Below are 72,089 nucleotides of genomic sequence, written 5' to 3'. Positions count from 1 at the left end.
TTAGTGCATTTTTTTTGCAAATAAATCTCTGCAGAATGTATGGTGTTTTGTCTCCCATAGGTTTGACCAAGTTCATTTTTAGGTATCTTATTCTTTTGTGCTGGCAGCTGGGAAGCTCATCCACACCAAGTTACACTCAATATAGAGCAGTTTGTCTGGGGAGTTTAGACGTTTTGGATATCTCACAAGAATGAGTTAGTTTGGTCAATACTGAAACAGTAGAATCCAAATTAAATCTGCAAGTTTTGTCTGGGCTAAAAAATATGGTAATACCAGGAGTTAATAGCACTGAAATACTTCCAAAACAAATTCTTGAAAATAATATTGGGAAGCTGTTCGGGAACCCCATCAGTATTTTTGGATCCCTGAAGAGTCCTGAAAGTTGAAATGAGAAATCTCTTCTACATATTCTCTTCTACTACTACAAATCTCTTCTACTAGTGCAATGAATATATTTAGCTGAGGATAAATGAGCAATTGCAGTTAAATTCTAGGAAGGAGAATCTCTTGAGTAGCAACAACACCACATATTATTCGGATATTTGGCTTTTCAGTTAATTGTTTACAGGAGCCAAGATTTTAGCTGCAAAACTTGAGTTAAAAATGAGGCTAAAGGATGCCTATATTCTACTTATTTATTTACTCTCTCTCTCTCTCTCTCTCTCTCTCTCTCTCTCTATATATATATATATATATATATATATCTCCTGCCACTCCAGTGCAAATAAAACAATAAAATTAGCAAAAGATTAGCTAAAAACTGAACCCAAATAAAGCTAAGTTTAAAAGCCATCAGGTACACTAAAAGAACTTTTAAAAGAAAGGTCTTCAGCTGCATTTTAAAAATCCCCAAAGAGGCAGCACAACAAAACTCCTTCAAGATGGCATTCCAAAGCTGAGGTCCACAACCAAAAAGGTCCTGTCTCTATTTCCGGCTTGTGGACTGTGTTTAATCTGCCCAGAGCCTTTGGATAGGGTGGTATAGAAATGTAATAAATACATATATACATGCATTCAAAGTGAGGAGCTTGGAAGTCAGTGGTAACATTTTATTTTAAAAATAATCCCACCTCCCTCAAGTGACCTAGAAAGATACCATGGTCAGTGGTATTGAAAGCTGCTGAGAGATCCAAAAGGATCAGCAGAGTCACACTCCCTCTGTCAGTAGCCAATTGGAGATGATCCATCAAGCCGACCAAGGCAGTCTCAATCTCATAGCTTGCTCAAAAGCCAGTTTGAAATCGGCCTAGATAACCAGTTTCCTCCAGGGCTGTCTGGATCCGAGAGGCCACCATCCTCTTAATTACCTCGTCCAACCACGGGAGACCAGAGACAGGCCTATAGATGCCTGACTCTGAGGGGTCCAATGTAGGTTTTTTTCAAGCATGGTCTAATGAACATTAAACCAACATATGAGCTTCTTAGGTGTCTGTGAGTGCTACCTGTTTATGAATAATTCATAACAATTATCCAGACCTGAAAGCATGATCTAAAAGCTACCTGAAAAAGAAAAGTTTTGAGCTTCCTCTGGAACATGAATTGTGAAGGGGCCAGGTGAATATCTTGTGGAAGGTAGTTCTACAAGGTGAGGTTTCCCAAATGAAAAGCTCTTTCCTGCATGGCCATGAGTTGAATTTCAGACGGTAAAGGAACACACAGGAAGACCTCCCAAAATAATCTTACAGGGCAAGCAAATTCCAAAGTATTGCACAGGATGGGCGGGGTATAAATATTTTAAATAAATAATAATAATAAATAATTCATTTCAATACAACTTTGACAAAGGTTTGGATTATCTCTATAGGAAGGACTCTATAGGAAGGACAGGGAGGGGCGCCTTGGAGGAGGGGTAGCACTGTATGTTAAAGAAGGGATAGAATCTAACAAGCTAGAAAACCTGGGTGGACTGGAGTCCTCCACAGAAACCCTGTGGGTGACTATACAAGGCCGGAAAGGAATCGTGCTACTGGGGACATGCTATCGCCCTCCGGATCAAAATGCCGACAGTGACTGGGAGTTGCAGGAGGAAATCAGGGAGGCATCAAGGAGAGGCAGGGCTGTAATTATAGGCGATTTCAACTACCCACACATAGACTGGGTAAATTCACATTCAAGTCAGGACAAAGAGGTCAAATTTCTAGATACGCTAAATGACTGTGCCTTAGAACAGTTGGTCATGGAACCGACCAGGGAGAAGGCGACCTTGGATCTAATTCTGAGTGACACCCAGGACCTGGTGCGTGATGTCAGTGTCATTGACCCTTTAGGGAACAGTGACCACAGTGCCATCAAATTCAGCATACATGCGGGGAGAGAATCACCAAGGATGTCAAACACAGACATTTTAAATTTCAAAAGAGGAAACTTCTCCAAAATGAGGAGAATGGTGAAAAGAAAGCTGAGGGGGAAAATCAGGAGAGTCACTTCGCTCCAGAGTGCATGGCGTTTACTCAAAACCACAATACTAGAAGCCCAGTTAGATTGTATACCCAAAAGGAGGAAAGGTACCACTATGTCCAGGAGGATGCCAGCATGGCTAACGGGTACTGTCAAGGAAGCCATAAAAGGGAAGAAGACTTCCTTCCGAAATTGGAAGGCCTGTCCAAACGAAAAGAACAGAAAGGAACACAAACTCTGGCAAAAGAAATGCAAGGTGACAATAAGGGAGGCAAAAAGAGAGTTTGAGGAACATTTAGCCAAAAGTATCAAGGGGAATAACAAAAACTTCTTTAAGTACATCAGAAGCAGGAAACCTGCCAGGGAGGCGGTTGGGCCATTAGACAATGAGGGAGTGAAAGGGATTATTAAGGAGGATATGGAGGTTGCAGAGAAACTGAATGAGTTCTTTGTGTCCGTCTTCATGGCAGAGGATACTGAGCATATACCTGTTCCTGAACCAGGCTTTTTAGGGATGGAGGCTAGAGAGCTGAGTCTGATAGAAGTGACAAGGGATGATGTTCTAAACTGTCTGGAAAAACTGAAAGCTAACAAATCACCAGGGCTGGATGGCATCCATCCAAGAGTCCTCAAAGAACTCAAATGTGAAATTGCCGACCTCCTTGCTAAAATATTTAACTTATCCCTGAAATCGGGCTCTGTACCAGAGGACTGGAGAGTAGCAAATGTAACACCGATTTTCAAAAAGGGATCCAGGGGTGATCCAGGAAATTACAGGCTGGTTAGCCTAACGTCCGTTCCAGGCAAATTGATGGAAAGCATCCTCAAGGATACAATTGTAAAGCACATAGAAGAACAGGCCCTGCTGGGAGTGAACCAGCATGGGTTCTGCAAAGGTAAATCTTGCCTGACTAACCTTTTGGAGTTCTTTGAGAGTGTCAACAAGTGTGTGGATCAAGGTGATCCAGTTGACATAGTCTACCTGGACTTCCAAAAAGCTTTTGACAAAGTTCCTCATCAAAGATTCCTGAGGAAACTTAGCTGTCATGGAATAAAGGGACAAGTACATGTGTGGATTGCTAACTGGTTGAAAGACAGAAAACAGAGGGTAGGTATAAATGGAGAGTTTTCACAATGGAGGGAAGTAAGAAGTGGGGTCCCCCAGGGATCTGTACTGGGACCGGTGCTTTTTAATTTATTCATAAATGATCTAGAAGCAGGGGTAAGCAGCGATGTGGCCAAATTTGCAGATGATACCAAACTCTTCCGGGTAGTGAAATCCAAAATGGATTGTGAGCAGCTCCAAAAGGATATCTCCAAACTGGGGGAGTGGGCGACAAAATGGCAAATGTGGTTCAATGTTAGCAAGTGTAAAGTGATGCACATTGGGACGAAAAACCCCAACTTCAAGTATATGCTGATGGGATCTGAGCTGTCAGTAACGGACCAGGAGAGGGATCTTGGGGTCGTGGTGGACAGCTCGTTGAAAGTGTCGACTCAATGTGTGGCAGCTGTGAAAAAGGCAAATTCCATGCTAGGGATCATTAGGAAGGGGATTGAAAATAAAAGGGCTAACATTATAATGCCCTTATATAAAACTATGGTGCGACCACACTTGGAGTACTGCGTACAGTTCTGGTCACTACATCTTAAAAAGGACATTGTTGAACTGGAGAAGGTACAGAAGAGGGCAACCAAGATAATCAGGGGCCTAGAGCACCTTTCTTACGAGGCAAGACTACAACACCTGGGGCTTTTTAGTTTAGAAAAAAGACGACTGCGGGGAGACATGATAGAGGTCTATAAAATCATGCATGGCGTGGAGAAAGTGGAGAGAGAGAGATTCTTTTCCCTCTCACACAACACTAGAACCAGGGGCCACTCCATGAAATTGATTGCCAGGAGGTCTAGGACCAACAAACGGAAGTACTTTTTCACACAACGCGTGATCCACTTGTGGAACTCTCTGCCACAGGATGTGGTGACGGCCAACAACCTGGATGGCTTTAAGAGAGGTTTGGATGACTTCACGGAGGAGAGGTCTATCAATGGCTACTAGTCAGAGGGCTGTGGGCCACCTCCAGCCTCAAGGGTGTGCCTCTGAGTACCAGTTGCAGGGGAGTAATGGCAGGAGAGAGGGCACGCCCTCATCTCCTGTCTGTGGCTTCCAGCGGCATCTGGTGGGCCACTGTGCGAAACAGGATGCTGGACTAGATGGGCCTTGAGCCTGATCCAGCAGGGCTGTTCTTATGTTCTTATGTTCTTATGTTCTTATCTGAGCAAATTTTCCCAGGGGAAAGCATATCCTTTATGGAGACTGCAGCAAATGCCTTCAAGCATTTTAGATGGGGCTAATTGTATATTGTGCACTTTGTATTGACAAATTCAACAGAATTCACCCACCGAAGATGTGAAGATGATGTGAATGAGCAAAAAATTGAATTCCTGTTTGCCAGTAATACGGAAATTAGCAGCTACTTTTGCCTTGGCAATAACAAAGCTGCATCAAATGTATATCCATGTAACTGATTATCATCTGGATAAATCAGTGTGTATGTGTTCTACTAAATTTATTTTTACTATTTGAATAAATGAATTTGTATCTGACAGAAAATAAAACCAAGTATGAGCTACTGGAACTTTAACATCTATTATTCATACATTATTTGCTCTTATTAATCCTGGTTATGGTCTATGGCTAAACAAATAAAGTGAAACTAACTGACCTATGTGGGGTGGGGGTGTGTGAGTGAGGGGGTGGGACGAGTCCTATGTGGGCTCTTTCAAGTGGAGATCAGAAGTGATATGGAAATATGGAAGAGAGAGAGAGCTGATAAAAATGACTGTGAATGTTATCAAGGTTGATATAGAAGAGTGGAGAATTGCAATCAAGACAAGAGCATTACTGATAATAATTTAGAAGGGAAAGTGGCTTGCTTTTAAGGTTCTTTAAAAAGAAATATTATTTAATTCTAGTTCTCAATAGAGACTTAAGGTGAATCAGTGCTACTTCTCTTGGTTTTATAAGCCAAACACCAACACAGCTATAAAAATCTTACAATATTTTCAGACATGATATTCATACGTTATGGTAATTTTATTCAACCTTGTGGAAGAATTAGATTGAGTTTTTGCATAGAAAGGCATGAATCATTTATTGAAATAGAGAAGAGCAATTCCAGATCTGATTTCCAAGTGGTGTTTATCACAGACCAATGGCCTTAGGTCAATGAATCAAGCTTACAGTGTCTCATTATATTAATTGGTGTTGGTGTTGGTGATTGATGATGATGATGATGCCATGTAACTTACAGGAGTCAGCCTTAAATTCTCCTCCCACCCCAACCTTCCGCTCACCAGTAATAATGTTATGTCCAAATTACTGATGCATCTCATCTGTGGTTAGAGCTTCCCTGAAATGAACTCTTAGGAGCATATCATTGCTACCTTAGAAGCTAAAGATTTAGCACATACCTGCTTATTCCCTGCAACACCACCTAGAGATACACATATCAGGCGGCATATAAATTTGATAAATAAATAAAATAAACATGCAAGTTAGTTGCATGATTATTTTTACTGCCTAATATCCTGACTAAATTTCTCAGTAGTACTACTCAGGGAGTAGTTCAAAGGATTGCTTATTTCCTCTAGTAAATTTAATCAGAATACCAACCATTATGTATACACAGAAGAGATGATCATGACCCTGGATTCTCAACCTTCCTCCCAACTGGGGGTGGACAATTCAGAGGATGAGACAGGGTGACAAAACTCTGTGTCCCAGACTGTGGGTGACGCTGCTGTTCAGTTCCATCCCATACCAGAAGAACCTGGGGAACCAGAGCCAGCAGCTCCACCTTGGCTCAAGGACAAAAATATCACTCCATTCTCTGAACTGATGGAGTCCCCTGAGGAGTGCTACTAGTAGAGGTCTCTCAGTGCCACTGGAGCCCATGCTTTAAAAATCAGGCAAGGTCCCTTAAAGAAGCAGAAACATGTGGTGAAACAATAAGGCCAATAAGCTACCTAACACTTTTCTAGCTTATTTTCAATAATTTTCAATTTCAATAAGCTAGAAAACCTAGATGGACCAGAGCCCTCCACAGAATCATTATGGATAACATTTCGAGGACTGAAAGGAAATGTGTTGCTAGGGATGTGCTATCACCCTCCGGATCAAAGTGCTGAGAGTGACCTGCGGTTGGAGAAACAAATAAGAGAGACTTCAAAGAGAGACAGGGCAGTAATAATGGGTGACTTCAACTACCCACACATAGAGTGGGTAAATTCACATTCAGGTAATGACAGTCCAAATTTCTAGATGTGCTAAATGACTGTGTCTTAGAATAGTTAGTTGCAGAACCAACCAGAGAGATGGCGACTTTGGATTTAATGCTGTGTGGTGCCCAGGACCTGGTGCGAGATGTCAGAGTTGCAGAACCATTGGGTAGCAGTGACCGTAGTGTGATCCAATTTAGCATATATGCGAGTGGAGAATTGTCAAGGAAGCCCAACACAGATGCGTTGGACTTCAGAAGAGGAAATTTCTAAAAAATGGGGGGACTGGTAAGAAGGAAGTTGAAAGGGAAAGTCAGGAGGGTCAAATCACTCCAGAAAGCATGGAACTTATTTAAAACCACAGTACTAGAAGCATAGTTGGAATGTATACCAAGACGGAGAAAAGGTACCACCAAGTTCAGGAGGATGCCAGCGTGGCTAACAAGTAGAGTCAGGGAAGCTATAAAAGCGAAGAAGTCTTCCTTCAGAAAATGGAAGTCCTGCCCAAATGAAGAGAACAGGAAGGAACATAAACTCTGGCAAAAGAAATGCAAGGACACAATAAGGGATGCAAAGAGAGAGTTTGAGGAGCATATAGCTAGATGTGTCAAGGAGAATAACAAAAATGTCTTTAAATATATCAGAAGTAGAAAACCTGCCAGGGAGGCAGTTGGACCCTTAGATGATGAGGGCATGAAAAATGAATATAAGGAGGATAAGGAGATTGCAGAGAAGCTGAATGAGTTCTTTGCATCTGTCTTCACGGTGGAGGATACGGACCATATACCCTCTCCAGAATTGAGTTTTTCAGGTTTAGCAGTTGAGGAACTGGGTGAATTGGAGGTGACAAGGGAAGATGTTCTAAACTGTCTTGAAAAGCTAAAAATTAACCAATTGCCAGGGCCAAATGGCATCTACCCAAGAGTTCTGAAGGAACTCAAATGTGAAATTGCCGATCTCCTAACAAAAATATATAACTTGTCCCTACAATCAGGCTCTGTATCAGGGTACTGGAAAGTCATCAATGTGAAGCCAGTTTTCAAGAAGGGATCCAGGGGGGATCCGAGAAATTACAAGCTGGTCAGCTTAACTTTGGTGCCAGGTAAATTGATGGAAAGCATACTTAAGGAAAAAATTGTTAAGCATATAGAAGACCTTGTTGACTGAGAACCAGCATGGCTTCTGCAAGGTAAAGTCTTGCCTCACTAACCTTTTGGAGTTCTTTGAGAGTGTCTGCAGGCATGTAGATAAAGGTGATCTGGTTGACTTAGTATACTTGGACTTCCAAAAAACTTTTGATAAAGTTCCCCAGCAAAGGCTCTTGAGTAAATTTAGCAGCCATGGAATAAGGGGACAGGTTTGGATCAGTAACTGGCTGAAGGACAGGAAACAGAGAGTAGGAATAAATAGGAAGTTTTCACAATGGAGGTAGGTAGGAAGAGGGGTCCCCCAGGGATCGGTACTGGGACCAGTGCTCTTTAACTTGTTCATAAACGATCTAGAAGTTGGGCTGACCAGCGAAGTGGCCAAATTTGCAGATGACACTAAACTATTTATGGTAGTAAAATCCACAACGGATTGTGAGTAACTCCAAAAAGATCTCTCCAAACTGGGGGACTGGGTGACAAAATGGCAAATGCAGTTCAATGTAAGCAAGTCTAAAGTGATACACATTGGGGCAAAAAACACCAACTTCACATATATGCTGATGGGATCTGAGCTGTCGGTGACTGACCAGGAGAGAGATCTTGGGGTCATGGTGAACAGCTCATTGAAAGTGTCATCTCAGTGCGTGGCAGCTGTGAGAAAAGTTAAATCCATGCTAGGAATCATTAGGAGGGGGATTGACAATAAAAATGCTAATATTATAATGCCCTTATACAAATCTATGGTGCAGCCAAATCTGGAGTACTGCGTACAGCTTTGCTCACTGTATCTTAAAAAGGATATTGCAGAACTGGAAAAGGTGCAGAAGAGGGCAACCAAAATGATCAGGGGCCTGGAGCAGCTTCCTTATGAGGCTAGGCTACAGCATCTGGGGCTCTTTACCGTGGAAGAGAGGTGACTAAGGGGAGACATGATCAAAGTGTATAAAATAATGCATGGAGTGGAGAGGGTAGACAGAGAGATTTTTCTCCCTCTCTCACAACACTAGAACCAGGGGTCACCCCATAAAACTGAAAGTTGGGAAATTTAGGACCAACAAGCCAAAGTACTTTTTCTCACAGCACATAATAAATCTATGGAATTCCTTGCCATGGGATGTGGTGACGGCCACCAGCCTGGATGGCTTTAAAAGGGGCTTAGACAGATTTATGGAGGACAGGTCTATCTGTGGCTAGTAGCCTGATGGCTGTGGCCCATCTTCAGCATCAGAGGCATGATGCCTCTGAGTACCAGTTTCAGGGGAACAACAGCAGGAGAGAGGGCATGCACATACCTCTTGCCTGGGGTATCCCTGGAGGCATCTGGTGGGCCACTGTGTGAAACAGGATGCTGGACTAGATGGGCCTTGTGCATGATCCAGCAGGGCTGTTCTTACGTTCTTATGTCACACATCACAGGCTAGTAAGTGGCTACACTCTCTATATTTATTTATACTGTGACTGTAAAATCTGAAGTGTGTAGAACTGAAGGTGAGGTTAATGCATTAATTGCTTAGTTAAGATGTTAGGTGCTCAAGTTTTTGTGTGGGTATAAAACAATTGCTAGGGAGATGACTGCTGCTGTGCATGCCAAAGTGTGACCAATGAATCCAATGTTGAGCCAGAAGAATTTTAACTCAGATGCCCCAGATCAAGGCCAGTATTCTAGCTTTTAAATCACACTGACAGTTGTTCAGTTCCATTGTGCACCATGAAGGAAATGCTTTTTAGTTTGAATTCAGAACTAATGTGTTAGCTGTGATAAAAATTATTATGCAGTTCTGATTCAGAGCTGAAGGATCCTCAGTCCTTTGCACTCATTTTTATTGCCTTCAAAAAGGAAACGATCTTGGTTGGATCTTATGCTGTTTTGTTGGTTTTGTCATGTAAGCTGCCTTGACTCTATCTAGGATAAGGCAGAGTATTAAATGGTTAGAAGAAGCAAAATATAAGTAGCACGAAACTGAGATAGATATGGCTACGTTTCTAGAAGTACAAAATTGTATGGAATGTTTCAACATGAAGAACAGAAAATAACAGAAAGTATGTGTGTTCCCTCATAACTTTAAGAATACTGGTGTGAGCTTTTGTGGATTGATGGAAAATAATGAGGAAGACCTTTTTGAGGGAGTCTGCACCATATTGCTAAACTCCAGGTACCTTCACTTCTTTAAGTTCACTAGCTGGTCAGAGGAACTACTACTGCAAGGGACATCTTTAGCAGTGGTTCAGTGTAACGTTGGGTTTTAACACTCGGAAAGATCCAACAGTAGTTCTGCCCTATTAACAACAACAACAACAACAACAATTTATATACTGCTTTTCAACACAAGTTTCCAAAGCAGTTTACAGAGAGAAATAATAAACAAACAAACAAATAGGTAAATACATAAGAAAGATGGCTCTTTCCAAAGGGCTCACAATCCAAAAAGAAACATAAGACAGACACACAAGCAACAGCACAGAGGTACTGTGCTGAGGGTGGATAGGGCCAGTTACTCTCCTCTCTAGTGAATGACCATCTCCCCCTTTTATGTTTGTTACATGGCAGTATGCAAGGCTCATTGCCTCCATACTGTGAGAATGCTACAAATAGTGGGTTGTATCATAAATGCCACTTGTGTCAATGGAAGACACTCCCATTCACACAAGGGGGGGGATTTTTTTGCTTATCTTGCCCCACCTCTTCAGCCCTCCACACTCCATGCAATTCTCATGTAATCACAGTTGATAAAATGAGAGGTGATCTAGGAGGTCTTCCAGTCCAACTCCCCTGCTCAGCACAGGAAACTGCTGCAGCATCTCTGACAGGTGATTGTCCAGGCTCTGTTCAAAAAGCTCTAGAGATACCACCACCACATGAGGCAGATGTTTCCACTGTCAAGCAGTTCTTACAATGGAGAAATTTGTCCTAATGCCTGGTCTTGAAATTAGAAATCCTTCTAATTAAAAGGATTACAGATCTTTCTAATTAGAAGAATTAGAAATCCTTCTAATTTCAACCCATTGGTTCTAGTCCTATTCTCAGGAGCGAGAGAGAACAATTTCACTCTTCCTTCTGTGTGACAATCCTTCAGATATTTGAAGACAGTCCTCATATCTCCCCTTAGTCTTCTCTTCTCCAGGTTACGCAGTGCTGTATGTACTGTGCATCGCCCCATTGATGGAAGAGCAGGGCATGCATGCTGGCAAGCCTGTCGATGCCCAGAACCTCTAGCTCCTATGGATTGCATCACCACTGTAGCAATGCTGCTCGCGTTATTTCCGGGGGAGAAATGTGGTGCACCTGCAAACAGCAAACAAACCCTAAAAGGGAAGTTTTCAATTCTAACAAACAGGTTAAATAGCTTGGATTTATTCTTTGCTTTGGCAGCATGTTATGTTTTCTGTGTGATGATGTCATACACCGAGAAAGAGTTAAGCTGTTTGTTATCGAGCAGGGGCAGGCAACATTAAAGCCAATATTAAAACTAAGCCTGGCGGATAAAGTTGTTCCTTGCTTTTGTGTTGACACAGTCAGTCTGTGGGTCAGTTGCTGGAAGGGGCTGCATGGGCCCCAGCCAAGCCAACCTGAAAAAAGTGAAAGGCCAGCATGTGTACAGCATTGGCAAAATGGTTTATAGGCCTGATGTTTCTTAGTGAGAGAAAGAATTGCTCTAGGAAGCACTGAAGTTTGTGGCATAAATACAAGGTTACATTTTGGTACCAGGAAACAGTTGGGCTTAATCAACCACTTCCCTTACAGCTCCCTCAGAAAGGAAAATTTCCTGAGAAGGTTCTGAAAGCAACAGATGTGCAGCAGCTACCACTGGTTGTAGAAATGGTGAGAAATCCAGCTTTCCAATGAGTGGTGTCAGACCTCTCCCACTTCTTGAACCTTTGTAAGTGGGCTGCTAAAGCCAATGGTTTCAAAAATGCAGCTACTAGGAAGGGCTCTTTCACAAGTTAGAAAATGCTGTAAAGATGAACATAAAAATGCAAAGTGTGAATGCTAGGAACATGTTTGTAAAACTGTGTGTCATCTAGTACCCAGGGGCGGATTAAGCTTTTTGCGCCCATAGGCAGAAAGGCTTTTGCTGCCCTTTTACCTTAAACAAAAAGGGTTTGCCTTTATAAAATAAAATAAAAATAGAGGTAAAAGGGGGAACTTTCTCCTCACCCATTCCATCCTTGCTGTAGCCACCGGTGGGGCAAAATTTGCTGCTCCTCAAATTTTGCTGCCATTGGCAAATGCCTACTCTGCCTCTCCGTTAATCCACCACTGCAACTACCCTCACCAGGGGGCCGTTGCTGATTGCAGCTTCCTGCTGATGAGTATACCGTAAGTTTGCTTTTGCATAATGTGTGATTCGCCCAATAACAAACAGGCGACGGAAAGAGACTGAGGAACGCGCTCTTTGCTCGGGCGAAATTGGGAAGGCTGTTTCATCAAGCCTCTTGCCCGCTCCTTGGTGAAAAGTGCTTGTCAGCTCCATCCTTCATCAAGTAGATTGTGGGGCTCCCAAGACCAGCTGTGCCCCTCCGCCCCCCCCCCGCGTGGTTGACGCAGGGGCCCTGTGGGCTCGAGGCGAGCCGAGGTCAGCGTTGCGTCCTGAGTGTTGCTGGACTCAGGTCGCACTGTAGGTCTGGCCCTGGGCGGGCTCGTTGGGCAGCAGCGTGTGCGGGACTCCTGAGACAGATTAAGGGATAGTAGCGGAAGGGGGAGGAAGGCGGCTTTGGCGGCCAGCAGAGAAGCGAGCAGCGCCACAGGGACGAGGAAGGCTGCCGCCGCAGGCGCAAGGAGCCGCCTTCCTCGCCTTGGAGCTGTCCACGGGCTCTGGTGCTGAACAGGGTGCTGACCCTTCCTCAGTGGCCAGGGATATATTACAGTACAGGGAAGCCGAGCGGAGCCTGTATGAAGTGCGAGGCTGGGAGTTTCTAGGGCAGCGAACGGAAGCATTCTGGTTGAAAGGGACCGCGCGGAAGGGGGCTGGAGCTGCAGCAGCCATGGGGCAAGTGCGCTGCCAAGGACTGTGAGCCGGGAAGCCGACCCTCTGGATGGATCCAGCGGGATGCGCTCTCTTGGGGCGACACTGAGGGATCCTCCCCTTGGGTTATATCTCCCGACTTCTCCCTGCTTTGGTGTCCTCTTCCCCCTTTCCGAGTTCCAGGAGGCCATGGTCACGCTCAGTCTGCGGACGGCAAAGGAGAGCAGGTAGGCAACTTGCCTTCAACTCTTTGCAAAGCAACTGCCGTCGTGAAGGAGCGTTCAGCAGCCAGCGTGGGGCCGGGAATTCTCTTGGAGGCAGTGCCGGTGCATCCATTAAGGCAAACTAGGCAGTTGCCTAGGGCGCCAAAATGGAGGGGGCGCCGCGCTGGCCAGCCGGCCGCCCCCCCACCCCGAGCGGTCAGCCTGCAGGCCCCTGCCTGGCGGGGGAGAGCGAGGGGCCAAGAAAGCAGGACAAGGCAGCAGCCCTTTGTCTGGCGGCGGGGCGAGGCGGGGGACCAATCTCGGGGCTGCCGCCCCCCCAGGGCTCCCCCCGCCGCGTGCGGCGGGGGCCAGGCAGGCAGCAGCAGCAGGCCCCGACCAGCCCCCGATGCAGCAGCAGCAAGCAGGCGGCGCCGCCTCCTCCGGGGGCGGGGTGGGACTCAGCTCGCTCTCTCTGGCCGCGCCGCACCTGCTGGACGGAGCAGTCCAGGCCTTGCGAGGACCGCCTTCGCCTCCCGCTCCAGAGGGAGCCCCCCGCGCGGAGGCTCCCACCGAAGGCCAGCCAGCGGGGGCACCTGCCGGGCAGCGGCCTGCTGCTGCTGCTGCTGGGCACCCCGCAACCCCGGCCAGCCAGCCAGCCGCGCCTCTGGCGTGGCGGGGCTCCCCAGCCCGCCCCCGCGCCCTGCTTTGCCCAACCTGCCAGTTGCGGCTGCAGGAGGAGGAGGAGGGCGACCACCCTCACCCCGGAGCCCTGACCGGCCACTGGGCGCCCCGGAGCCACCGTCAGCAGCGGGCCGGCTCTGCTGAGTGACTCTCAGCATGGGAAGCCCGCCGCGGCTGAGTCGAGGGCCTCGGTGGTGGCGCCCGCCCAGCAGCAGCCACCTGGCAGTTGCCCGCTGAGGAGCTTGCGGGGCGCACGGCGACGCCGCCGGCACAAGCGGCAGGAGGGCGGAAAGCAGCTCCTGCTTGGTTGGCCACGGAGGAGTGGTCTGCAAGGAGGAGGCTGAGGCCACTGCTGCCGCCGCCTGCAAGAAGGCTGCCCCCCCCCCCCCGCCCCGCACACTCAGCGGGCTGCCGCTGCTCCCTCTCTGGTGGGGGGGGGGTAGGGTTAGGGTTGTGGGTGGTACAGAGACATCAGGCAAGAGGGCTGCAGAAACCAGCAGCCACAGCCCCGGGAGAGCCTGGCAGTGCCTGGTGACCGGCAGTAGCCAAAGGGCCACCAGCTCCATGGCAAGACACCACCACCTCCCCCCAGCCCCCCTGGACCCAGCCAGCTGGCTCACTGCGGGGAGACTGCCCAGAAGGGTCCCCCCCATCCCTACTGCCTCTCATCCCATTGGCTCCCCTGGCTGCCTAGCTCCTGCAAGTCTGCTCCATGGGCCCCACATTAGGGAGGTGCATTCAACTGGCCTGGGGTAACTTTAAGGGCAGGGGAGGGTGCACTTCTCTCCCCTCCCCGCGCTCGATTTCCTAAAAGTCCGTTGGGCTGGCATCGTGTTGCCCTGTTGCCCCCTTTACCAGATGGAACTGGAGGTACTCAACATATCTGTGCGCGTTGGGTGCATGTGCAACGCACACAGGCGTGTCGAGTACTTCCAGTTACATCTGGTAAAGGGGGCAACGCTGCTGCCCCGATGAGCGCTGGCGGGGGGGGATTTCAAATTCTGTGCTTTTCATTCTTCCTATAATACATCTGTGTTTGAAATATGATTGGCCGGGGGGGGGGCGCCAGAAGGTGATCTCGCCTAGGGCGCAAAAAACCCTAGTACCGGCCCTGCTTGGAGGCTCGCAGCTTTATTTCTGGCCAAAAAAAATTAAAGCTCGCAGCTTTATTTTTGGCAAAAAAAAATAAAAAAAAAAATTCTGGGACAATGAGCACCAAGGCGCGGCTTTGTAGTCTCAATGAAAAAGTGAAAGGATCCCACGGGGCAGGGCCACGAGATACTGATTATTAGACGGACAAAACTAACAGTGCTGAAACCTGTTTTCAGGGCTAGAGCTCAAACTGGGGACATCAGGAGTAATGGAAAAAAAGAGATCTCTTGAGCATGTTCAAAGTGCCTCTCTCTCATCAGTGAGTTAATTCAACCAGCTCCTGCTTTAGATAGTATTAGTGTCGATTGGCTTCTTCCATATCAGAGGACATGATTTCCAGGTAGCCTGAGGCCCGGGACCTTTCCTTTTAGAAAGTAAGTATTGGTAGAATTTTTTCAACACACACAGAAGCCTGCTGTAGACATGGGGAGCATCTAAGCCCATTCCTTTGGTGTGGCCAGAAATGTGCTCAGAACAAGCCAATTGCTTGACATTTTGATCCCTGTAAAGACCTTAACAGGATAGTAAATGCCTAGAGCTGCTTTTCTTTTTAGCCGCTTAGTCTTTCTCTGTAATCTTAATGTGACAGGCACTGGGCTGTCATGCAGAACCCAGAGCTTCCTCTGCCTTCCCCATTGCTCCAGGGTGGTTGGATGTTGTTGTTGTTGGGCTCCATTGCTGCTCCTTTTCCTTAGCCTGGGATGCGGTTTGCTTCTAGCCTTTCCCTTACAACCAACAAGCAGCTTTGGTTAACACTAGGTATTATCTAATTGTTCTGAATGGGAATCTTTCCCAGGAGTTCTTCTTGTGTACCTTTTTAATGACACAGGCACCCTCTTGCCTGAAGTGTCACTGTACACACATGACTTTAAGAACAAACCCACACAGTCAGGACCATTTCTGATGTTTCTTTTATCTACTTGCATCTATGACACATGACATGGGTTTTGACACATGTTTACTTTTTCTGCAAGTAAAAATAGCAGAAGATACAAGTCTTAAGACACAAGTCAGACACATGAAACTGAAGGGCATCTGCAGATTCTATATGGCTAACCATGCTTGACTTTTCCAAATATTCCTGTGTTCCTTCAAGTTTTTACCCACTTTCCTTCTCATAAACACACTTTGTTCTTTAATGCTGCAGTAATTGAACACAGTAATTTTAATAAATTAATTTAAAGTAACTTAAAAAAAAAATTACTCAGGAGTAGTTACACTGAATTAATAGGGCAGGTTAACCACTCCCATTAATATTGATGAGACTACTCATGAGTAACCTAGTCTGGATGTCAGCCATTGACAGTAATGTTGCAATGGCATTCAGGCACTTAAAAAACTACAACAACAATTGCGGTTACATGGCTTAAAACGCCATTTTTAAATGCATTGCCAATATTCTGAAATGAAAAAAAAGTCCCTGGGTTCTGTTTTGTTACACTCATGTGATCAAAAAACAGAGTCCAAGGTGATGAATGGGCAGGACTATGCAGATAGGCTCGGACTCATGTCTCAATGGCTCTCACTGAGCTCTATGGGGAAAAACCAAACTGTACTCTGGGAAACACTTGAAATTTACTCCTGAGAAGTGGACATAGAGGCACCTTTCAAAGTGGCATTTCTCTTCTATTTAGTAGGGAAGAGCAACTGTTCCCATTCAGGCCAGTGCAGCATGTCCCTAGGGGCTGGTGGTGGTGGTGTCTCCTGTGTGTGATTGTGTATTTGTAAGGTTGTGAGCCCTTTGGGGGCAGGGAGACATTGGTTTTTTTCATTTCTTTTGCTATTACTATTAGTGGTATATTACTATATATCACTTTTCAACCAAAAAAAAAAAAGTACTCAAAGTGGTTTACACAGAATAAATAATAGAAGGTGGTTTCATTGTGTAAGCCACTTTGGGATTTTTTTTGTTTTTTGAAAGATAGTAAATAATAATAATAATAATAATTAATAATGGGACTCAAAGCATAACTCTGCCTCAGGCACAGCTTCTAGGATCCGTCTCTGTCACTCGTCCAAATGACAACCCTTTTGCTAGTGTGTATGTGTGTGTGAACTATGGACAGGCCTATGCAACAGTCAAGGGCAGGCCTGCTCATACCTCTCCTGACTCTGCTCTCCACATAGCAATGGACATGATCTCTTGGATGAGGATTGTGAGAGAAAGGAGCATCTCTGGGCTCCATTATGAAGTTATCTGTCCCAGTGGCTGACCCGGTTGTCATTTTACCTAGATATGGTTACTTGAGGGAAGGCTCTAGCAAAACTGCATTGCCCCAAAGCCCATCATTAAAGTCACTACCATTGCCATCTTGCTGAGATGGAGATGAGGAAAGGGCCTGGTAAGATAGTGGGGGTGCTCGCCTTCACTGTGCCACCTTGCAGCCCTGCACTGAAAAGATTGCCACCAGCAGTAATCTGAGCTACCTGGCCATCTCCCTCCCCAATCCCCTCTGTGGTGCTCCATCGTACAAAGGCAGCAGCAGCAAGATGAGCACCAGGGAGAGGGCTGGACGGCAAGCTTTTGCTTTGAATTGAGTGCCATCTCAAGTCAAGTCAACTTGCCATCTTCCTTCCCAGTGGTGCTTGATCAGGAGTGCAGGCAGGTTGGTGGCAATGCTGGACTTCCTCTGCAGTGGGCAGAGCAGCAGAGAAGAGAGGGAATGAACACCTATGGCCAAACAGTTTTACTATGTGGCCTTGTGGAGTGTCAATGAGTGTAATAGAAAATACAGGAAACTGCTTTATACTGAGTCAGACCACTGGTCCATCTAGTTCAGTATTGACTACACTGACTGGCGGCAGCTTCAGGCTTGGGTCTTTCCTGCCCTATCTGAAGATGCCAGGGATGGAAACTGGGACCTTCTGCATGCAAGGCAGGTGCTCTCCCATTCCACCACAGATGTCCCCATTCCCAAATAGAGGTTGGTCAGGAATTCTGGATGAGGAGTGACATTACATGGTTTTTCTTTATTTGTGCCATCTGTGTGTAGATGCTGGGTCTTTATATAGACTTTGCAAACTATTTGTACAAAAAAAGCATTTCAATGCTTAGAATTGAGCCTTTGAACTAGCACCCAAGAATCATGTTTGTTCACATCAAAGTTGTTGTTTTGTAGTGTATTACTATGTGACCAGAGACAATAGTGGTGCAAAAGAAATCAGAAGGTATGTTGCACACAACACTGATGGTATCCCACCACCTTCAGCTTCCTTATCAACTACTGTCAGTATCCTGAGATAGTGTAGCTTGAGTAGTTAACTCAGACCACTTGGACAACGTGTGAAAATGCTTTCAGCTTTGCTGTTTGTCTGCTGTTGAGATACCTCAGGAAAATGTTGCAAATGTTTCAGTGGTGATTTAATTTCATCCGTGTTACTAGTACTTGGCAACTCAGGGACAATTCACATGATCTTTGCACCTATTTGTTTTCAGTCTAGGTTTCTGGTGGTGAAGCAGTGGTATGAACTGTTTGTTCATACAAGGCACGGGCACAGGCTGTGTTTGCATCTGCCAAAACTCCGCCAGCTGAAGGAGGTTTTCAGCAGGGTGCAAAGCTGGGAGGATGTAAGGATTGGGTGAACTGGCCCTTATGCAGAAGGTTCACAGGCTCAATCCAGTTCTTAATTTCTGTAATGGGAGGAACCGGGGCTCACAACTCATACCTGAGAGTCACATTCTCTGAACTGGGAGTCTTCACCTCTCATTCTAGGCAGGCATGTGGCCATTACTGAGCATGGGGGATGAGTGTCCCCCCAGCCATTGTGGCCCTGAGCACTTCTGGAGGCCGCCAAGGGCTTGCCCCCACTTCTCCCATATCTTCAGGGGGCTGCCAGAGTTGCTTGTTATATGTAGGGGGTGTGGCTGGTATGCACTAATGCACATGCACAAGAGAGGAGAGCTGGTCTTGTGGTAGCAAGCATGACTTGTCCCCTTAGCTAAGCAGGGTCCACCCTGGTTGCATATGGATGGGAGACTTGATGTGTGAGCACTGAAAGATATTCCCCTCAGGGGATGGAGCCACTCTGGGAAGAGCAGAAGGTTTCAAGTTCCCTCCCTGGCTTCTCCAAGAGAGGGCTAAGAGAGATTCCTGCCTGCAACCTTGGAGAAGCTGCTGCCAGTGTGTGAAGACAATACTGAGCTACATAGACCAATGATTGGGGGCCACCAGCTGAGCTCATTCCGCAGCTGCCGGCGGGTTTCCTACGCCCCTAATTCTAGGTATAGAGTGGCTAGTTGTAGATAGTCAGTGTGAAGAAAAGTTGCTCTGAGCATGTTTGAGGTCACTCTCCTGTTACTCCAAAGGAACTAAGATGATCCCTAGGACTGAAAGCAGGCTCTGATGCTAATGCTAATAACTCCAGCTAAGCCGCACATGCTTCAACTCAGAGGCATCACTACAACTGAACAAGGGGGAGGACCAATAACCCTGGGTGGGTCCCACCAGCTGTAACAGTTCACTCTTCGCTTCTCCCCTCCTGCCTCCCTGACTCACTGGCATGCTACCGGCTCTTGACTGAAGGATTCATATTTGGTTTCAAGCCAAAGTATATATGAAAAAATTATTTCTGAGCCAGAGAAATGCATGTACATAAGTGTGTGTGTGTGTGTGTAAAAGTGTCTGCATGAATGGAGAGTGTATGATATTATCTGCATAGGAGTGAGAGAAAGAGGGTGTGGAGAATGTTTGGATTTTCATCATGTCCTTACAGTTCTTCTGTGGCAAGATATGGGAGGAAGTGTATCTTTGGCAGGGGGTGGTGGGAGGGGCCAGGGGCCCATCTTCCCTTTTTGTCCCAGGGCCCACTCCAACCGTGCTATGCCCCTGCTTCAACTCTTCATTTTTGGAACACTTGTAACCAGTGTCATGCATACAAGTCAAAACTGAATGGCTGGTTTACACCATGGATCTCAGTGACCTAGATAATTGTGGAACTGGGCTAGCAGAGGTAAGAAATGCTGTATTTGTTTAGCATAGACAGGATTGAATTGCCCTTGAGGCTGTGTATTGCAGAGTGATTTGGATCAGCAGCATGCCTCTCATCAGGCCTGGTTCAAAACTAACCAGGGGCAGGGTTTGAAACAACAGCATATGAGTTGTGGTTGCTTGAGTTGCCCAAATACACAGCCTCTTGCTGTCATGGGCTGGAACTGCTCAGATCCGAGGGCAGAAGCTGGCTACATGTCTACGACCCCAGTAGTAGGGTGGAAAAGGTCTCTCTTTTATCCCACCTCAGGGCAGGCAACAACTTATAGAGAAGAATGGGAAGCAGAAGGGGCTGAGAAAAGAAGGGAGGAGAAAACAGCAACCTAAAGGAACTCGATGGCAGGCAGGAGAGCTGAGAGAGGACTTGGTCCAGAGAAGACAGAGAGGGGAATGCCAGAGAGGAAAAGGAAATGACAACAGGCAAACAGGAGAGGTGCACAGGCGCCAGAAATGCAGAGGGAGGTTGAAGCTGAGATGTCAATTTGGAATAACCAGCCCCTTCTTTAGCTTCAGGTTTCTAGTAACTGTGTATGTCTGAAACCTTTTACCAGTGACTCTTTTGTACTGTTTTGGGATTCATGTGGCAGCTTTGCCACAATGATGATGTGTTATAAATGTTCAAAAGGCCAGGCCCCAAGAAGATCTGAATTGTTTTCAAGCATGGATAATAGGGATGCTCTATCTGAATGATCAAGTTTTCTTTCATGAGAGGCACTTAGGTCTGGTTTTTTATATTTCTTGCACCTGTGTGACAGCACTTGAATGTGCAGTGTGCAATGTGTAATGTGAGAACTGGTATAGTTAGTATAGGGGCTACGAGCCTGAGCGGTGAATCAGAACTTCTCTGGCTCATCTCTCCCCTCTGCTATCTCAATGGTTTTAGGCAAGCAACATCAATAGAGGGATAACAAAACTGACTTGCCTTTCAGGGCTGCTGTAAAGATTACATCAAGATAATACACGTGAAGCACTTTGCATCCTCAAAAATTGCTTTACAAATGCCAAGTATTGTTATTGTTTCTATACTCTTAGGAATAGCACACTCACTGAGGTGCAGGTGAAAGCAGACTTCAAGGAAGAAAGTCCAGGTGCCACATTTCTTTTTGACATTCTGCAAAATGGTGATCAATTATCTTTAAACCCCAATTACACTTCCAAAAACAATCTCAGGGTTCCCTGGGGAATAGTTAGAAAGCCACTGGAGTAGAAGGTTATCTTAGCATATGTTCTGTTTGTGATCTCTAACATAAATAGCTTTATGTACAAATGGTTGTGGACATCCAAATCTATTAGCTACCATAGCTCTGTGAAAGGCACTGGATGATATTTAAGATTGTAATAGTTTGCACTTATGAAATCTTAGTGTGTTTGCAAACATGCCTTAGCAACTTGAGAGTCTCTATGTAGCTTTCCTGTTCCCCTCCGCAAACCAAACAGGGAAACACTTTTTCCATGTCACACTCTGATTTGCAGTGTGATCAATCAAATGTGGTAACAATGGTAAACAAACTGCAAAACAAGATAGGAGCTCATTATTTCTAGAAATTGCTCACCACCAGATGCATCAGCTGTGACTGAAAAGCCACTTTTTAATCATATTTGAGGTATCATTTTTCATCCCAGCTTGTCCAAAACTTGTTTTTCCTGGAGAATTGCCAGGTCCTAGGGGAGGTCCTCCTCCCATATGTATCTCCTCAGACACGAAGATCTGCTAGAGAAGCCTTGTGCCATGTTCCTCCTTTTTCTACTGTAATCTCTGCAACAGCATCTATCTATCTATCTATCTATCTATCTATCTATCTGAAGGATAAAGGACTTCCCTCATCCATATGAACTGCCCTGCCTAGGAGGATCTTGGTCTTCTCTTTGTAATCAGTGGAAGACACTTTTGTCCTTCACTGGCTGGTGTTGATGACTGCTCTCTTGTGGTTTTGTTGATTGCTGTTTTACTATTTTTATTATTACTAGGGACCCACATCGAATAAATCAGTGCAGTTCACACCCCCTCCATATATAGATACACACACTGCTTATTGGCATCCATTGCCCCCTGAGAGTTGCCAGGTCGCAGTGCCACCATGCCAGAAACTACAGTGGGCAGATGTCCTCTGATGGAGTCTAGACTGTAGACTCAGCAGCCTTTTGTCCTCTCAGGTCCCTGCTTTTCAGGCCCCTGCCTCTTCCCCTAGCCATCCTATCTCTTGACCAGCCACCATAGCACTCCTCTCTCCCTTCTCCATAGTATGTTGGCCCTCCTGACCCTATATGCTGTGAGGTTTCCTTGCTGCCCCCTCTCTCACTAGCCACTTTGCCACACTTTTCTGTTTCCTCTGCCCTTTTCCTCAATCCCCATTCTGCTCCTTTCCTTCCCTCAAGTCCATTTTTCTCAGTCAATTACCTACTCTGCACCCTTCTTTTAACCTACCTGCTGAGATACGATCCTCCCCATCTCTGGCAATTTTCAAAAAACACCTGAAAACCCATCTTTTCACCCAAGCTTTCTCAGCTTCCTAAAATTTTTGGGTTTTAATCCCTGGTTTATTTTTAAATTTTTAAATTGTTTTTAAGTTTTTTTGTATATGTTTTTAACCGGTTTTGTGCTATTGTTAACCTCCCAGAGATGAAAGTTTGGGGCGGTGTAAAAATTTGATAGATAAATAAATAAATAAATAAAATTTTTTAAAAAAATACTTCTTCCAGACTCCCTCCCTGAGCCTCATCTTTTCTACATCCTGGGAACTCAGTTCTCCAGTGCCTACATTACAGCCGCTCCTGTCCCATACCATTTGTGATGCCTCCTAGCTACTGCTTTTAGAAGGCTATGCAGGGGAGGGGGCTATGATTTGTTTGACTAAAATTAGGGAGAATCATGGCTGGAGATGGAGCTTGTGGATTCCATCAACTGATCCTTACCTTTGCTTTTGTAATTTAAGCACCTACTCTTATGTGAAGTTTTAATTCCTGCCAAACTGACAGTGTTGCCTTGTCTCACAGAAACTGGACCTCTGAACATTTAGTTCCCTGAGTGACTGAACATTCCATGTCACTTCACTAACCAATCAATGTCAGAGGCATCACCAGTGCAATACAAAATAGATATTTCCTATTTTTGCTTACTTTTAAAGCATCCTGTAATTTTATGCTGTTTGTCTCTTCGAGTTTTCTTTAAATAGAAGATGCAACTCATAAATACAAACAACAACAACTAACAAGGGCAACAGCAACATGAGAAGAATACAAAAATGTGCATATTTAATTCTGAAGCCAACAGGCACAATCCAGAGAAAGTCCCAGTTGTCCTCCTGAAATGAATAGGCTGAAATGTGAGTGATGTAGGTATGAGTTGGGGAGAAGTGCTGGAGCTGGTGGTTGCTGGTAATGCAGTGTTTTGGCTGGACATACTAGCATGTACAGGTGTGTAGATATAGCACATCTAGATGTGCTGATACTCAGACATTTTGACTTTATCTTGAGAGATGCTATTGAAACGGAATTTTGGTGCACTGATGAATTTTCTCTAGACGTTGCTTGCCATTCTATTCAATGAGGAGACAATTCCAATCTTTTTGCCCACTAATGTGGAATAAAGAGATTTGGGAACTTTGCCTAATTGCCTTAGGACACTCCCTCCCCATACAAATAGCAAAAATTCAGGCTGCTGTTGGGATGCCTGTGAAAAGGTTTGTGAACTATGATCCGCTCCTTATTTGGCTTAGCTTGAATTGAGGTAGCTGGCTGCTGCTGCCCTTGTTGCTCAGTGGTTCCTTCCATCCCTCCACTTTCAGTCAGAGATGCCACATTAATTTGTTTCCCCCCGTACATAAACAGAAGATATGTCATTACTGTATCCAGTATCACTGAGTTCCACAGATCATTTGGCAAAACAATTGCTAATGGCTGTGGAATCTTCCATTTGCAGATACTGTATGCTATTGATATTGATAGCAGTTTTCAGGTTGGAAGAATTTCCTTTTAAATGCTTGGGAGGAATCAGAACTTGATACAGTGCACTGCCGTTCCTCCAGCTACTGATACTAGTTTTGCAATTACTTTGTGAGTAATTGCAGTCAACTTGGAAAAAATTTCTAGGGCTAGAATCTCATACCGATTATCTCACAGCTGGATACTGTGAGAATGCAGCTCTATTGCATGCTATTGATGACTTTTTAAAAAAATAAAAAAAGCTCATTAATAGGATAACACTGTGGATAATATCACACTGCATCCACTAGACGCATCTGTAGGAAGTGATTGTGAATGGATTGTGGACCTGGTGAATTTCTGCCAGGCCATTTACTATAGTAGGTAGCATTTGGGGAATCACTGTGCCTTACAGATGTATGAGGCAGAAATACATCAGTTGTATCTCTGGGAAGTAAATGGGGATGCTGCACCTGTTGAGTTTCTGCTTAGACACATTCCTTCCTAAACTAATGTTGAGCTGAAAACTCAAGGCAAAATTTAAGTGCAAGGAGCCTAATTTTTCAAGTCAGTATAAGATATGAATATGAATACTTATTTATACCTATGTAAATTGGTTTGGGAATTTTTGTTGAAAAGCAGTATATAAATAATTGTCGTATTCGTCATATGTGTTGTATTTGTTGTATTGGTTTATATGAGACTGAAAAATCTTTACTGTTTACATGGAGTGGAAGTTAGGGTTTCCACCTTTCTGTGCTTTTTAGAGCACAAGTGAAAACTGTAAGCACCTTAGCACGGGTGCACATATACGCACACCTACAAAGAATTCTGCATGTGTGGTTGATTGCAGACCTATTTAGACATTTTTAAAAGGGCACTTGAGTACAGTGTCCCAGAGCATGGCAGGTGCTGCTCTAGTCCCGCCCACCCCAATGCTAGTTGAAGCAACCACCATCATGCTTATGGCATTTGCCTCTTCAGACAAATGCCATAACTGCAAAGATCATGGGGAGGGTGAGGCTTCTTGACGCACCAGCACTGGGGCCAGGACTTCTGGGTGCAGCATCCCTTAAAAAAACACATGACTGAACAGGGCTTGTGGTACTAGCAGGCAAGTGCACCAGTTACCATGCCAAACATGGTTGCATAGCTTATTCACTTGGGTCCTGATTGTTATATTTTAAACTCTTTAAAAAAAATTATGCCAATTACATCAGATACAGGAAACATCATATTTCCTGTACAATGTCCCTTAAACTCCCCTAAGTCTCTTAAAGGCAACCATAAAAGATGCAACGGTCAGTTATTTGTGCCACTGGTATTGTTCCTTCTTCCATTCTCTGTGGTTCTGGTTCTGTTTTGCATTGAGTTAGGGCTTTGTTCAGTCAGCTTCTTACCACATTGCCATGGGCTGAGCTAGTCACGAAAAAAACCAACCACAAGTGTCCACCACATGCTAAGCTGAGGACAAGACAGCTTTTTGCACACAATTGGAATCACAGTAATTGCTTGTGATGGCGTAGGAGAAGACACTCTTGGTTCAACTGTGGCAGCCAGCAGCTATGATGATATGTGTCTCGCCTTATTTGGATCCAAAGAAAGTGAGTCATAACTAAGTCCCACTGAAACTGGGACTAACGTGTCCTATTGATTTCAGGGGGCCTTAGTCATGAGTTTGGAGGGAGGAGAGCTTGTCTTGTGGTAGCAAGCATGAATTGTCTCCTTTGCTAAGCAGGGTCTGCCCTGGTTTGTATTTGAATGGGAGACTACACACAAGCACTGTAAGATATTCCACTTAGTGGATGGAGCCGCTCTAGAAAGAGATCTGCATGCTAGCATGCAGAAAGTTCCAAGTTCCCTCCCTGGCAACTCCAAGATAGGGCTGAGAGTGACTTCTGTCCGTAACCTTGGAGAAGCCACTGCCAGTCTGTGTAGGCAATACTGAGCTAGATGGACCAGTGGTCTAACTCGGTATAAGGCAGCTTCCTATGTTCATATGACTAACTTTCTTTGGATCCAGCAAGATGTTTAGCACATCATAGGACAGTAACAGAAACCACCTACTGGAGATTCAAGTTTGTATTTGGAGGGTCTCATAATCACATGTAATATCTGGTGTTTCCAGGATAAAAAGGTCAGGAGCTCCAATCCAGATATTATGAAAAAGTGATGCTCTAAGAAGATCTAATGGTATGGTGTAAAAGACTGACCATAGAGACTTAGCAGCCTGGGACTGAAACTGGAGCCAGCAGATATGCTAAGAACATAAGAACAGCCCTGCTGGGTCAGCCTCAAGGCCCATTTAGACCAGCATCCTGTTTCACACATTGGCCCAACAGATCCCTTTGAGACCCCCACAGGCAAGAGCTAAAGACACACCCTCTCCCTTGCAACTGGCATTTAGAGGCATCTTGCCTCTGAGGCTGGAGGTCGCCTATAGCCCTCAGACGAGTGGCCATTGATAGACCTGTCCTCCATAAATTTGTCTAAATCCCTCTTAAAGCCATCTGTTGGCTGTCACCACATCTTGTGGCAGAGAATTCCTTAGCTTGATTATGCATTGTGTGAAAAACTGATCATCTTGGTTGCCCTCTTCTGCACCTTTTACAGGTCAAGAATGTCCTTCTTCAGATATGGTGACCAGAACTGCACACAGCACTCCAAATGTGGCCACACCTTAGATTTATACAAAGAAATTATAATATTAGCAGTTTTATTGTCCTTTTTCACATGCTAGTCCTGTGAAGGAGTCACATGACTGCTATTGTTAACCTTCTAGATCGGGGTGGCCAACCCGAGGCTCACCTGTTATTGTTGGACTTCAACTCCCATCATACCCGCCCACCAGTTATGACTAACTCAAGGGAAGAGATGTATATCCATAGCTTCTGGCTGCCTGTCAAACTGAGAGTATTAAAGGATAAATTATAGGGATAATAATACTTGTAGTCCAGCAACAGCTGGACAGTTGCAGTCTGGCCATACCATTCATGGGACTAGAACAGTCTTCAGTTATTTTGTAAAGCTTCCAGGGATCTCACTTCACATGTCTTCAGCATCCTTCTTGCTGCTCATTTATTTACTTTTATAGCTACCCTTATAGCAAGTGCAAATGGCTTCCATTTATGCCATTTGTAGGAATGATTGGTTTCCCCTTATAAAGGTGACTCTGAATACAGCAGGTTTCCTTGTATACTCTTGATCATATAAACAGGACAGCTCTTGAAGGATAACATTGTTATGCAAAGAGATCTCTCTCCAACCTTTTACTAGGCTGAACCTGTTGACTTCAAATCAAGGCACCAAGGGCTCAGGAATGCCTCCTTTCAGTTGTTATTCTGGGCCACCTGTTACTCTAATGTTCACAGTCTGCTTTCATGTCTGCCGCAGTAGGAAAGCATTTCAAGCATTTTCTGGCTAAGTGCATATTCTCTCTCTCTCTCTCTCTCTCTCTCTCTCTCTCTCTCTCTCTCTCTCTCTCTCTCTCTCTCTTTCTCTCTCTCTAACATAAGAACAGCCCTGTTGGATCAGGCCCAAGGCTCATCTAGTCCAGTATCCTGTTTCACACAATGGCCCACTAGATGCCACTAGGAGCCTACAGGCAGGAGTTGAGGGCATGCCCCTGGGAGTTCGCACATGGGAGTTCGCACATGGCTTCATGCTGCACGGTAAATGTTGAGCAAAGCCACTTCGAATTACACTCGCGGCATTGGGGGAAGCCTCCCCTCTGCTCTCGGGTTTTGTTTCGGTGCAAGTTCACATCGCATGCCTCTTTGTTTTCCTTCTAGACAAGGGGAGAGGGAAGAAGAGCTATATCTGCATTTCTAAAGAGCGTATACCTCTTATCATGCTAATGATTCTACATCAGTGCCTCTCCCTATTTGCTCCGACATTTTCCAAAAAAGTAGCTTAAAACCAGCATTTTAAAAACTTGGAAATACATTGAGATAAGCTAGAATTCAAAAGACAAAGCCCGATTTGTGTGTGGAGTGCTTCCAAGGATCTCAAATTGGGGTAAGTTTGGCTGGTGTGTGAACTCACACACTCTCTTCCAAAGGAGATTTGGGGTAACAGCCCTCTCTGTAAAGCCTCCAGCTGTTACTCCCCTGCAACTGGTATTCAGAGGCAACCTGTATCTGAAGCTGGAGGTGGCCTATCGAACTCTGACTAGTAGCCATTGATAGACCTCTCCTCCATGAAGTTATCCAAACCTCTCTTAAAGGCATTCAGGTTGTTGGCTGTCACCACATCTTGTGGCAGAGAATTCCACAAGTTGATTATGCATTGTGTGAAAAAGTACTTCCTTTTTTTGGTCCTGAATTTCTTGACAATCAATTTCGTTGGATGACCCTTGGTTCTAGTGTTATGTAAGAGGGATAAAAATGTCTCTCTATCAACTTTCTCCACACCATGCACGATTTTATAGACCTCTATCATGTCTCCCTGCAGTCGTCTTTTTTCTAAACTAAAAAGCCCCTGGTGTTGTAGTCTTGCCTCATAAGGAAGGTGCTCTAGGTCCCTGATCATCTTGGTTGCCCTCTTCTGCACCTTTTCCAGTTCTACAATGTCCTTTTTTAGATGTGGTGATCAGAAATGTATGCAGTACTCCAGGTGTGGCCGCACCATAGTTTTGTATAAAGGTATTATAATATTAGCAGTTTTATTTTCAATCCCCTTCTTAATGTTCCCTAGCATGAAATTGGCCTTTTTCACAGGTGCCTCACATTGAGTCGACACTATCAATGAGCTGTCCACCACGACCCCAAGATGCCTTTCCTGGTCAGTCACTGACAGTTCAGGTCCTATCAGCATATACTTGAAGTAGGGGTTTTTCGTCCCAATGTGCATCACTTTACACTTGCCAACAATGAACTGCATTTGCCATTTTTCACCCACTCACCCAGTTTGGAGAGATCCTTTTGGAGCTCCTCACAATCTGTTTTGGATTTCACTACTCTAAATAGTTTGGTGTCATCTGCAAATTTGGCCACCTTGCTGCTTACCTCAACTGCTAGATAATTTATGAATAAATTAAAAAGCACCAGTCCGAGTACAGATCCCTGGGGGACCCACCCCATTTCTTACTTCCCTCCATTGTGAAAACTCTCCATTTATACCTACCCCTCTGTTTTCTGTCCTTCAACCAGTTAGCAATCCACACATGTACTTGTCCACTTAGCCCATGACTGCTAAGTTTTCTCAAGAGTCTCTGATGAGGAACTTTGTCGAAAGCTTTTTGGAAGTCCAGGCAGGGGCAAAGCAAGATGCTTGGGGGCCCAGGGACAAAATCTTTATAGGAGGCTCCCCTATTGTACGTGCAAAGCGTGCACTTGGTGCGTTCCAAGCCATACCCCTTGCATCTGACAGGGGCGGCAGATGCAAGAAGTGGTAGCAGGGCAGGGGAAGGGGTAGCGGCACAAGGTCAGCAGGGTAGGGATGGTGGGGCAATCTGCTTTGGGGCTCCTTTGGCCCCCCCCTGACCCTCTAGGCCCAGGGACATTTGTCCCTGCTTGTCCAATGGATGCTACACCCATGAGTCCAGGTATACTATGCCAACTGGGTCACCTTTATCCAAATACTTGTTGACACTCTCAAACAACGCTCCAACCCTCCCTCCCTCCCTTCATTCCTTCCTTCCTCCCTCCCTTCCTTTTAAATGAGCATGTAATATATTCAGCTGAAAACACTGAAAGGGTGCTAAATACCCCACCTCGTACAACAGTGTAATTGGGACTTGGTTGAAATGAGAGCATTTCTTGAACAGGGGCAGCAGAACTTGAGATTCGAAGTAGTACATGTTGAGGAATACCATCCAACATTTGGTTGGCTAAATGTAATCACATTTCTAAAAGCTCTTCTAAGCTCCTCCTAGCCTTGTCCCAATTTATTATTGCAATGCAGACCCCTCTGAAAAAGAATGCAATACATAGAGCGTGGCTATGCCAGTGCAGAGTCTAATAAAGGTAAAGTATGTCGTCAAGTTGGTGTCGACTCCTGGTGCCCACAGAGCCCTGTGGTTTGCTTTGGTAGAATACAGGAGAGGTATACCATTGCCTCCTCCCATGCAATATGGGAGAGGAGAGCTGGTCTTGTGGTAGCAAGCATGACTTGTCCCCATAGCTAAGCAGGGTCTGCCCTGGTTGCATCTGAATGGGAGACTTGATGTGTGAGCACTGCAAGATATTCCCCTCAGGGGATGAAGCCGCTCTGGGAAGAGCAGAAGGTTTCAAGTTCCCTCCCTGGCTTCTCCAAGATAGGGCTGAGAGAGATTCCTGCCTGCAACCTTGGAGGAGCTGCTGCCAGTCTGTGAAGACAATACTGAGCTAGATAGACCAATGGTCTGACTCAGTATATGGCAGTTTCCTATGTTCCTATGTTCCTAATATGAGATGATGCCTTTCAGCATCTTCCTGTATTGCTGCTGCCTGATATAGTACCAGTGGGGATTCAAACTGGCAACCTTCTGCTTGTTAGTCAAGCATTTCCTTGCTGTGCCACTTAAGTTGACTACACACAGTCTAATACCTGCAGTATAAAAGGTTCTGTTTATTTTAGGTATGGAATTTTGTCTTTATCTTCTTTTACAAACATTGAATCCATTGGAACTTAGCAGCAAGAACCATGTCTATGCTTTCCAACATTTTCTAAACATTACAATAATACGACTTTTTTAAATTTTGCATGCTGCTTCCATGATAAACTCATGAAAATCTGGGGAACACAGATGTGCAGACAGGCCAATTTTTTGTTACCTATTGTATGAAACATCATTGCTGTACAAAATTATTACATGTAAAGGAACCAATACACTGCATATCTCCAAACATTAATCTTGTATACTCAAATGTTAGGCATTATTGAACCTAAAGAAAAGAGAATCAAGCTGTAGTCACAGCCTATATGGTCTCTAGATACAGCATCCTTTACTAAGTGACTATAAGATTGTGTGCCTATTTATTCATTAGAGTGTTGGGTTAGATTGGTGTGAAAGGCCTGGAAACAGAGGAAAGTAATGAGTGAAGGAAAGTAACCAGGATGCAGGACCAGTGTTCCCTCTGTGTATGTGTGTGTGTGTGTGTTCACACATATTTTGATGTCTGTTCAGTTCATTTTAGTTCTCTCTATTTTATTTGCATCTGTGTGTGCAGAATGAGTTTTGTTCTGGGAGGCAGTATCAAGGCTGTGTGTGTGCATGTGCATTCAGAGTGGGGCCTTCCTGATTCAACCTGAGCGGGATCTAAATCATTGTCAGTCTCAGGGGTCGGCATCATCCATCACCAGCTACTAGGCCCAGGGCCTTCAGGAAGACATGCATGCAGAGGGTGGGGGAGCAAAACCTGCCCTCCCCTCCTTCCCTTACAATGTTCTGCTGTTTTAAAACAGATTTTCCTCAGCTGAATTCCAACATTAGAAGCGAGCCAGGCAGGGGGTAAACTGCTTAAAGCAGCTGAGCACAGTGTGCAGGTAGGGAGGAGGAATGGTTTCATTCTCCTCCCCTTTTTTGTATTAAAAAAACTTCCTTGCTTTAGAGATGGTTAGCATTTGTTTAACAAACGCACAGTTGCCAGAAATGCCTCGTTTTCTCCTTGGGCATGCCAGAGCCCCTTTGATTTCAGAGGCCATTCTTGTAGCTAACTTTGCATAGGATCCGGCTTACATGTTAGGGCCGCTGTGAGAAGGCTTTTGCAATCACTCCACATGGTGGATGTTCAATTTATTTATTTATTTGTTACATTTTTATTCCTCCTCATCCAAAGGCTCTGGGCAGTGCACAACAACAAAACAATACAAAAAATCCCAAATAATCATTTAAAACAATCAATACAAAAACAAATTTAAAAACAGTTAAAAACCATTAAAACAATAAAAACATTTTAAAATAGTTTTAAAAAATAAAAAAAAAACCCTGGGTAGCCAGACCAAATAAATAGGTTTTAAGAGCTCTCTTGAAGGCCAACAGTGAATCCAAAGTGCGGATTTCTGCCAGGAGTGCATTCTATACCACAGGATCAGCTACAGAGAAGTCCCACCTTCTCCATCAGACATACCAGTAGTAACTGGAGATGGACCTCCTCAAATTACCTTAATGTGTGGTGGGGATCATGCAGGATGTTGCAGTGGAAGCCAGGGCTGCACAACTTGTGACTGCCAAGCTGACCAGCTGACCAGCCATCTATATCATCATAAACCTGCTGCTTTCAGAGCCTGTGTGGGGTTGTCAAGCAGTTGACTTGGCAAGTCACAAGAGATGGCTGATAGGCTGCATTCAGTTTGGCATGGGGCCATAGCTCAGGGGGTAGAGTATCCACTTGACATGCAGAAAGTCCCAGGTTGACTCCCTGGCATCTCCAGTAGGGCTGGGAGAGACTCCTGACTAGAGCAATTGCCAATCAGTATAGACCTTACTGAACTAGATGGCCCAACTGTCTGCCTCAGTATTTGGGAGCTTATTATATAGTTCTGGTGGGTCACAAATAGACCAGTTCACAGCGAACTGGTCTGCCACAAACTAGGCTGGTTCGAGTGGCTCGATTGCGAACCAGACCAGCCTTCAGGAAGATTGGCCAGTCCGCAATTTAACCGAACCAAGCTCGGACCGTGGTGGACTGGTTCGATCTGGTTTGCCTGTTTGAGGGGCTATGCTTGTAAAGGGGAATCTGGTAGGGTTCCCCTTTACAAGCAAAGGGGAATCCTTGAAAAGTCTTCTAAAGGGAGGTTGGGGCACCTTTAAAAGTAGTTGTAAGAGGCTTACCAGTCCAGGGGCGGCCGTGGTAGTGGTACTGCCAGTCCTTAAAGGGTCTCCTGGCCTGGACCCAAATAGCAAAAAATGGTCCATGCACATCCCTAGTCAAAGGTTTTCAGGCCTGATGTAAGCCATTTGTAAGCAGAGGGGTTTAGCAAACAGTTGGCTGACTTTTCCACAGCAAGCTGGAGAAAAAAAGAGTAAGGTCTGCATTTATGTGAAGCAAAACATTCCAACCAAGTGGCAAGTTGTTACATGCAAAATTCATCCATCCATTAGTAATACCTTCAGTGGTGCACCTACACTGTGAGATATCCTCTCCCGAGAAGCCTGCTTGACCCCTTCCTGACATTTGTTTCACCATCTTCTTAACAATACGTAGCTTTTCAGGAAGCCTCTTGAGCAGGGGTGGGCAAACTTGGCCCTCCAGCTAGGTTGAACTACAACTCCCATCATCCCCAGCCACATCCTGGAGCCCACTAAATGATTAGTTTACACACTAAAAGCAAGATGTGGACGCTGCTTTAAATAGTGTCAGGTGACAGCTGAAAGTACATTGTAAGCTTCCATGTGCAAATGTGAATGTATGAGATCCAGGTTCAAATGCCTGTCAGTCAAGAAAATATCTTAGTAGCCCTGGGCAAGTCATATTCTTAGCCTAAGTGACCACACAGTAATGTTTAGGACTCACTTCCAGCCCTACGCTGGTATTTCTGGACTGGATGGATCACTTGGGTCCTGTTTCCAAGTGGTCCAGTGTAAGGAAGGGTGATTAGCAGTGACTTCAGCTTTGTGGTCCTTCTGGTTCCTTGTGCTTTTCCTCTGCTTACCTTGAACAGTTTCCCTGCATTTGGCTTCATGTTTGTTTTGGATCTGGTGCTTCTGATTAGGTCTTTCAGGCCGAATTATTACGTTGGACCTGCCACTTCGCATATTGAAGGCCAGTCTCAGTCTGTTCCTGTATAATCCAGATCCTGCCAGGACATACCCCTCTTTGGTGATGCATTGTTACTGCCAAGATACTCCAGTAATGACCTGGTGTTTCACAGTGGTCAAGAGCTAATAACCATAAAACACTATGTAGGCCAAAAGCTGCACGAGAACTCATCAATACTTTTTTCATTCCAGTGTATGTTCACATTCTATCAAGCAGTGCTCCTGCCCAAACTGATTCTCTGCCATCCTTTTGCAAGAGCCAGAACAGCGTAGTGGTTAGAGTGTTGGACTAGGACCAGGAAGACCTGAGTTCAAATCCCCATTTAAGCATGAAACTCATTGGGTGGCTCTGGGCCAGTCACGTATCTCTCAGCCTAACCTTCCTCACAGGGTTGTTGTGAGGACAAAAATAAGCATGTACACCGCTCTGAGCTCTTTGAAGGAAGAGCGGGATATAAACGTAAAAAATAAATAAATTAGAGTTACAGGGTAATGATGCTTACTGGAATCATGTGGCCCACATTCCCACACTGTCCCAGGCCTTTGATTTCTGTCTCTCTTCCAAAACCCATTAGATCTCAGTCCTTTCTTAGGGTCAAATGACACATTACTTTATGCATCACATTCCCGTATGCACATTACTGCATCGTTACGAGATGTGCTTAAGCTTGGCAAAATCCCTTTTTAAACAAAAAGTTGCTGGGTCTTCCTGATCGGGATTGGGGCTTTGGTGTGCACCAATTTCCTGCGAGAAACCAGCCCACACCCCAAAACTGCTGTTACTACCAAAGAGGATATTACCTGCAAACAGCCACTTTAAGGACAAGCAGAAGGTTTGGGGGTAATTTCTGGGGTGGGAGGGGGCATGACAGCACTGGAGGAAAGCCCCCTTTCTACACACCATTGTCCCAGTTTGGTTCAGAGGCCCTTGGAGTTGTTTTTTGTTTAAAGGGAGACAATGCCAGGCTTGAGCACATTGCTTAATGGCACATTATACAGACTGTATAATTTGGACTTTCGATTTTCCCCAGGTGCAAGAGCCAGAGCATAGCGAAAGTAGCCAAAGAAGTATGTAGCTTAACAGAGGTTTCCCTTCTCTCTTTGATAATAGTGGGAAGCTTAAAAACCTTGGCCTTACTAAGGGGCCCATAAAATGCATTTGTCCCTAGTGGAAACAAAGTTATTCCAATCCAGTAATTGCTAATGTGTGTGCAAGATCCAATACACACATGAAGTGCTTCTACACATGGGAGGTTCTCTATTTAATCCAGAGAAAGAACATTGCACTGGATCATGTTTTTCACTTAAAAGAATAGATAGGTTTCTGTGTTCAATGTGCAAATTAGAGTACACTGATCTCTGCAACAGGGTGTGTGTGTGTTTACACATTTATCTATTCTGCAGTGAAATATAGAACAATGATCATCTCACAAGCATGTACTTTCTATTGTAGCGCATTTACCATAAGATCTACCATAAGGCTGGGAAGGAACAAGGCCAAAGCAAATGAGTGAGTGGTTTATGAGTCTATGAGGTTCATCTTCTGATGTATTGTTACGAAATGGCACGTCATTAGCTGGCTCTGTCATTCTTTTATTATTTGTTTGTTTGTTTATTATATTTTTATACCACCTGATATGTACATCTCTAGGCAGTGTACAACATTTAAAACAATATTTAAAAATCAGCACAGATTAAAATACATGAGACAATTAAAACAGTAGCATAAAACAATTATTAAAACAAATTATTAAATTTTTTGAAGGTTAAGCACTAGTTAAGCACTTTTGCAGGTTAAGCAATAGTTGATGTGTGAAGAGGCCCAGAGAATGTTTCCTGAATGGCTGCTAATGAACTTAATTATTCTGGGGAAAAAGCACATTGGACCCACTTGAAAGGAGAGGCTGAAGATGACATCACTTGGTTCCTCCTTCCTCACTACCCGGCTAGGTAGGTAGATGAATGCATGTGAAGCCTGTGTGAAATGAACAGGCAAGCTACTCTGGAAAAGAGACCAGAGATTTGAGGCTGGAATGGATGTGGCTGGATAGAAGCTGTAGCTTCTTAGATTGCCAGGCTATTGGAAACTGATGCAATCTGTTGCTGACCTCAACATGATCTGCTGTCTTCCCAACATCCATCTAAGGCTCATCCCGTAAATTTGTGTAAATAAACCAAATATGGCAAAGCACACTGTAAGTCTGTAGTGACTGCTTCCAAGGGAAACAGCAGAATCCAAGGTGGACAGCAAACCCTGGAACTCCTCAGTGCTCAGGAAAGTAGGGCAGCTGTAGGCGGCGTAACACTCAGCATGCCTTTCAGCAAGTTGGAAGACACTCAATCAGTAGCTTAGCTCCCTGGTTTGGGACTGGGCGGTCACGAATATATGGTATGTGTTGCTCCTAGCCACACTGCTAATCTGTGAAAATTTACCTGCAGGCTGGTTATTCTTGGGGGAGGGGGGATAAGAAAACAAATGGAAGACAGGAAGAAGCCTTGGCAAGTTGGACAAGGCCTGCAGGTTTTACATGACCAACCCCTGATCTAAAGCATTTTCCTTGCAGACCTATATGGGATGAGTTTCCGGAACCTCCCTATGCATTTGGTTCCATTTCTGTTTTGTCTTGAGTGTCACTTCATGTATTCGGCAGGAATACAATGTGGAAGTTGGTGGTGGAATGTTGTATGTGGGGGATTGTGGTAGAGCCATTGTGAGCTGCTTAGCCTTCTTGCAGAAGCATGTATATTGGGCTCAATAGGCTGAGAAGTCTGTGTATAGGACAGAGAGGGAGCTAATGGGGAGGTTCAACCTCATGATAGGCTCAGAGCACCTTTGTATTCATCGCTTAATGGTAGAGCCATGCATTTTGTTTGTTTATATGATTCTTGCATTTCATTTATATTTAATTAAGAAATATCAAAATGGCTTACACATATAGTTATGGATATTAAGAATAAGGCCAATGTTGGCCTAGAAAATGATGACCATCTTACATAGGGAGCCTGTCCTCACAAGCAGCCAAGCCCAGGTGTAGGCAGCCAAGCGAATCCCGGTGGTGCTGCAGCGCCAAACTCAGCACCAAAGCCCAGCTCTTAGCTGAGGTTAAGGGGAAAAATGTGCCCTTAAGCTGGCTCCTGGGATCGTGTTTCAGTGCGGGCTACTTGGAGCTTGCATTGACACAGAGATGGGGCGCCTAGAGCTTCCGTCCCCTGGAGGAATCCCCCAGAGCATTGTGCTTGGTGTGCAGTGCACTGTGGGATACCCGGAGGCTGGGATAATGAGTCCTAACCTCAGAGTGATGTACTGTATGGAGCAGCAGGGATTGTGTGGTAGCACCAGGCTGAGAATGCTTGTCTGGGGGGGAGGCAAGTTTTTTGAAACCTGAGTTCTGGTTAAGATGGAGAGCTAACTAGCTGTGTTTTTGCGAGCTCCCTAAGTTTCTTTGGAATTTCTTTTGATCCTGATTTCTAATTTGCTTCTTATCAACTGAGACTCCCTAACAAATAGGTGATTATACTCTTTTTTGCTTGTTTTTGTTTTTTAAATTGTAAATGGGAGGATCTCTTTTTGGATATTATTTACAAACAATGACCATGAAAGGTTCAAAGAAAAAAGTTCCTCTTTCTCCACAATCTACAAGAGAGGAAGAGGACGTTATGGCTTTTCTTAAGAATATGTCTGCAGAAATAAGAACTGAGTTGCAAAACTTGAATACATCAATTGTTTCTGCCGTGCGCGTGCGCGTGCGTGCACGACGGGCGCATGTGCTCTCACAACTTCTGCCCACTTCCGGCTGACGGGGGGAACAGGGCGGCAGGGAGGAATACTGCCGCCCCGAGGGGCTTGAAATTTGCAGAGCGCCGGTGGGGGAAACGCGGCGGGGGGTGAGTACACCCTCCCCCGCCCTTAAAGTACTACCCCCGCTGGTGCCGAAGACCATTCGGGCACATCCCTAATAGCTATATGTTTTGATAATTGTTCCAAAGCTTCAGTTAGGTGGTATATGAATACATCTTTGCTGAATGATTCACAGTTTAACAAACAGATGGAGCAAGAGATGGAGGAATTTTTCTGCCTTAACGGGGTTCAATTACATCCATGTTATTAATCTGGGATACTTGCAAAGTGTTTATGCAAGGTCGACTTACAGCCTATTCTTCATTTAAAAAGAAACAGTGAAAAGCTCAATTTGTATTTTTGGAAAATCGGGTCAAAGAACTATTAACTTCTTACGCAATGCACCCCTCTCCAGAGTTATACAGAAGTTTACTCACAGTTAATTATAAACTAAATAAGCTTTATTCCTTAGAAACTGAGTTTCTTTTGAATTGAACTAAGCAAAGATATTGGGAAAGGGGAGAAAAACCTAGTAAACTTTTGGCTTCGCGATTGAAACAGATGAAGCAACGTACTATTACCTCCTCTATTCGCGATGCTCAAAGTAACCTTTATACAGATTCTAAGTCAATCAATCATCAATTTTACTTGCTCTACTCTAGACTATATAGTGATGGGATATTTAATTTGGTAACAGATATGGATGTAGACAATTTTTTTACAACAATTACATCTTTTACAATTAACACAAGAGCAAAGGGATTTATTAGCTACACCTCTCTCTTTGCAGGAAATCATGAACACAATTAAAATCTATGAAATCTTCCAGGTCACCTGGGCTGGATGGTTTTCCAGTGGAATTCTATAAGAAATATATAAATTCTCTGGCTCCAATTTTATTGGAAGTCTATAATGAAGCTTTTTCGAATCAGCAGTTCCCTCCTTCATTTGATGAAGCTTATATAACAGTTCTCCCTAAACCTGGTAAAGATTTCGAGTTATGTTCGAGTTATAGACTTATATCCCTGCTAAATGTCGATGCTAAGATTTTATCAGCTACATTGGCATGTAGAATACAGACTATACTTCCCACTATAATATATCCTAGTCAGACTGGTTTTATATCGGGATGACAAGGATCAGATAATATTAGATTATTGATTGAAGTAACAGCTTTATCTTCAGAAAGACATCTTCCCGCTGCTATAATTTCTTTGGATGCCAAAAAGTCTTTTGATATGGTCAATATGAGATTTTTAAGGCAAGCTTTGATCAAATTTGGTTGTCCTTCTAGTTTTTTTATTTGGGTTAATCTTATTTATAAGGCTCCTTATTCACAGGTTATTACTAATGGTATATTATCTCCTTTGAGTAAATTGTAGCGGGGGACATGGCAAAGTTGTCCCCTTTCCCCTCTCTTCTTTAATATAGTATTAGAATCCATGGCTTGTGCAATTAGGGAATTAGATGAGATAAGGGGCATTAAATTGGCTGCAACTGAACATAAATTGATTCTATATGCGTATGATATTTTATGTTTTGTGGATTCAATACCTGCTTTGATGTCAATGGTATATAAATTTTGCAAGTTGTCTGGTTATTCTATAAATTGGGAAAAACCAGAACCGATGCCATTGGGTTCTGCAAGCCTCCCTGCTAATTGTAGATCATGGGGTTTTAGGTGGTGCCCGGATTTTCTTGAGTCTTTAGGTATGGTGATTCCAAATGATCTTTTTTATTTGGTAAATTTAAAGTTCTCTAAATTTTTGAGTAAGATGAAAAATTATTTAGATTGATGGTCTGTGATACTCTTGAGTATTTGGGGAAAGATAAATGCACTTAAGATGAATATAATGCCAAAACTTATGTATATCTTAAGAGGCCTCCCAGTTTTTATACCTTTATCTTATTTTAAAAAGTTTACAAGATAATTAACAGATGTATCTGGGAAGGTCATCCACTGAGATTCTCACTTGGCAAGCTCCAATTGCTGGTGGAAGAGGGTGGTTTTAATTTCCCCCACTTCCAAGCTTATCACTGGGCTTTTATGCTATCTTCAACACTGAGATGGAAAGCTGAGCCTCAAATTTTGGATACCCCATGGGCATGACTGGAGAGTTACTATTTAGCTCCACTATCTGCTTACCAGGTATTGGGTTTGTTACTTATTCGCTCTTCTGATAAACTACCAGAAGTTCAGGCAGCTAGACGTATATGGAGGAGTTTAGGCCTTAAATATGATTTTGATCCTTCTCAGCACGCAAAGCTTACATTATGAATGAACCCGGATTTGAAGATTGGGCAGAAACCTTTCTATTGGGCCAATTGGGCAACTTCTAATATTATTACTTTAGATCAATTAATTACCTCAGAAGAAGTTTTTAAATCTTTTGATGCTTTGAAAAATGAATTTAATATCCCTTCGAATGCCCGTTGGCAATATATACAATTAAGGCACCTTTTAACACAGTTTTTTGGACATGATGCACTTGCTGCTTCAGAAACTCCATCATTAATACTGGATTTGGAACATCTACCAGAACAAGCTAAACCTACAGTTTCATTTTATTTAAAACTTAAAGAGAAAGATAAAGTTGATATTGATTATATTTGTGTATTATGGAATCAGGATCGTGAATATATCATTACGGTAGACCAATGGTTAATAGCATTAAGGATAATGAAACGAGCATATATAGGTCTTAAACTGAGGCTTGTTCAGCAAAAACCTTTGTTTCGCTCTTACTGGACTCCCCAGAGGATGTTCAGAAAGGGCTGGGTTCAGAACGCCGTTTGCTGGAGATGTAATATTTATGAGGGGACATTGTCACATATGGTTTGGTCATGTCCAATTATAGCATTTTTTTGGGATGAAGTCCATAAAATTGTAAATAAGACACTGCAATTATCTTTGTGTTTTAAAGATAGCTATGTTCTCCTGGGATATATTTCCAGGACATGGAACTTAACACGTTATCAACAACTATGGATTCTTCGCACTTGGGGAGTGGCCAAAAAGATTATAATTCAACATTGGAAAACCAGATTTACTCCAGAACTTCAGCTTTGGACTACTGAAAAGTGTTCATTATCCACATTTGAATTGGTTGTTTTTTTGTTTTTTGTTTTGTTTTTGCTGTTTAGGCAAAGAAGAAGAGTTTCAAGCGATATGGTCAAAATTTAATGAATTGTATGTGTTTTAGAAGGTGATTACATATATATGCATTGTTTGTCGGGTTTTTTTCTTTTCCTTTCTTTTCTTATTTCCCTTTTTTCTTCTCTCCTTTTCTTTTAAGACTTTATATGAAAGTGTTTCAATTTTGGGAGTGTCTTGGACTGTAATGCATGTTCTTTAAAATAAAATGGAAAAAAAAAGTTTTTTGAAACCTTCTCCCCACCACCCACCCATCTGGTAGATTGTGGTCAAGTGGAAATTCATTTTTCAGCTGGAAATTCGTTTTTCCACGAAGGTTTTAAGATAGTGGCTGAATTTGCATGTAATGCAGGTTCCACCTCCCCTCCCTCTGCTTTCCCATCTGAATTCATACATTCAGGAGAGCTGCCTCTGCAGTCAGCAATATGGCTGAGAGGTGGGGGAGCTGGCTGTGTGGGCTTACTTCGTGACAGAAGGACAGACCACACAGCTAATTGGTCTTGAGTTGAGGGAGGAGTTTCCTTCCTCAACTCCGGTCCCAAGGTGAGCAGCCTACGGTTCTTAATTTGGACATACCTCAGGCTGCTAGGAACCTCAGGTAACAGTGACATAACTTTATTCAACCCAAGGGTTCAAGGGAGTCCCAGTCTAGAACCCTCGGTATTGTCACCGCACCCGACTGCAATCCCCTGCAATCAGAAGTAATGTCCATGGAACATCAGACTTATTGAACTGTGATTCCACATTACATGCAAATGCAGCCATAGTCAGTTAATGCAGTTTAGCTATCTAGTTTGCTTTCTGCTCCTCAAACATTAGTGAAGGAATTTAAGTCTGCATAAAAGGCGTTCAGTATATATCTGAGTTAGGGTAACAATAGAACAATGGAAGATGTCTAAGGTGACAATTAGTTTTCTATTAAGAAAGGTTTGGAATGCTGCCATATTTCTCTTGGTTAAGATATTCTGCTTGCTCATAGGAAGTTTTAGGATAAAACCATGGGAAAATTCAGATAGGTGAGGTTGTCTCTCTGGATGGTTTGTGAGTATGACTGAGGCAACTATTCTCCTTGAACTATTCTCCGTGAAATCACTTTTCATGAAAAGCCGTTTGTAATTAATTATCTTTTGATGTCTTGCACTTCATCCAGGTTTTAAGGTCTATATATGCTGTACCAGGAGCTATATAGTAAACTAATATTTTACAGATGCCTATGGAATGAACCTGTGTAGTGGTGTACATTCTGGATGGGGAAAAGTGGTATACTTTTTGAACTACACACTAGTTTCCTAATGTAGTTTAAAGCTAATCTAACTCCTGGGATGTGAGAGGTCATCTAACTAGAGGCAATCTGAGACAGTGATGCTTTTCTCACGCACAGCCTAACCCAGGCTAGGGATGCCCAGCCTGGGTTAGACTGAGCTTGAGAACCACTAGGATCAGGCCTAGTCTTGCTTTCAGACCTAGTTGTTAGCTGAGGATAAGGGAGCGAGTGCTTCCTTAACCTGTAGTAACAGTGTGTGTGTGTTTGCTGGAGCTATGTTTAGCCCCAGCAGACATAGAGATGGGTGCCTAGAACACCGGTCTCCTTGGAAAATCCCCCAATGCATTGCATGTGTCACATGATGCACTGTGGGATTTATGGAGGCTAGGATAATGAGTCCTGGCCTCAGATCAATCTGCCCTGCTCCGTGCTGCACAGAGCAGGGCTGATTGTGTGAGAGATCTGCACTCCCACTGAGAAACCAACTATTGTCTGGGGGGAAGGCAAGGTTTAGGAAACCTCCCACCCACACCTGCCCACCCGGTAGGTTTTGTGAATGGCCCCAATATATGTAATAAAAGAAGCAATATATGATCAGCATATTAAACAAATAGTAGCCATCTAACAGCAGAATCAAAATTGTTAGGCATCAGAATACAAAGCCTTCTGAAACAGGAAATTCTTCACTGAAACAGGAAAGTCTAAAGGGGGACAGAGGGAGACTGCATCATCTCCCTAGGCAAGGAGTTGAGGCGCTACCACCAAACAGATAATGTCGCTGGTACCAATTAGGATTAAAGATTAAATGTGGAGATGAAAGCAGAGCTTAATCTGTGCCAGGTTCACCTCAGTCACTATTAGGACACCACCCTGGATAGAGAAACAATAAAAAGAATGTTGGCCGACATCCAGTGCAGTGTAATGCAGGTGGTGCCAACCCACCTTCACTTCCATGGGGTTATAGAGAAGCACCAGTGGTCTTGCACTTTTGTGCAAGAGCACAAGTACTTCAAATAGTGTGCCTGCACTCTGGAAGTGTTGCTTTGATTGGAAATATGTTGCTTGACTGTCAGCAGAGTGTTTCCAATCTAACTAGCACACCCAGAGGTTGTCTGTGTTACAGGACGTGTTTGCGCTCTTGCACAAAAGTGCAAGGCCACCAGTTCTTCACTACAACAGCCAGCAATGTGGCTGGATTGGCAGCACTCATATTGCACTATACTGGATGTTGGCCGGTGCCTCTGAGCATGTATATAATGCTTATAACACACTGGGGAGAAGCAGATTTCCAGGGCTGAAAATTATTAATTACATTTCTAATTACATGTAGCACTTATGATTAATTATAATTATTATGTGCTAATTGCATGCAATACAAAATACATGTGACATTTAACAGAGACTGAGTAGTTGGCTTTATTAAGAAAGCCTGTCCCTGTCATGATTCCTAATCACTTGCTGGCTCCTGGGAGACCTATGGCCTGAGGGCCTAGATTCTAGAGAGCCAGTTCTTCATGGATTAGCACCTGGAAGAGACAAAAAATGGTACATGGCAGCAGCATATGGTTTAAAGCAGGGTTTCTTAATCTTGGACTCCCAGATATTGTTGGACTACAACTCCCATCATCCCCAGACATAGCCTTTGTGGCTGAGGATGATGGGAGTTGTATTACAACAACATCTGGGGGCCCAAGCTTAAGAAACCCTGCTTTAAAGGATTGCTTAAGCCTTTAGCTTGATGTAAGTCAATTAAGCACTGACTAGTGGAGGCTGGGAAAAGCATGGCATTGTCACTGTGGCTTCTGGCAACCGTGTCTATGGACATTATGGAGGATGCAGCCCTGTGGGAATGGATTTTGGGTGAGGAAGCTGGGCCAACAGGTGGTACTGACCAATTTTAAAAATTCCATTGGTGGTGTCCTTCTCTAAGAGTTTGGGGATCACCCCCTATAAATTATTAGCACATTGCATAGTTGAGGCCAGGTGGATATATAGTAAGATGATCGCCAAACTTAACATATGCTCTTAATGTATAAAAACAAGGGCTGTGATGCCAAGTCACCGGAATTTTTGCCTAATATTTCTCCTGATACAACTGACACATAAAAATATGACTGCTTCATGTAACTGAGCAGCAGCAGTGTTTTACAGGGATGTGCATGAAGTGTTTCTGCACCTCTATTTCAAGGTGCCAAAATGATTCGAGCTGCCCCAGCCAAATTGTTTCGGGGTGTGGGTGGGGCATGAGCAGTCACTTACCTGGCCCTCTGTTGCTCCTCTGGCGCCCCTCCCCACCCCAGCTCGACACTCTCCGTATTAAGCAGCCCCGTGGTCTGCTCTTAAAAGCCATGCCAGGGCTGCTTCTTTCTTGGAAACAGGAAGTCCCCTCTTCTCAGCAGCCTGTGGCTGCATTGGCCTGGAAATGGCACCTGAGAATGTATTGACACCATCTTGAGTGTTCAGCATAGTATTGGGACAGCACTACATTATGGTGATGCAGGGTGGCAGAGGCGTAATGGAGAGGCAGGTAAGACCTCCCTCGCTCCTGTTAAAGCAACCTTTCTCTGCCCCTCTGGATGTGCTGAAAATATTTTGTGCACATCCCTAATGTTATAACTGCTTCCTTGTAAATACAAAACAATCTTATGTGGATTTAGCTAAGACTTTATTCCAGAAACAACTCCATTTTTTCCTTCTCCTTTCTCTCCCTTTTCATTCTGACCCCGCCCCCTCCAACACTCTCTACAGTATCCCCACTGGGAAAAAATTCCTAAAAACAAAACACAAAAGCTTACTAGATAGAATACAATTAGATGCTGGTTTACTGAGTGGAATACAATACACCTCTCCCCTTTATAACAAACAAAACTTAATTCAAAGGAGGTAAGCTGTGTGCCATTGTCAGTCACTAGTTCTTTAGGAAGAGCTTCCCTTGAAAAAACTGCAGCCATGAACTGGATCACCTTGGCTGAATTCAGACAAAATAGGAAACTGGAGGACCCTTCACCTCCAGTTTTTGAAGCTGCACATCCAAATTAGGCAAACTGGAATTAAGGGTGAAAAGGACCCTCCAGTTTCCATCGCCAGACTTCATTCTGAATCTTTATGCAGAGTGGAGTTTCGCCACCCTTCTCCAGTTTTGGTCCCATTGGGCCCAAACTGTGGTGTCAGCATTACATCTGAACGCTGGCACTGCAGTTTGGGCCCAACGGGACCAGAGCTGAGGGAGGAAGGGCCTCCCTCACTCTGGCCCGATTGGCTGTGGAGGTTGTGTGGAAATGTTGTTGTAATATCTCCAGCCAGTAGGTGGCACTAGCATTTGCTAGTGGTGGTCTTAATTGGAGGCAGCATCCCTTCCTTCTTCCTGCCTGTACCTTTGTTGAATTTGTCTCTTCCTGTTACACAATAAAGTAGTCTTAGCCTATAATGGCTGCCTTCCTCTGAGCTCTCATGACAGAGGTTGTCCTTCTGCCAAGAAGCAAGCCCACACAGCCAGTTTCCCCACCTCTCTGCACCCACTCAGCCAACTCCCCTGCCTCTCTGCAGTCTCACTGGAGTCAAGAGGGTGGTAAAAGTATTTGGCAATTTGTCACACACAGCACAAGCCATACAGTGCCTGATTACATTTTCAATTTGTTTGTCCATACCTAGCCACCAGAAACTTTCTCTGATTTGCCTTTTAGTCAAGATCATGCCCAGGTGAACTTTGTGGGCAATGTTGATCACTTCTGCTTGTAAGGAGGTTGGCCCCACCAAACAATCAGTCCTCTGCTCCAGCTCTTTGAGAAGGGACAGCTCACTCACTACGTGCATTAATGGTTGAACATGTTCAGGTACCTTGTTTTGACATGTAGTGTAAGATCAATACATGCAAAAACAGCAGTAGGGGCCCTGCTGCGGATTGAATTTAGGGTCTTCTGCATGCCAAGTAGGTGTAATACCATTGAGCTCCTGTCCCTCCTTACCCTATATAAGTGGTTTAATTACAATATTTGAATGGCAGAACCAGTGGCATAGCCTCCATTGGACAAGTGGTGGGGGACCAAGAGACCCAGATTGTGGGTCTCCGGGGTGTGCCTCCCATCTCTTCCCCTGCACTGTGTGCTTGCCACACCCCACTGGCCATTTGTTCAGGCTAAGTGCTTGTGCACTACCCACCCCAGTGAGAACAGGCAGCCCCTTTAAGGCAGATGTGTTCTAGCAGTCACATCATCCGATGGTGTGGCCAGGGCTGAGTGTGGAACTTGGCCCCAACAGGTAGGCATTGCCCATAGTAGGCAAGCTGGTGGCAGGTAGAAAGGTGCGAGGGTGGATGGTGCTAGGGCCATGAATGCAGATGGTGGGAGGGTCTGCCTTCAACTTTGCGATGCCCCTGGGCAGAACATTTAGTAGTCTGGTTCATTCTACGTAAAGAAAGACTGACATTGATTTGGTACTTTTAAAACAGCCAGTTCACACAAACATCTGAATATGACAAATGCTTGAAATCATTGTGAGGCTCTGCTCATGTGGATGCATGTAAGCATCACCATGTAGAGGATTGTACTTTAACATGTCAGAAAAGGCCCTTTTGTTATCACCTCATGGAAGAGAGTGCAGACACACAGGCATAAAGACAGATGCACTGGATGTCATAAATGAAGCTTGGTTTGCTTAATTCAGAGGACTTTATCTGAGGACAGAAATGAACAAACAACAGACATATAAATACCATGATGTCACAAGAATCACAACACTTTTCAGCTTACACAGATGTTTGCTTCATGTGTCATAACATGTGTGACAACCGTCTTTTGAACTGTAGACCAAAACACATACAGGTGGCCCTGTTCTCTATGGTTTCAGCAACCACTGTTTCACATATCCATGGATGGGTCTCAGAGATCCAGTTTCATTATCTGCAATATTTAAAAAATAGGTGATTTTCACGTATCCACGGTACTTGGGCCACCAAAAGGGACTTCCGGTATCACTTCCAGTGGCATTTCCGATGACATTTCCTGTCTGGAGTCAGCATGGAGCCATTTTGTGGCTCGTGCTCACCAAAAACAAAAGCCCGCTAAAATCAGCAAAGAATTGGCTAATCTAGAGGTTTGGGGGAGGCATTGCTGGAGAGCTGGAAAGTAAGTTACTGTGGTGTACTGCTTTTAATTCTGCTCTCCTCCCTCATTTTTGGCAAAAGAAATTGTGCAAGAATCTAACCTCCAGATTCCCATAGAGTTAAGAACATAAGAACAGCCCTGCTAGATCAGGCCCAAGGCCTGTCTAGTCCAGTATCCTGTTTTGCACAGTGGCCCACCAGATGCTGCTGGAAGCCACAGGCAGGAGTTGAGGTTTAAGTTGAGGAGTTAAGGTTTCATTATTCATGGTTTCCATATTCATGATTGTAAGCGAGAATTGAACCACCATAAATAACAAGGGCCTCCTATATATTATCTGTTCACCTCAAGCAACCTTCCAATAGTACATGAAGACCCAGTGACTCCAACTCCACATTGCTAAACTCAAGATTCGTATCAAACAGCTGATTGTCATTGACCTAAAGTCAGTTGTAGGTTATGCCAAACTAAGGTTATCTTGGTAACGGGCCAACTTTCCATTGCAGCATGGCAGGCTGATATATTAAACATAGATTCATGTAAGGCGTAATACTCTACCTCATTTAGGCATTTCCAGAAATCATCCCACATCCAGTAGTGAATTAGCATCTGTAGTTATCATCCCCTTTCCTATACATGTTCTCAGTGAAATTTCTCTGAATGAGTTCGGTGGGCAAATGTGAAACTCTAAGGGCTGTGGTGCAACCATGCATGCGCAGGAGGACTGGAGAGGCCCAGGTAAGCAAGCATAGGATTGCAGCCACTGGCTGGAATCCAGAAGTATTAGAATCAGTGAGAGATTTGCCATTTACTTTCATATAATAGGAATAACAGCACCTATGCAGCACAATCCTCAATGTTCATTCAAAAGTAAGTCCCACTGAGTTGAATAGGAATTATGCCCAAATAAGTGTGTACAGTTTTGCAACCTTAATTTCAATTTCTTTTCCGCATGTATTGTCTGAGCACAGGTCTTCAAATGTGCACTATGTTGCAATCTGTTGGATTCGAGCTGAGTCTTTCTCCACTTGCGCTCCAGTCATCTACCTTTCCACTTCAGCCCCCATAGTTCTTCTGTATACCAAGGGGCCAATTTCTGTATACCGAGGAGCCAATTTTGAAGCGGGTCAGAGAGGACGCTTAGAAACGATCATGTCTACTGCCCTGGTGATTTTGCTGTTCCAGTTCTCCACCAGAGGATTGCCAGCAGAGCCAACACTAAATCCCACCAAGGCTTCTTGGAATCCTATTGTATCCAATAACCTTCTTGGGTGGACCATCCTAATAGGTTCCTCACCCCTGTGATGGTGGGAAATGACTGTTAGTCCAACCTTAACCAGACAGTGGTCTGTCCATGACAATGGGGAAATCACAGGAGTCCCCACCCATAGAACACCACCCCGATCAGAGTGAAAGACCAAATCAAGCATGTGACCAGCAATGTGCGTTGGTCCCAAGACCACTTGAGATAAGTCAATTTTTGACATTTAATTCTCAAAACAGTTGCTAGAAACTGTTGTTGATTAATGTTCCATGCTGCGTTTGAATTCATTGGCATGATGCAAGTAAGAATTTGGCCTAAGTTAAGGAATCCATCAACAGATGAGCATTGTGTGTGTGTGTATGGGGGCCCCTGTGAGGCCATTAGGTCCAGGTGGTAAAATGACTTAGCTGCACCTCTGACTCTAACCATTTGTGACAAGGGTAAGAAAAGAATCTTTTAAGCACAGAACATGTTTAACTGTGAGGAAATGAAGTGTATATGCCATTCACACTCTTATATCGGAGGGAGTTTTGCTGATCATTATGCTTTTTATGCCCATTTGTTTAATGGGGATAAATTGGCCTGGCCTTCCAAGGTTTTAAAATCATTTTGGGGTATTTTAATTGGTTTTAAATAGTTTTGAATTGTTTTAAAATTGTTTTTATATTGTTTTAAGTAGTGTGTTTTAGATCGTGTTAGTTTTATGTCTTTTAAAATTTGTTGTGAACTGCCCAGAGCTTTGGCGGTGGCGGGTGTGTGTGTGTGTGTGTGAGATCCCCTATTTTTTATAATAAGCAATTCTGTCTTAATAGTGACATTCTGACTAACATATTAACAAAATTATCGAGGATTTAGGCATGTGCTAAGTAGGCTACAGTTTAAAGCCTCACATTATGAGAGACCTCTATAAACTAAAATTAGACTAAAAGACTAAATTTCAAGTCTTACATAATGGCTGCATTTGCACATAACACGAAAAGGGCCCCCAGTTGAAGGGGCCCCCAGTTGAAATGTTTGTATGTCTGATTGTGTGCAACCGCAGTCCGGACCAAAAATCTACCCACGGTTTCCCTTCCGGGACTCCAATTTGTACACTTGGTTTGTAGTGGGTTTTGCCGCCTCTAACTCTGGTTTGGCAGTGCCAGTGTTACATGTGAATGCTGCACCACAGGCCCACTCTGCTAAAACCAGAGTTGAGGGAGGAAGCTCCTCCCTTGCTCCAGCTGCGATTGGCTGCCAGGGCTGTCCTTCAGTCAAGAAGGAAGCCCACGCAGTCAGTTCCCCATCCTCTCTGCAGTCTCTCTGACTGCAGATTGCCTCCTGTCCATTACGTGCAAATGCAGACAGGAGAGCGAGGGGAGTGTGGAGCGTTATGTGTGAAAGCGGCCAATACAATTTCATTTAAAGGCATTTCTAATGCAAATAGGCTTGTAAGATAACTGTTTTTGTTAGATTATTATTTTTTCGGTGCCAAGTTAAAATAAAGCTTTGATACATCTATTTTCATTGTCCTTTTTGTTGAATAGTTAATGAAAAAATGAGTAATACATCATTTTGTCAAATTTTGGGACCTTTTAAGCTTGTTATAGCTTAGAGCTTCAGCATAACTCAGTATATATCCCAAGAGTTGTACAAATTTTGATATAGACAAAAATATCTATGATGTCATTTGTGGTCCAATTACAAGGCTTGCTGATGGACTGTACTGAGTGCTGGGTCAGCATGATACCAGGATCCATTATATCCTGCCATTACAGCTGCAATGTTATTCTGGCATTCTTCAAGCACAGATATGCAAACATAAGATTTGTCTTCAGGCGTTCCTCTGCCTATGTAAGATTATGACCACTCATGTCATCTTAATCTCCCTGGGTTGTGTGAAATGTTCTCAAGGGCAGCCCAAGACATTTTGCTGCCTGAGGTGAAGGACCATAGGACACCTCTCTCATCTGCAGGTGGGTGCTCAGCACCCACAGGCTGTGCTCCTGAGGGAGTGCCATGCAAACACTCTCAGAGCATGTCTTCAAGCCAGGCAGTGCTGAGAGTGGCGTTCTTAGCTCGGGTTGGCGGGGGTGGGGGGGAGAGGTATGGCCCAAGCAGAAAAGAGATGGGGAAAAGAACAGCATCATCATGGGTGCCAAAAAATATGACAGGGTATCACCTCTCCTGCAGTCATTGCACTGGCTGCCTATTCGCTTCCAAGTTCAATTTAAGGTCCTGGTTTTGACCTTCAAAGCCTTGTGGGGTTTGGCGCCTGTCTACCTACAGACCTGCCTCTCCCATCCAGTTACATCCCATCCGGTCAGATCTTCTCAGATGGCCCTTCTGTCAGTCCCTGATTTCCGAGAGTTTTGGGGCTCTAGGACCCATGAAAGGGCCTTTTCGGTTGCTGCCCCACTTCTCTGGAACTCCCTTCCCCTTCAGATTCATTTAGCTCCTTCCTTATTGATTTTTAAATCTCTATTGAAGACTTTTCTTTTTCGCCAGGCTTTTGCCCTGTAATTTACCTATTTTTTTTCCTTTTTGTTAGTTACTTTAGTTTTAATTTAGAATGTAATGCTTTCTTGCTTTGCATGTTTTTGTACACCGCCCAGAGTCTTCGGAGTGGGCGGTATATTAAATGTTTCAAATAGATAGATAGATAGATAGATAGATCCTGCAGCTGGACAAGAAACAGTGGTTACCAGGGTACTGCCCGTGGTGGTGGAGGTCTGGGGCTTGCCTCTTGCATCTGTGGCAACTGCCTCATGCTGCCTCATGGAAGGGCTGCCCCTTAATGTTCTCAGCAAACAGTAGATTGTATGACCAAGATGGCCATTTTGAACACACCTACAAGGGAGTAAGTCCCTTTGAACTAAATGGGATTGATTTCTGAGCAAATGTGCTGAGGATTGCTCTGAACATATTTCACCATTTTCTTCAAGGTTCTCCTATGTTTTATAAAAATCCCTTGTTTTTGAAGTTCCTTTTCCATAAAATGACATTTAAAATAAGTTCTTCCTGTTTTCCAGATACCACTTGGATATTGATATGTAAAACAACATGGCTAAAGTTGACACCTATCACTCCTGCCCTGCTGTGCACAGACTGTCTGTGAAGACCATTGATGATGACACTGATCAACTTGAAAATGGATTTACCGGGTAATTGCCTTTAAGCAACTAGTCAATAAATGTTTAGTATCCTTTTAATTAGCAAAAACAAAGCATCCCTACTCCAAACACAATGGAAAAAGAGTTTACAATCCAACCAAAGGTAACCATATTTAAGTCCCATTGATTTCAGTGGGAGAATTGTGCTTTTCTCTCTCCTGTTAACATTAATAGGACTTTAAAAGTGGTTATCTTAGCCTGGGTTGTACCTATTGACACCTTCTTTATGTAGAATATGCACAGATCAAGATATTTGTATCAGCATTTCAGAGGAAGGGTGCATTTACACACTGGACAGATTCACATTAACCTTGAGTAAATTTCTTGCAACCTCTTCTTATAGCTTCTGCACCCGCTCCTATCCAATGGATGGACTGTTCATGAAGCAGAAGAAGGTTGCAGATAGAGCTTGTTCTGCAAAGCTGCAATCCCACTGATCATGTGTTTGGTGGGAAAGAGGGACAATGGAGGGATATGATCCAGCTCACCCCCCACATCCACATTTCCCCTCCCCTAAAGCCCAGTAGCCAGGATTCTGTCTTTTAAAAACACACAGGACTGGTTCAAACATCATGTGGAACATAGGAACATAGGAAGCTGTCATATAGGTGGGTGCCTGCCTGCCTGCCTGCTTCTCCTTCTGCCCCCCTGCTTGCCATCTGCCCCCCAGGACTGACTGCTGTACTGTGGTGAAGCTTTGCAGGACTGGGGCCGGGCCGGGGTGTGTGTGTGACTTGCCAGTGACCTGGCAGTTTCCTGGATCCCATCTGCCTAGAGCTTGCTGCTCAGGGCTATTTAGGGTGCTGCCAGTGGCAGCAGGCCTGCCACTGGCAGGGCTGCCACCAAAGGGGCGACACCGAAGGGGTTCGCTTTTTGGGGACCCACTTCAGGGACAGCAAGGGTGAGGGCCAGGTTTCCTGGCCCAAGAATTTGCATGTGGGTGGGTATTTAGTGGTGTGGCTTCTGTTTTAATTAGTCCTGAGTGAGATTGTTTTATAATGTGCCTGGGCTTACCTGGAGATGGGAAGACAGGGGGCATGTCCATTGATTATGGGGCGGCAATTCCAGTGGTAGTAGGGAACAGAAGAAGTAACGTTGGCAGGCCAGCGGGCCGTTACAGGAGAAGGGGAATTGGAAATCTGATAGCTGTCTCCCCTTCTGGCTGCTGCCAGCTGTTTGACCTTGGGGAGCAGTGCCATGCTTCCTTGGAACCTCACCTTGCTCCTCTGTAATGCCAGGTCAATCCAGAACAAATCAGAAACCATCCATGATCTGATTCATATGATTCATTATCTGATTCTCCTGGTATGTATTACGGAGACCTGGTTGGGGGAGGCTGGTGGCCCAGTCTGGTCCCAGCTTCTCCTTCCAGGGTACTCTGTTGAGGAGCAGGTGAGGGACTGTGGGTGGGGAGGTGGAGTGGCTGTGGTCTATAAGAATAACATCTCCCTTACTGGGATCCCTGTTGAAGTGTCAGACCATATAAAATGTGTGTACTTCAATTTGGGGACCAGAGATAGACTGGGACTTCTGTTGGTGTACCGATTGCCCCGCTGCTCAACAGAGTCCCTAACTGAGCTGATGGACTTGGTCTTGGACTTGATGTTGGAGTCCCCCAGCCTTGTGGTGGTGGGGGACTTCAATGCTCATTTCGGGGCCAATTTGTCTGGGGCGGCTCAGGAGTTCATAGCGGCCATGACAACTATGGGCCTATCCCAAGTGGTCTCGGGACTGACATACATTGCTGGTCACATGCTTGATTTGATCTTTCACTCCAAAATAATGTTCTTTTAACATTGTTTAAGATGTTTTAAGGTTTGAATTGTTGTAGTGTTTTAACTTTTGCTGTATCATTTATTTTGTTTAAACTGGTGTTTTAATTTTTGCTGTCATTTCTTTTAACTGGTGTTTTAATCTTTTTCTGTTTTGTTTGCTTTGTTGTGAACCGTCCAGAGACGTGAGTTTGGGGCAGTATAAAAATATGTTAAGTAAATAAATAAAACAAATATACTGAGTCAAACCATTAGTCTATCAAGCTCAATATTGTCTTCACAAACTGGCAGCGGCCTCTCCAAGGTTGCAGGAAGGAATCTCTCTTAGCCCTATCTTGGAGAAGCCAGGGAGGGAACTTGGAACCTTCTGCTCTTCCCAGAGCAGCTCCATCCCCGAGGGGAATATCTTACACACAGTAGTCTCCCATTCATATGCAACCTCAGCTTGCTTAGCTAAAGGGACTAGTCATGCTTGCTACATGTCCTAAGACCTAAGAAGTGTCCCCCACTTCCCTGCCCATGTGAACTTCAGAAGAATTCTACTTCCAATTGTGGTTAAAAACAGACCAAGATTGGTTGTGACATCTGAACAGACCAGTCTTGGAGTCTTTCCACAGTGTAATAAACTGTAGGGCATTCAAAGCTTTTGCAGTGTTCTAAGTGCGACTTTACTCCCCAGACACAATCTGCTGCAGACTTCTTTACTATTTCCTGTGCATGCACCAACTAGGGACTTTGTGCAATTTTCGGCATGCCACCTGCTGACCAGCTCTTGCATTCTGAGAAGATACCACTCCTTTTCATTAACACTTTTGTGGCGACTAGAGGAAAGGGTGGGTTCTTCTCACAATGCAAGAGCTAACCAGCAAGTGGCACTGTGAAAACGGCACGAGGTCCCTGCTTGGAGAGTATATAGAGAATAAGGTAATGCGAAGCCGTAGCAGGGATGCTTGCAGTAGCTTGTGTATGGGGAGTGCAGTCGCTCTTTAAACTTGCATGTAAGCTTTACATATCCCAACATTTATTGCCATATGGAAAGACCCTTGGTTTCTAACCAACTTCCTAAACATAACCAAGATCTAAACCCAAAATTTGAAGTGGGCTTCAGATCTCGGTTTCTTTCAAGGAAGTTAGAGTTAACCAGACTTGATTTGTTCAGATATCATGAGATATTATTCAGATATTATTCAGCCATACAGACACTGCCAGGCTTCAGTGTCTATTTATTTATTTATTACATTACATTTCATTTGTACACTGCCTCAAACTTTCGTCTCTGGGCAGTTAACAATAGTATAAAACAAGTAAAAATATATACAAAAACTTAAAACAATTTAACAATTTAAGATCAACCACGAATTAAAACCTTAAAAATTTAAAGAACAGAAAAAGCTTGGGTGAAGAGGTGGGTTTTCAAATGCTTTCTAAAAATTGTCAGAGATGGGGAGGATCGTATCTCAGTAGGGAGCGCATTCCACAGTCTCGGGGTAGCAACCGAGAAAGCCCGTCCCTGTGTGGCCACCAGCCGAGCTGGCGGCAACAGGAGACAGACCTCTCTGGATGACCTCAATGGGGATCATAATGAAGAAGACGTTCTCTTAGATACCCAGGGCCTAAGCCATTTAGGGCTTTATAAGTTATGACAAGCACTTTGTATTTTGCCCGGAAACCTATTGGCAGCCAGTGTAACTCTGTCAGCAAAGGAGTGATGTGGTCTCTCCAAGATGACCCAGAGACCAGCCTGGCTGCTGTGTTCTGTACCAACTGAAGCTTCCGGACTACATACAAAGGTATTTGATTTATGATTAGGCATGCCGGCTGGCCATCTGTTTTGTTAGGCAGATTACTGGATGTTTCTGAATGGGGAGTTAATGGCCAGCAGTGCATGGTCCTCGCCCTCGATGTTGACAGCTCTGTAAATAGCACCGGATGCAAGGCAGCCCTAAGGGAATAGGTTCAGGAGGCAGGCAGACTCTTCATGCTAGTGGCCCCCGGGGCCAGACTGAGCAAGCTGTGTGGTCAGGACTTGGTAGGGCCTAGTGTTCTCCAGTACCCTGGGGGTATTGCAGCCTAGATGTGTGCTTCATGCCCAGAGCTCAGCCCGTTAGGTTTGCAGTAATGCTGGTGGCTCTTTAGGTGAGGCATCGGTGCCTGACTGCTGGGAGCCTGATCCGAGACACACACGATTTGTGCCATTCAGTGAATGTGTCTTTGAAAGTTTGCCCTCTTTTGTCCCCTTTTCTATAATATGCGAATAATAAATAGGTTAAGATGTGAATAATAGAGGGTCTAGCTCAATGGGTTATTGTGAGAAAAGGATGTGAAGAATACAATAAACTGTGCGCATTCAAAGTGTCATAAACAATCAGCTCTTGAGACATCAGCCCACTAGTGTCTTGTTATTCATGCAATGAGTCTCTTCTCCCTATCTCAGGTAGGGATTAGCATCTGCGCTGTTCTTCTCTGATTCCAGCTGGGTCCTTCTTCTCCCCCCCCCCACCCCGCCCCTTCTTGCCTGCCTTGACCATCTGGAATGGCTCTGGTGAAAAATCTGATAAATAACTAGATACAGTACAGAGTGATAATGCATCTGTCAGTAAGTTGTGTCCAGCCAAGCTCCCATTGACATCAAGGGATGCAGAACTCAGGCGGAAGATGATTCATGTGCTCCGTTTTTCATCACGTCACTTGTGACAGTAATAGCATTGGTGATTAAGCAAGGAAGGCATGTTCCTCCATGGTTGCCTAATTGGACCGTCTCAAGGAATAGTAAACGCACATCGAAAGGGACTGAATGTATTTTGGTGTTTTTTTGTTTGGTTTTTTTACTATTTGCTTTTGAAGGACCCACTCGCTGTGTGAGGAGGACACGTCTTCAGAATTGCACAGAGTCATTTCCATGGAGACAGGCGGCCTGTCTGAATCCCAAAGGAGCTCATTCGCAGGCAGTGGAGCCATGGCTAGGTAAGTGGCATTTGCACAATGTCAGGGTGGTGACCTTGCAAAGGGTCATCAGTGTCTTGTCTTGTTGACCAGATTCATCCCACCCCTTTGCCTCTGATGTTGACTATGAAACGGATTCGGCTGAAATGGTGATATCATAAAACAAAAGCCATTCCAGGAGGGTTGTGGGTGTTGATTCTGTAGCATTAGTTTGGTCCGGAGGGGGGAATCCTGTGGAAATCCTGGGCAAGATGACTGCAGGCTTTCATATCAAAGTTACAGTACAAGCTCATATTTTATGTTTAGTCCCTGCTAACTGAGCAAAGAGGCAAGTTTTAAAGTAGTGATTCTCTTATATTTAGCAGGGGGAGAGCAACTGGCCCTATCCAGCCCCAGCCTAGCAACCCTCCAGTGGCTGTTGTTGGTGTCTACCTTATATTCACCTTGTATTTTAGATTGTGAGCCCTTGTGGGCAGGAAACCATTTTATTTATCTATCTAATCTATCTCTCTATGCAAACCACCTTGAGCACTTTTGTTGAAAAATGATATATAAATATTCCTAGCAGTAGTAGCAGTCGTCAGTCAGCGTAGCTCACTCCCACTACATACATTTTCTTGGAGGTGGTGAGCCATGATCTTGAGAGGTCGCAAAGGAGGCTGGAGCTTCCCACATCTCAGCTATCTGTGAAACATGGCTGTGTGAAAGAGCCGTTTGTCACTAGAGAGCGTTCTGTGCTTCTCAATATTTTCGGTTCTATTTTGCGGAGAATCTAACATGTGGGAGTACCCACGTTAGCTCCCATATATGTGGAGTACCCACATATTTACACCCAGTTGTAAAATATCACACGAAATACTTCCTTTTGTAAAATATGGAATCAATTCCCTCCTGTCTCCCCTGAAGATTTTGTTCTACAGCATTATCTTTTGGACAAAAGCCAAATGTTCACTATGCACTTACCAGATAATAGCTATGATAATCGAAGAAGCTTCAGAGCGTGTGAGGGAGGATGTTTTGTTACTGTTGTTTTGGGATGAAGAACAGTCAGCAACATAGTTTTGTCACTGCATGCACAGTGGAGAGTCTGTGAAAAGCTGTTGCTGGCACACTTTCCAACATACTCAGTTCAGCTCTGAACACCCCTAAGGCATAAGGCTAAATCATGCCTCCAGCACATGCTGAAAGTGGGATCATGGACCTGTCCACTTCCCTGGTCCTGCCTCCCCTTCCATCTGATGACATATTGAGGCTGTTCTTACAAACAGCCTAACTTGGTTCTCACCAGGCTAAAGAAGACAAGCCTGGTCTTGCCTGCATGTGGGAACCGTGCCCGATCCTGGTGGCACCTCTGCGGCAAACCTGCCAAGCCAGCCACCCTCTTAAACAGGATTTTCCAACATACTCAGCACACTCTCTTAACCCCATGTTGTTGATTGTCTGCTGGCCCCGGCTGCTTGCAGCTGGGGTCGGGAGACTGCAGGGCTCGGAGCTGTTATTGGCGGCTCCCCATGATGCACTGCGCACTCATGTGGTGCATTGTGGGAGTTCTAGGGGCCTCTTGGCCCCCCAAACCTCCTGGCTGCTGGTAGCAGCTGGCAAATGTCTGGGTGAGCAATCTGCTCACCCAGCAAGAAGACCATGATCGTCTGAGAGGGAAGTAAGCATTTTAAGGCGACCTCTCCTGCAGCGTGGAGCCTTTCGTGAGAAAGGGCTCATTGTCTAGAGGTGGCATCAGTGCTCAAATCCCTGTAAACATATGCATAATATGTACATTGCCTCAATACCTGAAGGGCATCCCTTCATCGATGTGCTTGCATTCACCACTTTTCAAAATTGCATCAGTGTGGTGGCTCAGGCACTCACTGCTGCACCCATCATGTGTCCAGTGTACATCTTTTGCAGAAGCTGTGACTGCAGCTATAGCCCACCTGCAGGTGTCAACCTGGGGAAACATCCTGCACTATATAGTTGTCAACTTTGTCATGGTCAGTTCAGAGAGCCTGCCCATCCCCTCCTCCCTTTCAGGTTATCACGGTTCATCTTATCACTGCGATCCTGGGCCAGGAGGCACTTGCATCATGAAGACCAAAGACCAGATTCTTTCCTTGAGCGTATCCGAGGGCCGGAGCTCAAAGACGTTTCCAGTAGAGACAGCAATGCTCAGTCCAACTATGAAGACACAGGCAGGCTGAAAAAGTAAGGATCAGCTCCAGTGGGAGAATACTAGTTTTGGGTGTCACGTTTGGAGGGGGACGACGAGGGACTTTCTGTTTTTTTGAATGAGGGATCCATTGATGATATAAAGAGGCCAAGGAATCTATCAACTGTATATAACACTACTCACTATATATAGGTTGAGGCTGACTTGAAGATTCATTAATAGCAGGACTCAGGCTTCTTATGTTATGTCCGAAGAGGGAATAATGATGTGGACTTATGAGTCCCCATATTTTATGTTTCCCCAGAAGCAGGGAGTCAGAAACACACATAACTGATATTCTGCAAACCCCCAAGCTACAAATGTCCAAACTGGGTCTCAAATGCCCAACTTCCTTCTGTTCCTGAAGTTTCAGATTGATCGAATGGCAGCCGTGTCTCTCACTTGATCTGGTGTTAGGGCGAGCTAATTTGGCAGCAATCATCTCTGTTTCTGCTTACTGTTCAGCAGCCCCTGGCAGTGTTCCTGTAAGGAGGACTGGAATGGCTTCAGTATCAACTCTGAGAGGCTGCCAAGGGGGTGCTATAAATAGCCCGATCCTCAACTGTCAAGCATTAATACGCCTGAGAACAGGCTAAAGTGCTTCAGACACCAGGCATGCTCCTGAACGTGTGTGGCCTGCACGTGAACAAGAGCAACTGGTGCCCTAGATAGTTATGCAAAGGGGCTTAGTGCTGCAGTCAGAGTTGACCTTCCTTAATCTTTTCAGCCTATGGGAAGAACTAGTAGCAATTCAATCTGGGAAGGAGTTCAGGATATACACACAGAGTAGCCGAGGTTTTTGTGTTGTTAAAAGTGTTTATATTGCAATTCTGTTCATTCACTGCTTGGTTTTCATTCATTCCACTCACCATAGTCAATGGGCACTGGCCAGATTTAATATCAACTACTCCAACAATGCCAATGAAGAGTAAGTACACCACAGACCACCTGCAACTTGCCTAGCGCCTCTTCAGCTCCCCTTTGCAAAACATGCCGCTGATGGTAGATGAGTTTCCCTCTTCCTCTCTGATTTGGTAGATCAGTTTCCCGCTTCCTTTCCGATTTTAGCTTTACTGCTTTTTCAGAAAGAGGGGCTTTCTGCAAAGTTTTCCTTCTTAGAAGACAGCTAGTGATGCTAACCTGGAATTTCCCTGCAACCTTGCATTTATAATTTTTCTTTGAGACCTGGTGTCTGAGTTAAACTGGCTGATTTTGAGGAGTCTCTTTCTACCAGATCTGTGCATTATTAACTCCCTGTACTCTTTTAAGTCTCTCCCTCCCACCCACCTTCCTTCCACCCCTGCCCCCCTCTTGTATGCTTTAATATAGGACTCCACAACTTTGGCCCTCCTGCAGAAGTTGGACTACAACTCCTATCATACCTGACTAATGGCCTCTGTGTCTGGGAGCTGTGATGGCAGCTGTTGTTGACAAAGTGGCTGGAGGGCCAAAGCTGTGCAGTCCTGCTTTAATATTTTGCAAGGTGCTTTCCCCGAAAGTCACATATTTCAGGATGCATTTGCACATCCCTTTCCAAACAGCACCAGTTTATTCCCACATTAATTATCAGTGTCAAAGCTCTATACTTCTGGTATTGATAGTTGATATTTCCACTTCCACTTCAGAGCAGAGTAAACTACAGCTGTTCTTCTCTTCTCCAGAGCTGAGCAAAAAAGAATCAACACACTGATGTTGATTTAAATCAGGACAGATGGGTGCCAGTGCTTTGAAATACAGGGAACGAAGCCCCAAGTCTCTTACCTTTTGTGTCGGCTTTCTGAGCTATTATTTTTAGAAAGCTACAGGAGGCGTGATTTGTCTCAAATTGGGAGGAACTGGGCAATTGGGCTTGTGGATTTCACTGAAGACTTTCCATCCATCCTCGCCCCCAATAACTAAGACACTGGGTGATGATTCTGATTTTTTAAAAAAACACTTATATCCCACTCTTCCTCCAAGGAGCCCAGAGTGGCTTACATGGTTATGTTTATGCTCATGACAACCCTGTGAGGTACATTAGGCTGAGAGAGAAGCAACTGGCCCAGAGTCACTCAGTGAGCTTCATGGCTGAATGGGGGATTTGAACTCAGGTTTTCTCCATCCTAGTCCAACACTCTAACCACTACGCCATGCTCAGCTCAGGAGGACAGAACTAGACACTCCATATTCCTGAACTCAGTGTCACTTTCAAGTAGTTCCGTCAATTGCTCCTAGAACTTCCAGCAGTAATATAACACAAAATTGCTACTTGTCAAGTGTTTATAGTCTACAGTGTTTATAGTGCACAGTATATCTATGGCAATGCACTGTCTCAATGCACCCTCAGTGAAACCTCTTATGAAGAATGCATGCGAGTAATCATGGAGTTGCCCAAAGTGCCAAGTAACTACCTAGCTTTAAGACCTCCTTGCAAGTTAACTTGCAAATGTGTGAAACCAAAAACGGTCGCTTTCCTTGAGAAAGAGCTTCCGAAAGGGGATTTGGAGTGGAGGAGGAGGAGGAGGAATGCTTCCCTTCTGCACTGTGCCTCCCTGGCTGCTTGTCTCCACTGCAGGATTCCACACACGGTTGTCTCTCTGTAATCCCCAATGCATTCCTTGGATAGAACACTACCATTCTGATTCCTAAGCCATTTTTAAAAAATTGGAAGTAAGTTCCATATGAATAAGTGTAGAGTTAATATTGATCTATAATTCTCGTTGGTTTCTCTGGGATTTACCTTGGCACCATGTGTTTTGGGCCTGGATGTGTGTTGGGTATTGGTCTGAACACAAGCCTGAGTTCTAGGAAGAACTCAGTTATTATTGATTAAGAATAATGCTGAGAACAAGAGCAAGTCTCTTAGTTTTCATTGTGCTTCAACTTTTTCATGGAGACAATTGTTTCCTCTAAGAATTGTGAGTGTTTGTTGGTAGAACAATTTAAAAGAAAAAATATTATAATATTGCAGTTTGTTTTGATACAAGGTAGACATTTTTTCCTCACTGATGGCAGTATTTGATAAGGCAGCCAGACTCTGAACTGCTTTTTAAAAGTATCTTCCAGTGAAATATCATATTCACCATTGGATGAATGGAATGTTGGGTGATGACTTGCATGTGTGAAATAACCATTGCAGATCAAACTCTAGACAGAGATTCCAAACCCAAAATCAGGGAGTTGGATACCACTATTGGAACAAAGAGGCGGGCAATTCAAAACTGAAGCAAGATATTATTATTATTATTATTTTACATTTATATCCCGCTTTTCCTCCAAGGAGCCCAGAGCGGTGTACTACATACTTGAGCTTCTCTTTCACAACAATCCTGTGAAGTAGGTTAGGCTGAGAGAGAAGTGACTGGCCCAAAGTCACTCAGCTAGTTTCATGGCTGAATGGGGATTTGAACTCGGGTCTCCCCAGTCCTAGTCCGGCACTCTAACCACTATACCACGCTGGCTCTCATATGTGGAGTTAATGCAGCAAGTGGTCAGAAAGATTGTCCCTGCCCTTGTGTTGGTAGATAAGATTATCTAATAGTCATTGACGCAATGAACATTTGAATTTTGAATTTATGTCTAATTGCTTTGCATGCAGGAGGTCACAGGTTCAATCCCTGGCATCTCCAGATAGAGCTGGGAAAATACCCTTATCTGAAACCCTGGAGAGTCACGACCAGTTAGTGTCAACAGTTGTGAGTGAGATGGACCAATGGTCTGATTCAATAGAAGGCATCTTCCTATGTATCCAAGGAGTTACAGTTCCCAGAGCAGCCGCCCATGAGTGGTATTTCTGAAAACAATATTTGGATAGCAATGCCGTGTGTGTGTGTGTGTGTCTGTGTGTCTGTGTGTGTAGTCTCTCTGTACTCAGGCTTACAAATATGTTGTACTTTTCTTGTAAGACGTTTTTGTTGTTCAGCCATCTTTTCTGAGTCAATCATTTCAAAAAGCACAAAGCACTACTGTTCTACCACATGGCTCTGTGAAAGTGTTATGAACTCTAGGGTGCAAATTCAGTGTGTTGGGCATGAGGAGAATATATTTGAATTTAAAATGCAACCCCTTTGCCTTGTGCAAAAATGCTGTGCTGAAGGGAGGGAGGTGTGTGTGTGTGTGTGTGTGTGTGTGTGTGTGAAAACTTTGTTCACAAAGACTGAGGTGGGAAACATGAAAATAGTCTCCACAGAAAAATAATGGAGATGCTGTTTTTGCTATTTATTTGTACTTGCTGATTTTGGGGCTTTCTTGTCCCTGTAGGACAATTATATTGTGTTGTTTTGTATTATATACAACCATAGTGGTGCCCTCTGGCTGTGCCCTCTGGCTGAAGGCCCAGTAGATGGTCACAGCAGATGGCCACCACAGGAAATAAACATATCAGGCCTAGTGGATTATTATTGAGCAAAAGATTGCACTGCAACTTCAGGAATGTCTGGATATCATTAATAGTGTTCTATACTCTTGACAGTCTGGCTTTTAACCCAGGTCTGGCATTGAGACGGATCTTGTTTTTGATTGATCTTTGCCTAGTGATTGATGGGGAAAATTGTACCGTGCTAGATCTTTCTTCAGCCTTAATGAATACCATTCATTTGATTCCCATGAGTGGGTTCTGTTTGTTCATAGTGTTTGCCATAAAATATGGTGATTTGTTAGCTCCCTCCTTCAAGATCTCCTTGTGGTCCCACTGCATACCAGATCCTCAACCAACAGGTATATGAGCTTACTGGGCAAAACCATATGGCAGCATGGAGTTTGGAGCCAGCAGTACTCTAACTTCATATCTCCTTTTTGTTTCTCCCCCAAACCCTGTAGCTTTGGATGCATTTTTAATGTCTGGTGAAGGTGGGTGATTGGATTTGGGTAACCAGGTTGAACATGAAGCCACACACAACTTAGGAAAGGATGCCAGGCAAGTCATATGACTTGGAAGAATGTGGATATGGATATGGAGTGGATTTGTAAAGAGTTCAAGTAGACTGGTCTTCTTTGATTGACAAATGCATCCATGTGTTGCTAGCACATACATAATGTGTGGACAAAGTGGCTGCAAAATCAGCCAGCTACTTTCATAGTGCTACTGCATTCCTGATATTTCTGTAGTGCAGATGCCCTTGTGTTTGATGTCTGAGCAGTCTTTTGTGCAAATTTAGATCAGCCTCCTCTAGTTGCCCTGAACTTGCTTCTTGTAGCTCTAGCTGCTGGTAAACCAACAACAACACTAAGTTCATTATACTATGCTATGCAGAAAGAAGGAAGACAAGAAAGAGGTTAAGGAGGAGAAAAAGGAGGAGGAAAAGAAAGAGGAGAAAAAGGAGGAGGAAAAGAAAGAGGAGAAAAAAGAGGAGAAAAAGGAGGAAAAGAAAGAGGAAAAGAAAGATGACAAAAAAGATGACAAGAAGAAGGAAGAAGAGTAAGTATAAAGTGGAATGACTGTATCTTTGCAACACACAGTGCCTGCACTAGTCAACATCTGATCAGGTAATTGCTGATTAGTCTTGAATTGGCTCTTGAAGCTCATCCTGAGAATTGCTGCATGCATACAGTCAAAAGACATATGTGTGCACAGGCTGCATTCCCACTCTGGAGCATGGCGCTCACACTTCAGAAGTGAGAATGTAGTTGCCATATGCGTGCTTCTTTTGATTGCATGCATGCTGTGTTAGTATATCAGCCATTCTGCTCCCAAAGTGTCTTTCCTCTCCCCACAAAAAATGTAAAAGAGGAGTTGCTTTCCCTCGGTCTGCATCCCTGCACCAGTGTATGCATACATACATAAGGACATGTGCGTACACATACACACGTTCCTACCCTTGTGCACATTGATGAAGGTCTGTTTCCAGACAATTGTGCAAAAAAGGACTAAAAAAAGTTGATTCCAAAAGGTGTGTTGCAAAGATTTCATTCCAAGTGTGCGCATCACACTACTGGTGTTAAAAGTGTGTTAAGCAACAATGGTAGTAATATATTTTGTATACTGGTAGTAAACTTTCTGTAATAGTAGCTCTGTAGTATAGAACTGATTGTACAACTAGTAGTCTTGGGCTAAAAACACAGCCCACACTGGGTTTCTTCCTATTCTGCGTTTCTTTGCAAGAGTTTTAAAAAGCATCTTCCTTTGATGCAGTGTTTATGTTCTTTGCAGAAAAGAAAGAGGCAAACCACACTGTTGCTTATGAAGATCTTTCTCTGCTTTTGAATTACAGCTGTTTTCTCTGACTCTGTTAGGCCTGTGATGTTTCATGCTGGCATGGATTTCTATAGCACCTTTTGCGGCAGGTGAATGTGATAGTCTGATGACAAGAGGCTTTCACATCTGTACAGGCAACATGGATTGCTATCTATTTGATACCTTGATACGTTCAAGCTTCACATTTTGAGATTTAAGCATATGAATGAAGCACTTGAGGTGTCCTGCTGACTGCTGATAACGGTAAACTTGCAGCTTCAGCAATGTGGGTATTGCATTGGGCCAGACGAGAGGGATCCATACCACTCAGGATGTATTCCACAATGCACTGCAACCATTGCAGTCTTCTACTGGGAGTGCGATCCTTCAGGAACATGGAAAAATTCTGTAACTTGTGGTCCTCTGCATGTACATTTCTGTATATTTTTACTTTTCAGGAAAAAGAAAGATATCTTTGTGATGGATCCTTCCAGTGAGCTGTACTACAGGTGGCTAACAATAATTGCAACACCCGTATTCTATAACTGGTGTTTGCTAGTGTGTAGGTAAGGATTATTCTTTAATGTGCCTTTTGGCTGCATTGCCGATTTCCTTTGTAGTCTTCTGTCTTATCTGCTGGATCTGCTCAAAATCATGGGATGTTTCTCATGTTCTAAATCCAAAGGCAATATTGAATCATTTTTTGAAAGTTTAACAGCTTTCAGAATGCTTTTTGGGGATATGTGTGGTCTCTGTTTAGTTAACTATGCAGAGAGAAATAGTGGCAGCCTTTTTTAAGACTTCCAAGACTGTTTTTACTTTTAAGTGGGTGGATACATAGAAAGATAGACAGTAGCCCAAATCACACATTATGTTCAATGCACTTACAGTCTGTGTACTGTGAATGCATACATGGGAATGCATATGCAGCAATATGCTTCCTCTCTGTATCCTGCATTTCAGGTGGCTTGTCTCCAGATTCACTTTTTGAATGAAGGCACATGCAGTCATTAACACAAAGACATGTATATGTGTACAGACCCCTGAAAGCATGTACCATAATGTCTGAATAGGGTTCAAATATAGATCGATATGCCTCATCACTACCTGTTGGTCTCTTAATTTATAAAAGGTGCTACAGTTCTTTCACCCCAAGACATCATGTTGCACAGATTGTATTTTAAGATTGTATCTTAATCTCAAGATTCTTATTTTCAATTAATATTATTTTTGAAATATTTCTTTCTTTCTTTTTGCATATCACACATTCTCAGATCTCTTTGGCATCAGGAATGCTAGCCATTCCTCTCTCTAAGGCTTAGAGGTCATTCACGCTATCAAAAACTGTGTTCTACCTGGCTTGCGTGGAAGTAAGGTAGGAGGAAAACTTGGGTAGCTTTTCATTATGCTTACACACAATCACTTCTACCCAGGTTTTCCACTTACCTTGCTTCCACGGCGATCCACACAACCAAAAATTGGGAGCACACACAACGCCCAAACTGGGTAGAACACCGTTTTTGACTGTGTGAATGATCTCATTTCTACAAAAACAAATACAATGTATATTTGTTAATTAATTACGTTAATGGACAACTCTACAAATACAGAGAGTTCTGTGAGCTCTGCAGTTCCATGCATATGACAAACTCCTTTGCCTCCATTCATGGAGCTTCTGTCTGAAGCAGGAACAGGCTGATTTTTCTCTCCCTGCTCTGTAAAGTGAGCTCCATGCTTCCAGTGGCCTTCAGGTGCCATCTAGCGGCTTCAGGATAGCAGCAACCCAGCATGGATTGCCTCATGCTGGGCTGCACTTCTCAAGTCATTTCCCCTCGATTAATCTTAGATGTAGTTTAGCTACATCTGCATCTGTTTTCTGCTCTCTGTAGTGTTCAGTGGCAGGAAGACAAGAACAGGGAAAACACACAGAAAAGGGAGAAATCTGACTTCGTAGGATAAGGATCTTGGCCATGATCCAGGCAATGTCAAGCTCATGTTACTGATGAAAACTGATGTTTTCAATGGAAAGATAAGCATGAACTGAACTTCTGTCCTACTGACACTGATGGTATTTTAAGGTGCTTCATTTTGGTTGGACCACATCCTAAAATTGCTGAATGATTTTTCTCAATATACTGTTTAAGGCTAAGCACACCTCTGGTTTTTAATATCATTCTGCAGAATTTGTAATAGTATAAGGTAACAGAGTGGGGCGGGGTGCTGTGGACAGGGTATCTTGCATCTTCCTGGCCCAATCCAGTTGTGTAGAAATTAATGTAGTGGCATATGAAGCAGTCTCCGGCATCCAGTAAATGAAGGAGAGTCTTCACTGTACCTGCTCCTCCAGTGCCACTTAAATCTACCTCCACCCAGCCCACCATCATTTGTTGATCATCATTTGCCCAATGCCTGGCTTGATCAGTTAAAGCATGGGTTCCCAGCCTTGGGTGTCTAGGTGATGTTGGACTACAACTTCCATCATCCCTAGCTACAGTGGTCAATGGCCGAGGCTGTTGTGGCTGGAGATGAGGGGTCCAAAGTCACCCTTGCTAACTGAGCGAAGAGACACTCTTTAAAGTGGCGATTCTCTTATATTTAGCAGGGGGAGAGCAACTGGCCCTATCCAACCCCAGCACAACATCCCTCCAGTGGCTGTTGCTGTTTCTGCCTCATGTTTCTTTTTTAGATTGTGAGCCCTTTGGGGACAGGGGGCCATCTTATGTCTATATTATTTATTTTTCTATGTAAACTACTCTGAGAATTTTGGTCAAAGAGCGGTATATAAATATTCATAATAGTTGTAGTCCAACAACATCTAAGGACCCAAGGATGGGAAGGAACCCTCAAGCTAAAGTAACTTGTAAGCACTAAAAGCAGGGATCATGGCCCCATAGCATTAGCCCACTAAGCTGCGACTTTGTTGCTTTCCATCTTTTCCAGTAATACTTCCTTCCATTTATCAGATCATGCCACAAGGGGCTCAACCATGCACCAAAACAGTTTCATCCTCAATCCACTGCAGCATCAGGGTGAGGGCTGCCGGGGGAGGGGGGAATCACATGATCACATTGCTCCATTCACATTATTGTGGCGTAATGGACAGAATGTTGGACTTCGACCATGGTTCCATTGTTTGTTCTGCCAGAAATCTTAATGGATGACCTTGGACCATTCTTACCTCCCCCATATGTTGTGAAGATCAAAGCGGGGGGAAGCACCATGAACCCTGAGCTCTGTGGAGAAATTGGAAGATAAGCATGGAATATACAAATATTTATTCCATGATGCCTGTGCTAACTGGACAAAGAGGCACCTTTCAGTGTGGTGATTCTCTTATATTTAGCAGCGGGGAAAGCAACTGGCTCTATTCGACCCCAGCACAGTGATCTTTCACTGGTCATTGCTGGTGTCTACTTTGACTTTTGGACTGTGAGCCCTTTGTGGACAGGGGACCATCTTATTGTTATTTTAGAATTATTTTTTCTGTGTAAATTGTTTTGAGGATTTTTTGTTGAAAAGCTATATATCAATAATAGTTATATAGTAATAGTAAAATGTGCCAGTAGCTTAGATGGACTTCTGGTTTAGAAAAACCTGACTGTAAAACTGCACTTGAAACCCTATAATCCCCAAATCCCTGTTATCTGGACAAGGTGACTCCCAAAAGTGAAAGCATCACCCACTAGGTTCTTCAGCTCCATGAAGTAGCATAACAATTAGAGAAGATTTTATTACACAAGCTGTCCTTGTGCACTCTGTTGTAGTGGAAATTCTGAGGCCAAAAAGATATCATTGGAGGTACCTCCTCCGATGGAGAGCTTTCCTGGGTACAGAAGATGAACTGCATTATTGTCAAACATGGTGCTGTGGAGATAGCCATTAAATATGCCATTGCCAAAGGTGTATGAGCTGAATATTTAGAGCATACAAGAGGGATCAACTCTTTTATTCGTTTTTGCTTGTTTAGAGCCTGTTTTGATGAGCTTCAAATGAAACACATTACACTATGGCTGATCTTGGACTATTCCTCTGATCTTATTTATGTTGTGGACACATTGGTCAGATTTAGGACAGGTGAGTTCTTTAAACAATGTATCCTATTGAATTACTTAGAGTCAACTGATTAAGAGAACTGGCCATCATGGATCAAAAAAGCAGAACCATCTTTTGATGCAATCTATTGAATCGTATAGTAGAATTTCCTTCTGTTAGACTGGCTTTCCTATAAAGCAGTGTCTCTTAGACACAATTCAAACATGCAATCAGTGGAATGGGTGACCAGTTAAAAATACTGGGAAGCTCGTCATGTGAACCATCTCCACCAGCGTTCCCACTAATTTTTTTTATCTGTGTGCAGATTCAGTTTCCCGCCCCAGGCACCAGTATCAAGGCAATATGTGCATGCATACATTCAGAGTGGGACCTTCCTGATTCAACCTGAGTGGAATCTAAAATTAACTAAACAGACATCAAAAAACTTGTGAGCATGCACACATGTGCATGCCTTAGAAGGAACAATGAATTTTCCACATAGTTCTGCTGATATTAACTGTTACCTTTTTTTGTTCTGCTTTTTCAGGTTTCCTTGAACAAGGACTATTAGTTCGAGATGAAAAGAAACTAAGACTAAACTATCAAACAACGTCACAGTTCAAACTGGATTTGCTGTCTCTTTTCCCAACAGATCTGGGTTTTTTAAAATTTGGATTGAACTATCCTGAGCTGCGGTTTAACCGCTTGCTGAGGCTTGCCAGGCTATTTGAGTTTTTTGACCGTACAGAAACAAGAACCAACTACCCAAACATGTTTCGTATTGGGAACCTTGTCTTGTATATTCTTATCATTATCCACTGGAATGCATGTATATACTTTGCTATTTCGAAGCAGATTGGATTTGGAACAGACACATGGGTCTATCCCAACCTATCCCATCCAGAACACGGACGTCTAGCCAGAAAATATATTTATTGCTTATATTGGTCAACATTGACCCTAACAACTATCGGAGAAACTCCACCTCCAGTGAAAGATGGAGAATATCTGTTTGTGGTCATTGACTTTCTTGTGGGTGTACTCATTTTTGCTACCATTGTTGGTAATGTAGGCTCTATGATTTCAAATATGAATGCTTCAAGAGCAGAATTCCAGGCCAAAGTTGATTCTATCAAACAATACCTGCAATTCCGAAAGGTCACTAAAGACTTGGAAGCAAGGGTTATTAAATGGTTTGATTACCTGTGGACCAACAAGAAAACTGTGGAAGAGAAAGAAGTTCTTAAGTATCTTCCTGACAAACTGAAGGCTGAAATTGCCATAAATGTCCACTTGGACACACTAAGGAAAGTGCGTATCTTCCAGGATTGTGAAGCTGGGCTCCTTATTGAGTTGGTGTTGAAGCTAAGGCCTACAGTCTTCAGTCCTGGGGATTATATTTGTAAGAAAGGTGATATTGGGAGAGAAATGTATATTATCAAAGAAGGGAAATTGGCTGTTGTGGCTGATGATGGCGTGACACAGTTTGTGGTCCTAAGTGATGGCAGTTACTTTGGTGAAATCAGCATCTTAAATATCAAGGGCAGCAAATCTGGTAACAGGAGAACAGCCAACATCAGGAGCATAGGGTATTCTGATCTGTTTTGTTTGTCTAAGGATGACCTGATGGAAGCTCTCACAGAGTATCCAGATGCCAAAAAGGCACTGGAAGAGAAAGGGCGGCAAATTTTGATGAAAGACAACTTAATTGACGAGGAAGCAGCAAAAGCAGGGGCTGATCCCAAAGACTTGGAAGAAAAAATAGACAAACTTGAGATGGCTCTAGACACTCTCCAGACCCGGTTTGCTAGACTTTTAGCAGAATTCACTGCTTCTCAATCCAAAGTTAAGCAGAGAATTGCAAAAGTGGAGACCAAAGTGAAGAAATATGGAAGTGGTAGCTTGTCGGATGTGGGAGATGAAGCTGAAAAGCCAGAGGAACAGAAAAAGAATTAATCATGTTGTCTTCATTCAGCACAGACTATTGCATCCCAAAATATATTTACATGTGGAAATATGTACACATGGTTATTTTTATATGGGCCACAAGGGATGAGTTTATAGAGTTTTTAACTGAAGCAATTATCTTCTAAATAGGAAATTCTTACGTTTGATATTTTTAGAAAGATATGTTCATTTTGTACTGGTATGTTTTCTTATGAGTTATGATCAGATCTCCTTGATGGTAGCTTTGTAGGTCTGACCACATTTGTTGTCACTTTCCACCATGTATTTGGTGCTTTGTGTAAACTAATAGTGAGTGGATTGATGCAACAGATCCATATATATGTATCTAACAATGCTACTTGCACATACACTACCTTGAAATCTTAGGAGCCTCCCAATGAATATAATTTGTGAGCTGTCACAGTAGTTCATTCTGCTGACTTTAAAAGAACTAGTTTTTCTTTTTAAAAGAATCTATGGAGTACTTGCAGACGATTGCACTGTGAAATGAAGTATCTATGTACTTACATGACATGAATCTCAGAATCATATCCTTCTGCTTTGATATTCTCTGGTCATTGGAAATGACTAGATAGCTGACAGAATACCAAGTTTTTGCTCTCAGGGTGTGTACAAATATATATATATATATATATATATATATATATATATATATATATATATATATATATATAGTAATTTCTGTGGCAGGGCTTCTTTGGAAGCACACTTACTGCTCTTTTTTATATATACCATCTTCTCTCCAGAACTGACTTCATGAGGAACTGGTTCTGCATTTTGTAGCAGAAGCCTGCTGTGTGCAGTGCTGATTGCTTGGCGCCTATGGTATCACAAACCCACTTGCTGAAGTAGTTTTTCAACTTAAAAAAACCAGTGTCCAGATAAGTTGCAAATACACCTGTTGTTTGCAGTGTGTAGGCTAGGGAAGACAGGCTAATCCTGAGAGAAAGAGAAACATGTGCTGACCCCAGGTTTTTAGTATGCCTGTATATCCCGTCTCTTGTCCTGTAAACATCTGTGGTGTATTTTGCTGATTCCCAAACCTTGTGTCAACTTGTTAACTCTCGATACTAGAAAACAGAGACTCTCTCACCCAGCACCCCCATCTTGCATCCTGGATGTGCCACCAATCTGCAGTGTGTCCAGATGTATGCTGAAGATTATCCATTTTAAGGCAGCAGTGGTTATCTTCCAAAGAATTTTGGAAAGAAAAAAAAACACAGCCATCTTCTGGCATCCATCAATGGAGGTCTGTACTGTGGGTCTGCACTGCCTTTCAAAAAGCCTTCCCAGTCATGCTTAAAGAATGAAGTTGAAAGGCCTTTTGAGTATAGTATGCATCTTAATAGCCCTGGGGATCAATTCCCCTGAAAGAAGATTCTCATTCACTTCTTCTGTTCCTTGCTTCAGATCCTTATCTGAGAGGGTGACTCAGATTGTAGTTCTATGGACATGCTGAGAATTTTTTATTAGGGAGTCCTAACTTTCTCACTGAACAGATGTTGTGGCTGACATCGGAAGCTGCCTTTTACTGAGTCAGACCACTGGTCCATCTAGCTCAGTATTGTCTACACTGACTGGCAGCTGCTCTGGGGGGTTTCAGATAGAAGTCTTCTCTAGTTCTACCTGGAGATGCCAGGGAGTGAAGCTGGGACCTTTCTAGATGCAAAGCAGATGCTCTACCAATGAGATATGGCCCCACCCCCTAATAGATGGGTTGCCATATTCTAGTTTTCCAAATTTGGGTGCCTAATTTGCATATTATGTAAATTGGCTTGGAAAATAATTTTGCATATGCAAATTAGCAACTGCGCTTCCAGTTGATTTGTATT

The 72,089-nt window shown here is 43.9% G+C and overlaps 1 protein-coding gene across 7 annotated transcripts; it reads left to right on the top strand.

The window, feature by feature from the left end:
* Nucleotides 1–12,991: 12,991 nt before the first annotated feature.
* Nucleotides 12,992–70,770, top strand: CNGA3 (cyclic nucleotide gated channel subunit alpha 3). 7 transcript variants are annotated; one of them, XM_053304695.1, is made up of 8 exons: nt 12,992–13,017; nt 51,048–51,179; nt 55,805–55,924; nt 57,932–58,102; nt 63,337–63,501; nt 64,716–64,823; nt 68,225–68,331; nt 68,837–70,770. In XM_053304695.1, exons 2-8 carry the CDS (start codon nt 51,079–51,081, stop codon nt 70,243–70,245), a joined length of 2,181 nt encoding a protein of 726 aa, XP_053160670.1. In that variant the 5' UTR covers nt 12,992–13,017; nt 51,048–51,078; the 3' UTR covers nt 70,246–70,770. The 7 variants fall into 7 exon arrangements, with proteins under 7 accessions (XP_053160670.1, XP_053160668.1, XP_053160673.1 ...); XM_053304693.1 differs by lacking the exon at nt 12,992–13,017 and adding an exon at nt 45,180–45,506; XM_053304694.1 differs by lacking the exon at nt 12,992–13,017 and adding an exon at nt 47,440–47,510.
* Nucleotides 70,771–72,089: the final 1,319 nt, after the last annotated feature.

Source organism: Hemicordylus capensis, chromosome 3, assembly GCF_027244095.1.
Source record: "Hemicordylus capensis ecotype Gifberg chromosome 3, rHemCap1.1.pri, whole genome shotgun sequence".
Classification (NCBI taxonomy): Eukaryota; Metazoa; Chordata; class Lepidosauria; order Squamata; family Cordylidae; genus Hemicordylus; species Hemicordylus capensis.
This window is presented reverse-complemented; position numbering and strand designations above follow the sequence as displayed.

What these genes read in the sequence shown, in the direction of transcription:
- CNGA3 (XM_053304695.1), top strand. Translation starts at nt 51,079, where the DNA reads ATGGCTAAAGTTGACACCTATCACTCCTGCCCTGCTGTGCACAGACTG. An exon ending in GGCAGTGGAGCCATGGCTAG is followed by an intron (nt 55,925 to 57,931) that starts GTAAGTGGCATT and finishes CCTCCCTTTCAG; the next exon opens with GTTATCACGGTTCATCTTAT. An exon ending in ATTGGTCAGATTTAGGACAG is followed by an intron (nt 68,332 to 68,836) that starts GTGAGTTCTTTA and finishes CTGCTTTTTCAG; the next exon opens with GTTTCCTTGAACAAGGACTA.